This window comes from Emydura macquarii, unplaced genomic scaffold, assembly GCF_026122565.2.
Source record: "Emydura macquarii macquarii isolate MOO-44397 ecotype Brisbane River unplaced genomic scaffold, CSIRO-AGI_Emac_v2 contig_374, whole genome shotgun sequence".
Taxonomy (NCBI): Eukaryota; Metazoa; Chordata; order Testudines; family Chelidae; genus Emydura; species Emydura macquarii.
The window spans coordinates 10,779,439-10,832,931 of record NW_027130511.1 but is presented as its reverse complement, the minus strand read 5'-3'; the positions used below and the strand labels follow the sequence as shown (position 1 = coordinate 10,832,931).

Genomic DNA, 53,493 nt, shown 5'->3' with positions numbered 1-53,493 from the left:
CAATATTTTCATAAATGATTTGGATAATAGCATAGAGAGTACACAAAGTTTGTGGATGATACCAAGCTGGGAGGGATTGCAAGCACTTTGGAAGACAGGTCTAGAATTCAAAATAATGTTGAGAAACTGGAGAAATGGTCTGAAATCAATTGGATGAAATTCAGTAAGGACAAATGCAAAGTACTACACTTAGAAAGAAATAATCAGTTGCACAACTACAAAATGGGAAATGACTGCTCAGGAAGGAGTACTGCAGGAAAGGATCTGGGGGTTATAGTGGATCACAAACTAAATATGGGTGAACAATGTAATACTGTTGCAAAAAAAAGAACATCATTCTGTGATGTATTAGCAGGAGCGTTGTAAGCAAGCCACGAGAAATAATTCTTCACTCTATTCAGCATTCGTAAGTCCTCAGCTATTGGATACTCAATATACTCAGCAGCTAGAGTATTGTGTCCAGATCTGAGCATAGGGTGACCAGATAGCAAGTATGAAAAATCGGGATGGGGGTGAGGGGTAATAGGTGTCTATATAAGACAAAGCTGTGAATATTGGGAATATCCCTATATAATTGGGACATCTTATCACCCTATCTGGTCACTACACTTCAGGAAAGATATGGACAAATTGGAAAAAGTCCAGAGGAGAGCAACAAAAATGATTAAAGGTCTAGAAAACATGACCTCCAAAGAAAGATTGAAAAAATTGGGTTTGTTTAGTATGCAGACGAGAAGACTGAGAAGCAGGCTCACTAATGTAGGGGGATAAGTAAAGGGGATAATTTCCCAGGGGCCTGGCAATTTAAAAGGGGCTGGCCTGGGTCATAGGTGATGGGTGAAGCTTCCCCTTGGGGAGGCTAGCTCCCCATCCCGCCTCTTCCAGCCATGGCCCTGCCCACACTCCACCCTAAGCCCCACCTGGCTCCACCCACTCGGCCTCCCCGCCATCGCTCAATGTGTGTGTCCCTCCTCTCCTTCCCCGCTCAGTGTCCCTGCCGTCACTCGCTGTCTGGCAGAAGGGGTGTGTGGAAAAGAGCAGGCCGAGTGGGGGAGAGGGTGGAGCCTGGGATGGAGTGGGGGTGGAGTCTAGTTGGGGCCGCAGGTGGACAAGGCGGGATGGAAAACTAGCCTCCCCAAAGGGAAGTTTCACTCTCTGCCTATGGATGTAAACCTCAGCCCTTGCTTTTTAGGGTGGCCATTGACTGTTCTGCCCTGGAGCCCAGAATTGCTGTCGGTGGGCCTGCTGAGAGGGGACATGATAACAGTGTTCAAGAACATAAAAAGTTGTTATAAAGAGAAAGGTGATAAATTGTTCTCCTTAACCACTGAAGACAGGACAAGAAGTAATGGGCTTAAATTGCAGCAAGGGAGATTTAGGTTAGATATTAGGAAAGACTTTCTAACTGTAGGGATAGTTAAACACTGGAACAAATTACCTAGGGAGGTTGTTAAATCTCCATCATTGGAGGTTTTTAAGAACAGGTTAGACAAATAGCTATCTGTGATGGGCTAGATAATACTTAGTCCTGCCACAGAGCTGGGGACTGGACTAGATGACCTAGCAAGGTCCCTTCCAGTCCTCCATTTCTATGATTTTACATGTAAAACTGAAAGCACCAGAGAAACCCCTTCTCAACTTTGCAGCACTCAGCAGGTACTCAGCATGTTTTTTCTCCTACTTTCTGAACTTGGCAATGGACATATTTTCCATCTAATTTTTTCTTTTTCTTTTGGAGACCACACAGCTTGTTCTTTCCACTGACTGGTTTAATTAGTCCTTCTCTTAACCAAAATCGTGTAAGAGTCCAAAACACTGCAGTAACACTTTTGTAAGATGTAATGTTCAGGAGCATTACTGTAGTATGTTTTTACTAACAAGCCTTGTGGTGACAAGTAACCAAATGGATCCTGGATAAACATCTTCGATACTGTAATGTCCCATTACTGACCCCAGTCAAGATTTACCTGGTTTAGGTTGTTGGACTGGCTGCAGTTGGGCTGGGCTTGTGGGAGGAGAAGACAATGCAATATGAATAAGGGGGGATATTTAAAAAGCAAGAATGCTTTAGATAAGGCCCCATTACAATGCAAGGGGGGGATACACCCAATTATGAGATTTTTAGGTTCTGTAGCAGTTGACTGCTCTTGGCTGAGAAGATGAGCTGCTCTCAGAGGATCCTACAGGGGGAATAGAGAAGCTACAGATTTCAGATTACAAAGCAATTAAATGTAGTTTTTTATGGTTTTTTAAATCATTAATAAGTATTTTATTTAGACTTTGTCTTCACTAGGAGGGTTTTGCCAGGATAATTATACTAATTAAGTTAAACGGCAAAACCCTCCTGTCCCTTGTCTGCATTTAAAAGGCTTGCTGGTATAGCTACATCTGCACTAGGGCTTTTGCCAGCCTAGCTATGTTGGCAAAAATTACACCCCAAACTAACATAGCTATGTAGGGAAAACTTCTAAGCATAGACTAGGCCTACTATGTATTGGAGGCCTAGCCTAGCCTAGCCTGAGTTGCTTGACCAAGTTGCTTGACCACTGGTGAGATTGCTTGACCACTGTTTGAGGCCTAAAACCTCAGCAGCCTGATTGCTTTTTACATTTGGCAGAGACCAACAGATTGGTGAGTAACCTTGTGGTGTCTCAGTTTCTGCACACTACAGCAAATAATAACTAATGTGGGTTCGGCACAACATAGCACATAATTTTTTAGTTTGCAACTGCACGTAGATAAAGATGAACAAGGACATAAGTTTATGCATTTTATGTTAAGGGGTGATGTTTTTCATCATCTGAGGTGAGTTTTTTCATCACCTCTCCCACTGCCAGATGTTGTTTTGCTCCATTTATCAGGGTAAGAACATAAATATTAGTTATTACTAACAATAGAGGATAGAAAAAGTAAAGGATATAAAAAACATCACCTAAGATAAGTAAATGAATGGAGGCTGTGTAAAAAATGGTATAAAAAGCCACCACCCAGACAAAGGAGCGCATTTCAACCTGATTCCACAGGAGATGCTGCTGGCCTGATCACCTGTCGGGGCTCCTGAAGACAGCCGTTCCTGTATACAGCCTCTGGAGTGAACACATAACTCCTTGGCTCTAGTGAGTATGGATATGTTGTAATTAATTTTTTGCTTTGTATTGAACTATCTAAGAAACAGTTGCACCTTAAATCTTATTGATCTGCAAATCGGGTGTACCGTGTCTCATTGGTAACTTACACTAATCATAGCAAGTGCCCTGCAATACTACATCTATTTTTAGTTCTGTTATGCTTGTTCACAAGTACAGAGAATGACATATTTCAAAAAGCAATTCTTTCGTATTATCAAATCCCTTGTTATGTATCCGTCTAAATACAATAGGAAAATGTCTGGTGATTGGGAAATTAGTCCCCACAGCACTTCAAACTTCTCCAAGGCATCCAGTTCAGGTTCTAGACATCTATATCTACATAGGCTTGTCTCTAGATGTCCTGACACTATGCCCATATGAATGGAATAAGTAACCTGACTTGCTTCTTAAAATAAATGGTGTCACTTAATTGTAAACTGACAACAGCATGGAGATTAAAAAGTCTTATGTAGCCACAATTATACTGAAGACTTTTAATTTAAGTTCTGGCAAAAAGGGTTTACGGTTGCTCATTTATTGTTCAGCATGGATTTGATTTAGTAGACTATCCAGAAAAATGCTTGTTAAATAATCTGTTATTGATCTGCAGTATAGCAATCAATGTGGTTTTTATCATTTTTAATGTTTGGTACCATAAAAAACACTAATAAGAACCATTCCATTCCACAGGATACAGTCAAGACAAGAAGTACTAGGTGACCCAGCAGATAGTGATATTTTTTCTTCTTTCTTTTGTATTTGTTATTTTTCCCTGTCCTCATATGAGAATGGGTAGATTTATGTGACCCAGTGTTTGTCAGCCTCATTAATATATATAACAATTTATATTCTATTATAGGTCTTTCTAGCTGCAATTTAATATACCAGCTGTAAGTAAGTTTGTTTGTTACATTCCTCAACCTTGGTTTCCTATTCACTACCCTTCCTAAATTTAATATTTATTAAACACATGGGAAGTTGGATTACTTTACGCAAAGTAACTTTACCCTATAGTGCTTATTGCTATTCAGACCGCTACACAGGAGGGGTTCTCAGACTTCATAGAGGTCTTGCACTTGAGCCCCCAAATCAGCAATGGTTTCTTGGTGTGATAGCAATCTCACAATACTTTGGAGTCATCGTGAGAAACTGTGGCTGGTTTTGCTGGCAGGGGGCTAGCAGGAAGTGGGTACAGCTGAGAAGTTACAGTGGGAGCAGGGTGGTAGAATAGCAATAACAGAGCTTTCTTTTGTTCCCTTTAACTCACTTCACACAGTCCCTTCTTAGTTTTGCTAATCTTAACAAAATCATCCCACCAATCACCTCCTTGTGATTCAGGCTGAGGTTTGTAATTTCCAGTGTCAGAACCCCTGCAATATGCCAGTTGTTGCTAAACACTTCATGAAGTATCTTTAAATAAATCTCAATCTCATCTAAGGAAACATGCATGCTGTCATATCCAACTGTCAGTCCACATCTTAAATTGATAAATTTTGTGTTGTGGATTCTTATATGCACCCCATTGTTACAAAACTCTTCTGAATCCTTCCTTTACTAGCATTTGCTCTGACAGGAGGGGAGGAAAGTCTATTATACAATTATAAGATCTGATGGAGCAATAAGTTTCTTTGCTATATATAAAAAGATATAAGATAATGGTTAATTCACAATTTTGTGGTAATGATTTTAAATAGCTGTGAAATACATACTGGCTAATATGGCTAATAGACCAGAGCACTCCACATTAAGGTAAATAGGTGAAAGTGAGTTACAAGTTATTCATAATTCATAATTTAACCAAGAACTTTGAAGGCTTGTCCAAGGCTGGTTGTCTCAGCAGGAGAAAAGCCAATGAAATTTTTGGGCCTGCCTATCTCCACAGATGCATACTAATCATCTGTTGAAAAATTGTGTGCATGCATCTGTGGGGAGAGAAAATGGACCTCTTATATGTTTAAGACCAAACATAAAACTTCATACTCAGAGAGGGGAGAAGAGACAGCAACTTGCTCTCCTCCCTGCTTCTCATCTGCATAGTTTTACCTTCTGAAGCCCTTAAAAGCAGAAAGGTTTCAGTCATCTGTATTCTCCCCCTCCCTGCTTCTCATCTGCATAGTTTTACCTTCTGAAGCCCTTAAAAGCAGAAAGGTTTCAGTCATCTGCATTCTCCCCCTCCCTATGCTCTCCTTCCTTGCTACCTTCTGTTGCTTTCTTCCCATGGAGTTTATCAATTTTAAGTCAACTGGACACTTCCATTATTCAGGCTTCTCTTAGCTGAACCCCAGATTTGAAAGATTTAATCCTATGGAGATGTTGCTCTGCCTACAGTAAACCATAAATGTTTGTGGTCTGTCCACATCAAGGTACAAATGTGTTAGCTAATTTGAGGTAAATGGCAATCGATTAATTCCAGTTAAAAGACAAAACAAAACAAAAAACTCTAAGCACTTTGGAGAATTGTGGTTTGTAACTGAAGCTGCGCTGTAGCTTAGTATTGAGCTATAGGGTTCTGATATTCAGGAGGCATGGCTGTGACCATTCACCCAAGTGCCAGTCAGCCGGTCTGTCCATTCATCCATCCATCCCTTCCCCTGCACCATCTCATGCTGTTCCCACAAAGTTGGCAGGGTGGAAATGGAACCAGCATATTCCAAGCTCTAACTCATAAACAGCAGCCATCAAAGAGCCCTTCTTCAATTGAGATCGGCACCCTTGGCGCCATGGGGACTGAAAGGGAGAATGGGGTGGGAATTCCGTTCCCTCCCCCTAGCCCCGCTGTCACCAGACTGGCAACTCCGTGGCCATGAAACTACAGTCCTTCCCAGACGGACTACAATTACCGAGATGCTTCGCGCCGCGGCCAAGCACACTTGCTGATTTTGGCGGGGGAGAGAGGGGAGCCGCCCACTCGGCGCATTCACCAATAAGCGGCGAGAAGGGCCGGGCCGTGCGGCCGGGGCTTGTCGTGTTAGTTCGGTTGTGGCGCGTGCGGGGATGGCGCGGTTCTGTTGAGGGGGAGGGAGCGCAGCCGGTGGTGGTGGTGGCGGCGGCGGCGGAGGAAGAGAGACGGGCGGTCCAGTGGCTCGGCGGCATCTCGGTGGGACGATGCCGGTCCATTCCCGGGAGAAGAAGGAGAACAACCACGATGAGATGGAGGTGGATTACGGGGAGAACGAGGGAAGCTCTTCGGAGGAGGAGGAGACCGAGAGCTCATCCGTGTCCGAGGAGGGGGACAGCTCAGGTAGTGGGGAGCGGGCTCGTGGGCGAGGGCGCCGGGGGCTGGGCTGCTTGCAAACGCCGGGCAGGGCGGCCGCTTGCTCGTTATACTGCGCGGCGCACCGTTAACGCCTTCCCCCGCCGTGGGGTCCTCCACAGTCCGCCCCGTCCTTCCCCCGCCCGGCAGCAGCTGGGCCCGCCCCCTCCCCCGGCCCACCCACTTTTTCCTCTGAACGGCAGTTTCTGAATCACCTTCTTCGTGGGGGGCCGCGGGGTGGGTGCAGAGCGCTGCCCCCTTCCCTGCATGGCAACTTGTGAACCTCCCCTTTATTGGAGGCACGGCCTGCCCTCTTTGCATGGCAGCTTGTGGAAACATCCCCTCCTCCCCTGCATGGTAACTTGATGGCCTCCTCTTCTGGGTGGGGGAATGGCCTGCCCCCTTTTCCCCTTCATGGCACCTTTTGAACCGACTCTCTCCAGGGGGTGTGCCTTACTCCCTCCTTGGTGCCTCAAGCTATGCCACCACTTTCCCTCTGCATGGCAGTTTCTTCTTGCCCTATTCCTTGATGTGGGGGCCACAGTCACCTTCTCCTATCTGGCACTGCCTTGACTTGGAGGGCACATCCCCTCTCTTCTTCCCCTATGTGGTGGCTTTTATCCTGCTCCCTTTGCTGCATGGCAGTTTCTCCTTGCATATCTTTCCTTAACTTTAGGGTCACAGTCTGCTTCTTCTCCCATACCGTGTATAGTAGCTTCTCCCTCCTCCCTACACCTTTGACATGGGAAGCATAGCTAAACCCCTCTCCCATGGTGAAGAGTTGCTGGTTTTTCTTCTCCCCATACATTGCATTATATCATCTTGTCCCTTCCCAGGTGGGGGTGCAGTTGCCATCTCTTGCATAATATTGTCTTGTCTCTCAAATAAAAAAAACAACAAAAACTATGGGTGTTTAAAGAAACTCCAGAGAATTTATTAAAAGTTCCATAGAAAAGACTTTCCAAGGAATACATACACATTTTAAAATACCACGTATCAGTTACAAGAAATTACCTGTTCATAGTGTTTATCTCAGGATATGAGACCCAAGATAGTTGAGGTAATGTCTTTTATTGGACCTACTTCTGTTGGTGGAAGATACAAGCTTTTGAATAACACACAGCTCTTCTTCAGGACATGGGAAGGACATCAGAATGTCTGAGATGAAATTCAGATTGGGACAGACTGTTAAGCATAAGGGGTAAGCATAAGGTAGACCTCCTACAAACAGAAGTTGGTTCAGTAAAATAAATTACCTTGATGTTAATAGTTCTGTGGCTGTGAACTCACTCAGTTGAAGCTACCATATTGCTTCTAACAGACAAAAAGTCGGGTTGAGTTGGCTAGCAATTTATTTTGCTTAAATCAAGGGAAGAAGCTTTGGATGGAGTGAAGTTGTAATATTGAAAATAATTTGTGATCTTACCTTTTATCATATTTTAGCTCTAGTTGTTTTATCTTATCAACAGGTGGTGTCCACAATTTTTAGATAAAGTTATATAATCAATACAATCTGCCCTCGAGAATCAGGACTTCTCTGATCCCATTCCTCTGTGTTTAGAAATGCCATGTTAATCATGAATATCAAAGCCACAAATTATGCTCATTGTCCCAGATGAGAACTCAGACATTTTGTACGACGCCTATAAGATGTGACAAATACAGATACATAAGAAGAGCTAATTCAGAAATTTATTTTAAGTACTAATTTTACTACTCCACATTTAAGATAGCCTGCCCTCATTACCATGAGTCCCACCCTTCAGACTTTAGAGGGAGAAGAAAATGTATTACAATTTCAGAAACCTATCAAAATTACTTAAAAAAATTCTCCCATACGTAAAGTTGTGATTTTTAAGGTCTGATACCTTAAGGCATCCCAGGTCTAAAAATGAGTGATCTTTGGAAAAGTGGGGGAACTGAAATTTTATTTATTTAAATCTCTCTTCTCCCTGCCCTTCCCCCTTCTCCCCCTGGCCTGAAGGGCAGGGGGATATCTGACCCTAAACCAGTTACGTTTCCAGGACATGATTCTCAAGTTTGTGTAACTTGAGGGAAGAAATACCACATTTTGGGAGATGGGAAATATAGCAGGAGTGGCCAAACCGTGGCTCACAGTCCATGTGTGGCTCTTTTACAGTTGATGTGCGGCTCATCCCCACCATTCTACACCTACCAGACTGTTGTTCGGGGCTTCTGCCCTGTGTGGTGCTAGGGTAGCTTCTGCCCTGTGGTGGCAGGCTGAAGCCCCAAGCCCAGGCACCCCTCCTCCCCCCACTAGATTAAAGCCCCGAGCTCCTCCCCCTGCAGCCTGATAGGCAGAGAATGTGGGGGTGCATGTGGGGAGCTCTGGGAAATACTTCAAGGTTGAGCGTGTCTTGTGGCTCTCGAACTTCTGAAAATTATCATATTCAGCTCGGAGGGTCAGTAATTTGGCAACCCCTGGAATATGGTAAACAACTGGCACGATTTTTAAAGATACTTTGAAGCTATTTTGAGGTTTGAAATGTTACAAATAATCCTAGTGGAGATGGATTAGTGGGCAGACTGTAGGTGAGGCAGTCAAAGTGCATGATAAATTCAATTGATCAAGAGGGTCTGCCATTCCATATGTGTGATGTATACCGTACATAAAACACCACCTTCTGCTAGGTGGAAAGTCAGACTTACTTGAGTATGTATGTATGTACGCACACAGCTGTAGAAATGGAGGGTCTATGGTTGCATTAGCTGCAGCCAGAAGAGGGCAAGATTCTCCCATGCTTGTTGCATTCCATATTGTAGCAGATGACAAGAGTATACATCGACACTACCCAGTATGTTATGCAGGGGGGAAATGGACCAGAGGACCACTGATTCTCAAGGAGGATTGGGGTCGAGGTTACTTTATCTTGATTTAAAATCCCTTTATGAAGTAAACAAATACCAATTAATTTGAAACAAAGCATTTAGAAATTGAGTAATTCAGAAAAAAATCTAGAACCTGATTCATACCTGAGACTCACCTGAGCAGTGGAACAAAGTGGGAGAAACTTCAAGACCTTAATGGCCTTCCTGCCCTGTGAGGCAGATATCCTGAGCAGTAAGTTGTGGGGTAGTTATATAAGGGAAGGGAATTAAAGCTCAGAGTAGGAGGAGATTTCCCCCCTCATATTTAGACTACTGACAAACCAATAACAGGCAATGACTGTGGAGTTGCAAATGTTCAGGCTGGTCAATGGGTTATGGCTTGATAGGATTTTTTAAAAATAATTGAATTATTTGGAACCAGTAAAATGTGCATATTTTCAGTCTATATAACTTTCTGATCTTATTACTGTTACCCTTGTCTTCGTTGCCTCTTCCCCTTATTGTTTGTTTGCATCTAGTCATTAGTCAATAATGAATCGTTTGTCCCAGCCAACTGTTGCTTCTTGCCTGTTAATAGTAAAATAATGTTTTATTCAACAGAAGTCTTCTACTATGTTAAATGTAACTTAATTTCAAATTGCACTCTTGTATCTAAAAACAATTCACTTTTAAAATGAAAGGAAAATTCCAATGTCATTTCTGATCTAATCATAGAAGATTAGGGTTGGTAGGGACCTCAGGAGGTCATCTAGTCCAACCCCCTGCTCAAAGCAGGACCAACCCCAAGTAAATCATCCCAGCCAGGGTTTTGTCAAGCTGCACCTTAAAAACCTCTAAAGATGGAGATTCCACCACCTCCCTAGGTAACCCATCCAGTGCTTCGCCACCCTCCTAGTGAAAAACTTTTTCCTAATGTCCAACTAGACTTCCCCCACTGCAACTTGAGACCATTGCTCCTTGTTCTGTCACCTACTACCATTGAGAACAGCCTAGCTTCATCCTACTTGGAACCCCCTTTCAGGTAGTTAAAGGCCACTATCAAATCCCCCCTCATTCTTCTCTTCTGCAGACTAAACAAGCCCAGTTTCCTTAGCCTCTCCTCATAAGTCTTGTGTTCCAGCCCCCTAATCATTTTTGTTGCCCTTTGCTGGACTCTCTCCAACTTCTCCACATCCTTTTTGTAGTGGGGGCCCCAAAACTGGACACAATACTCCAAATGCGGCCTCACCAATGCCGAATAGAGGGGAATGATCACTTCCCGTGATCTGCTGGCAGTGCTCCTACTAATGCGGCCCAATATGCTATTAGCCTTCTTGGCAACCAGGGCACACTGCTGACTCATATCCAGCTTCTTATCCACTGTTACCCCCAGGTCCTTTTCTCCAGAACTTCTGCCTAGCTTGTCGGTCTGTAGCTGTGCATGGGATTCTTCCGTCTAAAGTGCAGGACTCTGCACTTGCCCTTGTTGAACCGCATCAGATTTCTTTTGGCCCAATCCTCCAGTTTGTTTAGGTCCTTCTGTATCCTATCCCTACCTTCCAGGGTATCTACCACTCTCCCTAGCTTAGTGTCATCTGCAGACTTGCTGAGGGTGCAATCTACCCCATCCTCCAGATCATTAATGAAGATGTTGAACAAAACCGGCCTAGGACCGACCCCTGGGGCACTCCGCTTGTGACCAGCTGCCAGCTAGACATGGAGCCATTGATCACTACTCGTTGAGCCCTATGCTCTAGCCAGTTCTCTATCCAATTTATAGACCATTCATCCAACCCATACTTCTTTAACTTGCTGATCAGAATACTGTGAGAGACCGTATCAAAAGCTTTGCTAAAGTCAAAGTATATCACATCCACCGCTTTCCCCACATCCACAGAGCCCGTCACCTCTTCATAGAAAGCAATCAGGTTGGTCAGGCATGACTTTCCCTTGGGGAATCCATGTTGACTGTTCCTGATCACCTTCTTCTCTTCCAAGTGCCTTAAAATGGATTCCTTGAGGACCTGCTCCATGATTTTTCCAGGGATTGAGGTGAGGCTGATCGGTCTGTAGTTCCCTGGATCCTCTTTCCTCCCTTTCTTGAAGATGGGCACTATATTTGCTCTTTTCCAGTCATCAGGGACCTCCCCCAATTGCCATGAGCTTTCAAAGATAATAGCCAATGGCTCTGAAATCACATCAGCCAACTCCCTCAGCACCCTCGGATGCATTGCATCCAGCCCGATGGACTTGTGTATGTCCAATCCTTCTAAATAGTCTTGGACCTGTTCCTTCAGCACTGCGGGATGTTTATCTCCTTCCCATTCTGTGCCGCCCAATGTAGTAGTCTGGCCAGTTACTTCATGTCCTACACCCATATGAAGAAGAATTGGTCTCCACCCTCGTATATAGTTCATTGTATTAGTATCCATTCAGTGTATTAGTGTGTTGTGAAACATCAACCTGAACTTGCCTCAATTTTTGTAGGAAAATTCTATCTGCTCTAAACCTAACCTGCCAATTTTTAGGCTGAGTGACTGGATTTGTGGTCAAATTCAGGATTATAAGAGAAACTCAGCTGCATAGTGACTTGTGTTGCTCCATAATAAGGTTTGCATGCTGGATTTAAAATTTTTTAATCACCAAATTTGATATTGCTAGGGAAAAACAAAAATTGAAGGAATTTTTCACCAACTTTGGCAGAGTAGTCCAGATTTTGCTGGATTTCTTTTAATTTGAGAGGTTTTTTACATTTTTTGTAGCATGTTGTGGTAGTTAATGTTACTTCATACAGAGGTATTGCTTCTTGAAAATAGTATGACTATGTACGTGGGTAACTTTTGGCAACTAAGCATCTGTGAACCTCTATAGTAATAGGAAGTGTCAACAGAAGTCTTTAGAAAAAGTTCTGCAGAAGAGCTTTGCCAAAATCCAATATCCTTTGCTTAAAAAAAAATCTACTTTAGATCTTTGTATGCGAATATATTTAAGGAAATATTCAGAAATGTCACAGTTTTGCCAGAGTTTTCATTTTAGTAATTGTAGTGTTGCTGTGTACCATAATTTATAGAAATCTGTTAAAAAATCAGTTATATATTTTTTTTGGTTTAATACACTAGATTATATTTTTAATGACTGATAAATGGTGATGAATCTGTTTTTATTGAATTGCTTTAAAATATTTATAAATAGTCACTAAGATAAATGAGGGAGATCCTTATGCATGAGCACTCTGGCTGCAAAACCAAGAAAGCAATTTCATTCTATCATTCAGTGATAGAATGAAAATAGTCTTCAAAACTAGAGAACTACAACTTTCTTTTTTTAGTGGAGGTTAATCCTAGACAAAATATCAGTCTATAGATAACAAATACAACTCCATGGATTGTGTGCTCATTTTGTGTAGATTGCTGTTGCTCCTCTTAACTCTGGGATACTTAAGAGCTTTCAATTGTAGTTATAATTCTTTGCGCTTACTACTGCCTTTTCTCTGATGTGCTTTACAAAAGTTGTGTTCTACTTGTTTAATAAATCAAAGTGCATTTACAGAAGTTGAACTTTATGAAGATCAGCAATAACTTTTAAATTCTGTATTTTGGGAGGATAAATTTGATCATCTCTTCTAATTCTAGAAGAATTAGATTGGTTACTTTTATATACCACATCAAATAGAAGGTAGCTTTCAAATTTGGAATGGTCTTCAACAGGGACTAATTTCTCTTAAACCTTTAGCTTACAGAACATCAGTAGCTGGTTCAGTTTTTCATAAATTGTTTATGGTTCACTTGGGCTTAAGTTGTATAAAATTGGTCACTTCATTTCCAATAATTTTATTCTAAGATTGTTTTTCCCCCCCCAAATTTTTTTATTCTCAGAAATGGATGATGAGGACTGTGAAAGAAGAAGAATGGAATGCTTAGATGAAATGTCCAATCTTGAAAAACAATTTACAGACCTCAAAGATCAGTAAGTAGTTAAACATCTTTAAAAGTCTCTTCCTTTTGGAGCCCATTCTTTCAGTAGTGCTATATGTGACCATGAACAGTCAGTCTTTCCTTTCCTGTGTTGCAGGAATTGTTCTTATCTGGAAGAGGATTCTACCATTCCAGCCGCTGTCGACTTTTTAAAGAGCGTAGTGTTAAATTGCGTGTTCTGAGATGGAATAATTGTGGGGTTAGCCAAATTTCTACTTTCTTCTCTGAGCTGAATTTTCAGGGACAAGGTAAATGTAGTTTTTAGAGTAGGAAAGGGAACTCAAATGCAGTTGCTGGGTGGAGGTGCCAGCATGAGTCTCCTGTCCCAAAATGCTAAGGGGATATATATATATATGGACCTGCATTCTTTTGAGAACTGCATTGGGACCCCTTTTGCTTCCCTATGTCATTGGAACCAGTATATAGTGCAACCAGAGACACCTCCCCAGTATTAATTAGAAGTGTGTCTAGCTATCTTGTGAGAGCTGCTGTCTTTGTACTTGTTGCGCAAGTCACCATGATTCTCGTGGTCATCACTAACCCAGCTACCAGCATTTCTAAAGATGGAATCTCCTGTTACTACAGGCTGTCTACACCTTACAGCCATATCCCCATTACCTGGAGTGACTATCAAAGTGCATGAGGAATGAACACTGGGTTCCATCTAGAGGACTTTGGCCCAGATTTTCATAAATATTTATGATTTGAATGGGAATTAGAAGCTGTTCAGGTGTCTTAGGTGCTTTTGAAAATCCCACTAAGTATCTGCATCCTTAGGTGCCTAAAATACCTTTGAAAATATGACCCTTTGTTGCTACATTCCAACTTGACTTTTTCCATCACAAGATCAACTTCCTCAGTTGAAGGATTGGAGCAGCCAATTCCTGAGGTTGGCATTCTCCACAATGGCATTCTCCAGATGCTCTGTCTTTAAATAATTCAATTCCTTATCTCCTCCCTGATGCTGATCTCAGTATGTTCTAGGTCTCTGAGGCACAGCAGGTGCTTACTCAGATAACTTGGGTGCAAGGTAAAGACTCTACATTCTGCAGTAAATGTGGGAGACTCTATCCTTGCTAATCTGGCTATTTTTGACTTTTCTTTTTTTCAAATCTGACTGCGTATGGAGTTGACAATTGTGATGAGTCTCCCTTATGGCTGACTGCAAGTGAATTAGCAGTAAGCATCCCCCCCCTTCTGATTATTTTGATTCTAGAGATAAAGGTGTGTGTATGTGGGGGAGGGGATCTTGACATCTTAGTATAAGGTGAACTGCTGCTGTATTGTTTGTTGTTTAGCTATGCACTTTGGACAGGTGAAAATACAAGGTTCCCTTCCACAAAGACAGGCATTCTAAATAGACAAGTGTGTCAATCAAAGGCAAGGGTTGGGATATGACTGATGAAATTGAACAGTAGTCTTGTTCTTGTAATATTAACTACAAAACCAAAAGTTATAGCACTGTCTTCTAGCCTGTAAGTTAAAACTTTTGTACCAATAAGAAACAATACAATAAATCCTTCTTAAAAAAAAGAGGGGGGGAGAGAGAGAAATGCCCTAATGTCCCCTTTCTCCTCATTACTTTGCCATCTATTGTTACTGTTTGTTGTCCCTCTGCTGGTTTTATCCATATGGTGGGTCTCGTGTCTGAGCCACCTCGAATTAAGTTTTCAACATCAGTGCAGCAGATTTCAGAATTTGACTTCTCTCTCAGCTGATATTCATACCAATAAAGTAAGTTTTGAATTGTCATTTAGATTTTGTTTTCAGAAATAATTCTGTAAAATCAATGTGTTTTAGTAGCTATGAATACTTAATCAAATTCCATCAACCTTTTTTCTCCTTCACTGTCTTTAGATAGCTTTCACTTCATGTCATTTAAAGATAAACCTAAAACAAGCAGGTGAGCTAGTATTGATGGTTGACTATACTGCTTTCAGTTTACCTTTTAAAAAGTGTATCACACATCAGTTATTATTATTGAACCCAGAGGTTCCACTTGAGAATCGGACTCTGTTTTAAGCAGTTTTTATAGCTCCTATGATAGGCACTACACTGTAATCCTTAGATTTAAATCCCCTACCTACAGAACAGATACGTTTTCCCATGTCACTCTGCCTATTAATATCAACTTGGTCAGAAGGGACCATTTTATAGGTTTTAAAAATATCAGCACACTTTCCATGCCAGTAGAGCATGTGGTATACTAGCTGAAGGTGCCAGTTGGTGTTAATTGTTGTGGTGGGAATTTTTTGTGTGGTATGCAGAACCTGTCCACTGAGAACAGATATGAAGGTTCATTTCTTTCCATTTAGGTTGCTTATCTCTTTCCGTGTAGCGTTATCTGATAATTCATTTGCTGCCAATCTGGGTAGTCTTCGTAAAAGTTTCCTATACCATCACCAGTTCCTAGTCGCTTTCTCTTCTGTTGTGTTTTTTTTTTTTTTTTTTTAAGTAGAGATCATATTCTGCAATGCCTTTATCTGTGATTCCATCTTCAGAAAGAAGGGGTAGAAAAGCTACTCCTGTACATCTTTCCTAGAAGGGTGAAGTACACATGAAGAAAATAGTTTACTTTAAAAGTGGTCTTTGCTTTGGAACTTTAATTGCCAACAGATTTAAATTTCTGGGTTTTAATGGATCTGTCATAGGATTATTAAATTTCAGAGATTGTAGATACGGGATTGTGTAAAGAATTCTTGCATACAAAACTTTTATTTCTGTTCTGCTTGTGTTGGCTCTTAAATAATATATTTTTATTTTAAGACTTTACAAAGAACGATTAAGCCAAGTGGATGCAAAACTACAGGAGGTCATAGCTGGAAAGGCACAAGAATACTTGGAACCATTGGCAGCTTTACAAGAAAACATGCAAATCCGAACAAAGGTGGCAGGTAGGAACGTGACATGATTGTTGCTATTTAACAGTATAGATCTACTATGCAACTTTAAAGCCAATTGAATTATTCTAGAATATGTGACTATTATAAATTTAAAATACCTCAGAAGAGAAAGCTAATGGACACTTTTTTAGCAGAAGCCAACGTTGTAATAGGTCTGATTTAAACACTAGTCAGTGTGATGTTAATTTGTGCTGCGTTTGTTGTCTCTCTGTTGCATTGTACAGCATGATTGCATTAATAATGGCTGCTATTTCTGTTAGTGTCAAGATTTTAAAAATAAAGGATATGAAAATGTGAAGAGACTTTTGCCATTTAGATTCCTGTTAAATGGATCAAATTTTGAGTTCCAACTACTTGATTCTTTTTTAAGGCTTGTAAAAATCCTGTTTTGAGCTGAGATGTGAGTTGTCTTCTACAAACTTTAAAACTGCTACTGTATGTTGTTAGATTCCTTCACGTACACTTCCAGAAGACAGTATCTAAAACTTTGTGTGCTTGTATATTTTGAACATCTAGCACAATGAATATATTCTAACACCGTCTAAAATAATTTCTAGTTATAGTTTTTATAACCAGTTTAGCTGCCTTGTCATACGTCTCCCTGCCCTATATCTCTGTGCAGTAAAGTCTGTAGATTTCTTAACAATGGCTCTACAGCAGGTGTACAATTCTCACCCAAATAAAGAAAAATCAAACAATTCCAGGAATGTAAACTCCTACCATTTAGCTAAATTGGATCTCAATGTCTGCACACAGTTTTAATAAGAATTCTTGTCAACTCCATTTTGTCTGCTGAGGTACACTATTGGCCAGGCCTCATGGCAGCTACATGGAACTCTGACATGACAAATAAACAGAAGAAGAAAACAAAGATCTGCTCCTCCTGTTCTACCCCATTACTAAGTTTTTGGGTGTTGACCTTTTCAGCTAGATTAATCCCCGGTTGCTCAACCTGTCTGGGAGAAGGAAGGGGTGTCCCCTAACACAGGCTAGAAAAGAGCCAAGAGGAACTATACCCACCTCCTTTGGTGGGAGAACCAGCAGAAGTGAACTACAGCTAAACAGTCTGGAAAAATGCAAAACTGCCTAGGTTTGCATCATTAGTTGGTAATCATGAGCACTGATGCTATCTCCTTCTTGGCCTTTCAACTCCAGGCCACAAAGGAAAAGCAGGTCAGGCCCAGAGGATCAAGTGGGAAATAAGGAAGCTTTTGGCTCACCTCATTCCTCTATTCCCTTTATTTTGTGAGTTCCTCTCAATGGAGTTTTCTCTACTGCGCTTTCATATCAGGATAACTTAGGATTTCTGCAGCTGGTGATTCTTTCCTCCAGAAAGATCACCTAAGCCTTCTTCAGCCCTAGATATCCTTCTTCAGAAATGGTCTTCCCCTGGGATATAATACACTATAGTAGTGTGCTCAGTTACCCTAACTTAGGTCTTGGATCCCCTGGCTCAAATCTTAGACCAGTACAGGGTATGGAAAGGCAATGTATCTGAGCGTCCCTGACCCATTTATATCTTCAGTGGAGCTGGGAAGTCCATCTCCCTGTCTCCTTCAGAATATGAAAGTAATCCTAAGAGGCAGAGAGAGAAAAGTAAGAAGTCCTTGCCTCGGGGGTGCTAACCTAGGCAGTTTTGCATTTTTCCAGACTGTTTAGCTGTAGTTCATTTCAAGTTGAGGAGGAAATTCATTGTCTCCCCACTCAGACTAGTCATTTCTCTCTGAATCAGATTCAGAAGAGCTGGTTCCAGAGAAAACTGCAAAAGCCTGGATTAGTTGTGGAAGTTTAAAAAAAAAAAAAAAAAAAAAAAAGACCCAAAAAACATTACTTGGATTATTTTCTCTGTCATCTTCATAGTCATTGAACCCAAAAATGGCTTGGCTTAACTCAAATCTTGAGAAGACAGTAAGGAAAAAGAAAGCTATGAAATCTAAACAGAAGGATCCCTGCTGGGATTAAGGGTCAGTTACCAGAAGCTGAGCAGGAAGCTTAGAGAAGGAAGTACAGGATACACAATTTGTCCCAGAATAGTATGAAACCCTCTACAGAGGGTAATAGCAAGACAAGCTTGCCAGATAACTCCTCCAGGTCTCCCCCTTGTCCGTTTGTAGAGAGGGTAGGAGGAAGAGAGGGTCTGTCAGGGATCAAACTAGATCCATACATTCTTTAGCTGCTGCCCTGGTGGATGACATTAGCACCCACAAAGACCAAAAGGCTGGAAAGACCGGTAAACTTTTTTACAATGTCCATGGGGACAGGACTTACCTAATGAGCCTGCCCAAATTAAACATAGTTCTTATCTGGAGAAGAACACAACATTTCCTGTGAGGAGATTTCCTACCAAAGGATTTGATGTACAAGATGGTAAACTCCTCTCACAGGGGAAATACTGAATTAAGCTCTAACAGTTTCCATTTGCCTCACCAGGGCCATGCTAGTATGGTCAGACTCCTTGTTCACTTTTTTAAGTTTCTTGCTATCACTCAGGAAGTATTGGCCTCTAGAAGAAACTCTTGCAACCTACTTTTTCTTCAGTCCCTGCGCAAGTTATGTTGTCAGGCCATGTCTACGCTACAAAATTATGTTGACCTAACATATGTCAGCATATAGCCACTGCAGTTATTAAATTACTTGTGTGTGAGCATGCTTGGCTCCTTGTGTCAGCGGTGTGTGTCCTCACTAAAAACGCTTGTATCAGTTGTATTGTCAGTGTGGGGCATTGGGATGGCTCCTGAAAGCCAGTAACAGTTGACATAAGCAAGGCAGTGTCCTCACTGACACTGTCAACCTAATTATATGGACTGTGACTCTGTCCCACTCTGGGAAGTGGTGTTACTAAAGTGGCTTAGAGCATGGCATTTATGTTGGAGGGAGCCAAATTTCTGGAAAGGTCTCTTCAAAGCTAGTTGCTGTGTAGCTTGACTTAACCGTGTAGTATAGACCAGGCCTCTCAGATTAATAGGCTAACCTATAAATAAGAGGTCTAGTATAGTCCTTCCCTAATTCACTAAAAATCAGGAAGTCTTTAGGTCTATGAACATCTTTAAAGGAAAATACCTCTTGTGACAGCATTCAGAATTGCTGTATCTCTGGATGCCATTCATTTCTTTAAAAAAAGCAGTGGGTTATAAAGCAGTAAAACTTTACTTGTGGCTGGGACCATAGAAACTGACAGAGCAACTCCGATACTATGAAGGGTGCTGACGTAAGACAGCAGTATTAGACCTCATTTTTGAACAAATTCTTTGAAAATGAAAGCTACTCAGTTCATTAGCATTATCATTACCATGATTTGCCCTCTGAAAAGTGCAAGATCTTCCATATGTGCACATCCCAACGTTATCCAGGATTAAGATAGTAACATATAGTCAGTAGTCTCATTCTCAGTGTTATAAGAAACACCACCCTTACATGAATCATCAAAATAGAGATAACACATAGGCCTACTTCTTGGAGAAGAAACTTCAGATGATTTTGAGAAGTTATTCATGTTAAAGACATCAAACATATTGTTTCATTCTCTGCTACAGAAATTTTCTAGCTTGTCATAGTACTTGGAATACAGCTCAACAGTTTTTCAGGTTGTGCCATCTATAATCCCCCTTCTGTTCACCATCCCAGTATGAGATTGTAGAAGATAGGGTAAATCTGCTTTGTGGCTTTTTACGCAACTTTGGAGAACTGGGCTTGAGGTTCTTCAGTGTGCTTTGTGTTGTGGGCCAGCATGTAGTCACCTCAGACAAGACCTGCCCAGACAAATCACTAGGAACAAAGTTTTATTTTGTAAGGAAACAGAACAGAATTGCAGTCCAGCAATCTCTTCTCTGCTTGCCTCAGGCTCCCAACTTCAGTGCTAAAACTTCCTGCTGGGAGGGCAGAGGGTACTTCCTGGCAGGAACCAGGAAGTTTTCCCACCATGCAGCAGTTTATAGTCCACTTATAGTTACCACTGCTGCTGCTGAAGCACACTGGACCTTGGGCTACGCAACCATCTGTCATTCAGTAACGAGAGAGATTTTAAATAACAGAAGAGTTTGTGGTAAAAGGATTTGGGCTATTTTAAATCTTTCCCAGCACACTTTATCAGCATATTCAATTCGTTAGCCAACTTGCTTAGATGCTGTTTCACACCCATATGCGGGAGCAATACAGTGTTCCCTATTCACCAACTTGGAGTTTAATTCTAGCCTGAATCAAGAATGCTGTAAAAAGTGCTATATTATCAAGTCCCATTAAACAGTAATAGCAGTCTTTGCAGTTTTGTTTTATAGTGACTCTATTTCTTAAACTCTAAACTTCATATCTAAAACTATGTTGCCCATACTATATTCTCATTACCCAAAACTGAGTTGAAAAGATGCTTTTGTTGGTAAGCATTTCACTGAGTATGAGAAGAGCACTTTAAGAAACGTGATGATTTATCTTCTAGCATTTTAACTCTTCACAATGTTAGATGGTGGTATAATTGGGTGAAACTCCAGTGATGTTAGAAATTATTCATTATAGACCTCTTATTGCTAGATTAAGCTAATAATGTCAGAGATTATCTGTTGTGTGGGGAGGATTGGAGAAGTAGGCTGCAAAAGTTTTTAGAAACTTGTCAGTATTTGCTGACATAGTAGGGAAATACCCTTTTAATTTTTAGAATGTGTATTTGCACTGATTTATTGGGAAGTGCTTTGTGAAAGACCGACTGAATTTGCAAAGAAATATATTGGCATAAGACCATTTTTAACTTTTTTAACTATTCAGAGCCCTTAAATGAAAACTTATGAGCAGAAATGGATGCAAATAGAATTTGAGGTTACAGAGAATTCAGTGATTTGGAAAACTGAAAGACACTGTCCAGACGATTCAAGTTCTCCATTTAGAAAACAGTTATAACATGAGCTGCCAGTAAGAATGGGAAGAACACTTCAATTCCCATGCTTTCCAAGCGAGAAATTTGTCCTCCTAGGTCACATATGCGAACACAAGAATGGCCATACTGGGTCGGACCATTAGTCCATCTAGCCCAGTATCATGTCTTTCAACCATGGCCGCCACCAGATGCTTCAGAGGGAATGAACAGAAAAAGGCAATTTATCAGGTGATCCATCACCTTTATCTAGTTCCACTTCTGGCAATCAGAGGTATAGGGACACCCAGAGCATGTTATGTCCCTGATAATTTTGGCTGATAGCCATTGATGGACCTCTCTACCATGAACCTATCTTAATTCTTTTTTGGATCCTATTACACTTTTGGCCTTCACAACATCCCTTGCTCAATCTTTGCCCCTCTCATAAGATGACCAACCAGGTTGCTGGTGGTGGTGCTGTCTGCTTGTGATGTGGGCCCCTGTCTCTTGAGAACAGCTTAGACACCACCAGACAGACAGTAATACCCAAGACCTATAACTTTGGCTGGATACATTTTGCCGTCTTCTCCTGCCTTACTCATTACTGTGTTGTTAGTCTCCTATTTGTTACTATTAAACATAATACTGCAGTAGCACTTAGAGACTTCAGCCAAACTGGAGCCCCATTGTGCTAGGCACTGGATGCAGATACATGTACCCTTTTTTTTTTTATATTGTACTCTGCTTGGAACAGTCTCACTCCAGTGCACCAAGTTACCTCAGCCAGACGTGGCAAAGCTGTAACATAATAAGTCTACCTTGTATTGCATTGGCAGAATTCTGTGGGATAAATTAGTTTCTTTTCCACCTATATATTTTCCTATATATTCTTTTCCACCTATATTCTTTTCCATCAGCAAGAGAAACTTTTAGTCTTCAGAAATACAAAACTGAACAAAATTATGGGGACACTTTTCTCTACAGCCTCTTGAGTTCAGTCTGTTATTTTTCCATGCAAGTTTTTATACTCTATATGAACTGTCTGAACACTGTCAGTTACCAAAATAGTATTTTTTTGCATATGTTCATTATCCCAGTACTATCAATGGTGATTTTAACAGATAATTCTCAAATTGGTTACTCCTATCAAAAAGTAACAGTGCTGTAATTTGTCTGGTTGCAGGTATCTATAGAGAGCTCTGTTTAGAGTCTGTAAAGAACAAATACGAATGTGAAATTCAAGCTTCTCGCCAACACTGTGAGGTATTGTCAACTTGTTTAAACTGGTGGCAAATATAGTCTGCCCTTAATAAATGTGCAACAGTTTCCAAGATCGGTACATCTTAAGTTTGTATTGTTGCTGTAACATTAATATTTTGATGTAACTTTCTTGATCATTTCAAAAGAAATATGTCCGTAACAACTTAAGGAAATGAGACCTCAGCTAGGTATCAGTTTGGCTTACATAAAATGAATACTACTTTAACTAAAAGGGCCCATCTAAGATTGAAAAAACTCATTTTGGGAGTCTCTTGTATACGAGGCATCTGAGAAAATAATTAGTGGTATTCTACCATAACTATAGCAGTCACATTTTGAAATAATTATATTTTTAAAAGCAGCAGATAATGTGGTTGTTGTTCAAGAATTCGTACTAGAGAGGGACTTCTGTTTCAGTAGAATCTCAGATCATCTCAGCAGTAGATAGAAGTATTTGCATAGACAAAGTTGTAGAACAATTCTATTGATCCTTGTTCAGATGGAAAAAAGTACCAAAGCCTTTACACCCAAAGATGGAAATTCTGCTTGCTTGTAGAAAAAAAGCTTCTTTCTGTGAGTGCATATAATACTCGAAATGTCTGAACTAATATGAATCCTCATATTTTGATATTACCTTTTTACCCAGATGTAAATTGTCACAATCTGGTCTAGACCCTCTCTGAATAGAAACCAGTCTGTTGTGATTGAATCCTATGTGCTTCTAAGCCCCCTGGATCTGGGTAGTGACTGATCACTGCTCCTACCTCTATCTCTCTGAAGCATATTCCTCTGGTGCAGACCTCATGTCTGACAGCATTCTTGGGCAGTGGGACCCTGCAGTGTGGCTGCCTACACTTCAGAACTAGTGCCTGAGCCCTCCTGAGTCTCCAGTTATTAGACAAGTAAAACCGTTATTAACCTATCCATAACTATTGTTCTTCAAGATGTGTTGCACATGTCCATTCCAATGCTCGCCCAGATCACAGTCCCCAGAAATTTTTTCCCCTCGATGGTATCCGTTGAGTTCGCTTTGGCTCCCTCTGGTGTCACACCCTCATAGCGCTGCTTTAAAAGGCCCGGTCGACCCTGCACCTCCTCAGTTCCTTCTTTCTGGCAAACTCTGAAACAGGGGTAGGAGGGCAGGTTTTGGAATGGACATGTGCAAACATCTTGAAGAACAACAGTTATGGAAAGATTAGTAACTGTTTTTCTTCTTCGAGTGATTGCACGTGTCCATTCCAGTGTAGGGGACTCAAGAAGTTGTATAAATGGAGGGCTCGGAGTTCAGTGACATACTGAGTGCAGCATGGCTCAGCCAAATCCAGCATCATCTCCAGCCTGCTGAGTAATGGTGTAATGAGAAGCAAACGTGTGCACTGATGACCAAGTTGCTGCTTTGCAAATATCCTGGAATGAGCAGTTAGGACAGGTGCGGTTGTTACCCTAAACTTTACCCATGAGATCCTGTATTGGCCTTGTTGGAGGCCTAGTACAATTTGAATTGCTTGACCACTGTCCTACAGGCCTAGTATAGCTTCAGTTGCTTGCTTGGCTATTCTGACCCCTGTAGTATGACAACTTCCAGTTGACAGAGACTGAATAACCTTATAGATGTCTCAGTTTCTGCACACCACAGCACATAATAAGACAAAATACAGATACTGTATGCTTGCAGCTGCACATAGGTAACAGTGATGGGAGCAAGTTATCCTTGAATGTCTGGGGGCACACTGTTTTATTGCCAAGGGGCATAATTTTACTCTGCCCCTCCTATCACCTGATGTTTTGATGACCCCGATTATCATGGTGAGACTGGAATGTAGTTAAGGGTGGAAACCCAATGTAGGTAATTAGCATATATGATAATGAGAGAGAGATAATTATATTAAGGTTGTTTATGGAAGGGTATAAGAAGTCATCACTTAGACAAAGGGGGGTGCTCCATCAACACCTGACTCCGTGGGAGGTGCTGCCGGTTGGACCAGAGGATCCACTGACTCCCTGGCGGGGCCCTGAAGAAAGCCGTTCCTATATACAGCCTTCTGAGTAACTGCTTAGCTCTCCAGGCTTAGTGAGTATGATATATTGTAGTTAATTTTAGGCTTTGTATCTAACTAGTATATTTATAGAAAACCTTGCACATTAAACTTTATTGACCTGCAAATCGGGTGTACTGTGTCTCACTGGTATCCACACTGATCACAAAGTGTCCAGAATCAACAGGCCTGGGTATATTAATGAAGCAATCCAAACCTTAATTCTAAAAGTGGGTAACGAAGTGGTCCACTTTGAGATTTGCAAGGGTTTATCAGGGGTTTCTGTTTAAATCATTGGAGAACTCCCTAGACCTGCCTGCCTTTGTTTACCCTTGAGGACACAGATACTGCCCGCTGCTCAGAGGATTGAAACTCAGACAGTTATTTCTTTGAAAACAAAATGTCTCTTTATTAAATACTGATTGTAATACAATTGATTTTACATAAAAAATTGATACAATGTAATGTATGAAATAAGCCACCCAAGACCATATAAAACACTATACACTATATACAGCACACCATTGCATGTAACATAAAACTCTAAAATTGCAATATGATACTTGCAACACAATGCAACATTTCTTAGCCCATATTACGATGAATGCTTAATTGTCACAGCATAATAAACATACACTGTTCCAACATATAACACAAAGAAATCCTGCATACATATGTATAAAGCCTTAGTACAATGTTGTATGAGAATACCAAACTTATGTATAAGGAAATTGTGTGTTATATTGTAATATGTATAAAGTGAGATTACAATAACACACTTAATACTGCTATTACAAACTAACATTCTGAGTGTTGATCAGGCAGTCATAGAACGGGTGGGATAGGAGATCATTTCGACGCAGGCATCCAGCTTTATTTACAATCATACGCATGCACTCCTTATTTTAAGGAAAAAATCATACGTAAGTCTTTCCTTGATTAAATCCCTCTCTCGTCCTATGGTCCTTCTGATCTGTCAAGCTGCTGTGTTCTGCTGTTGCCTCCACTGCTGTTGTTCTTCTATTCTCCTGCTGCCAAAATAGCTCCTCTGATCACGATCACCCACGCTCAAGCCTGTCAGCTCTCTATCTTGTATACAATTTTGACGCTTTCTGATTGGTTGCTTTTTTTAAGGTAAATTGACAGCATCTCCCCATCTAGGGATGATATCCTTTTCAATCAATCAGCTGTCCAATACACTAATTAGCTTCCTTTGTTTACTTTAAACTTGGATCTCCTTTGGCTCCTTTTTCCTATCTACTCACCACTCCCTGCAGGATTTAGGAGTGATCTATATTTCACCTTAGTCTGCTTTTCTGCTATTGGCAGTTTAACACCTCCATCTTGTTTCTCTCTCTCTCTCTCTCTCAGCATGACATCAGCCACCATTTTAGATTTCTAGCTTAACTTGTCCTAAACTATCATTATTTACCACCTTTGTTATCAAAATCAGAACAGATAAAATCCATGTTTTCCTCCCCCTTTCTGCCTGCTTTTCAGCTGCATGGCTAAATGCTGTTTAATGCTGATCTCCTTACATGATTTTAAGCAGCTTTAAAATCTCTGGTGGGTGTTCCGACCCTGATGCAAAATCGTGAAGTGCAGATACATGACGTGATCCATGATGCTGGCTTAACCAGGAGATCTTCAATGATCTGAAACGGAAAAAGAGTCCTACAAAAAGTGGAAACCAAGTCAAATTACAAAGGATGACTATAAACAAATACTACAAGTATGTAGCGACAAAATTAGAAAGGCCAAGGCACAAAACGAGATTAAATTAACTAGAGACATAAAGGGTAACAAGAAAACATTCTACAAATACATTAGAAGTCAGAGGAAGACAAAGGACAAGGTAAGCCTGTTATTCAATTGGAGGGAGAGGGGGGGAAGGACAATAACAAAATGTGGAAATGGCAAAAGTGCTAAATTACTTTTTGTTTCAGTTGTCACTAAAAAGGTTAATAGCAATTGAACATCTAACTTAAAGAATGCCAGTGAAAATGAGATAGGATCAGATGCTAAAATAGGGAAAAAACAAGCCAAAAATGACTTAGACAAGTTAATGTCTTCAAGTTGTTAGTGCCTGATGAAATGCATCCTAGAATACTCAAAAAGCTGAGCCATTAGTGATTATCTTTGAAAAGTCCTGGAAGATAAGAAAGATTCTAGAGGACTGGAAAAGGACAAATATTATGCCAATCTATAAAAAGGGGAATAAGGACAACCTGGGGGAATTACAGACCAGTCAGCTTAACTTCAGTACCTAAAAAGATAATGGAGTAAATAATTAAGTAGTCAATTTGCAAACATGCAGAAGATAAGGTGATAGTAGTCAGCATGGATTTGTCAAGAACAAATTGTGGCAAACCAACCTAATAGCTTTCTCTAACAGGGTAATAAGCCTTGTGGATGGGGGGAAGCGATTGATATGGTATACCTTGACTTTAGTAAGGCTTTTGATATTGTCTTGCATGACCTTCTCATAAACAAATTAGGGAAATATAACCTAGATGGAGCTACTCTATGGTGAGCACATAACTGATTGGAAAACCACTCCACAAGTTGTCCATGCTTCACAATCAAGCTGGAAGGGCATATTGAGTGGGGTTCTGCAGGGATCGGTCCTGGGTCCAATTCTGTTCAATATCTTAATCAGTGATTTAGATAATGGCATAGAGAGTACACTTACAAAGTTTGCAGATAATGAGGGGTTGCAAGTGCTTTGGAGGATAGGATTAAAATTCAAAATGATCTGGACAAACTGGAGAAATGGTCTGAAGTAAATAAGATGAAATTCAATAAAGACAAATGCAAAGTACTCTACTTGAGAAGGCAAAATCAGTTGCGTGCACACACAATGAGAAATGACTGCCTAAGGAATACTGTGGAAAGGGAGCTGGGGGTCATAGATCATCACAAGCTAAATATGAGTCAACAATGTCTGTTGGGGGGGGAAAGCGAATATCATTATGGGACGTATTAGCAGAAATGTTCTAAAGCAACATACGAGAAGTAATTTTGCTCTACTCCGTGTCTATGAGGCTTCAGCTGTGTTGGATGCCATATTTCAGAAAAGATGTAGACTAATTGGAGAAAATCCAGAGAAGAGCGACAAAAATGATTAAAGGTCTAGAAAACATGACCTATGAGGGGAGATTGAAAAAATTGGGTTTGTTTAGTTTGGAGAAGTCTGAGAAAGGACTTAAGTTTCCAAGTATATAAAAGGTTGTTACAAGGAGGAGGGAGAAAAACTGTTCTTATTGACCTCAGGCTAGGACAAGAGGCAAGGAGCTTAAATTGCAGCAAGGACTGTTTAGGTTGGACATGAGGAAAAACTTCCTAACTGTCAGGATAGTTGAGCACTGAAATAAATTGCTATGGGAGGCTGTGGAATCTCCATCATTGGAGACTTTTAAGAGCGGGTTGGACAGACACCTGTCAGGGATGGTCTAGATAATGCTTGGCACTGCCTTGAGTGAAGGGGACTGGACTAGAAGACCTCTCAAGGTCCATTCCAGTCTGGCAGTTATGTGATCTATGAAATTTTCTAAGCTGAGACGAGACCTCATCTTGTCTGCAACACCCATGAACAGTTGGATACATTTTTGAAACAGTTTGGTCCTTTCCATGTAGAAAGCCAGTGCACACCTAACATTTAGGGAGTGGAGCCTCTGTTCTTCCTTGTTTGCATGTGGCTTTGGATAGAAAACTGGTAGCTAGATAGCTTGATTGCTATGGAACTGGGAGACCATCTTTTAAAGGAAAAACAGGTGAGGATGCAACTGTATTTTATCCTTAAAGAACACTCTGTAAGGTGGCTCTGAAGTGAGGGCATGGGTCTCCATACTGTTATACTGTTTTGGCTGATGTAAAAGTCACCTACCAGGATAGGTAAAGAAAAGTTGCCAGCAGCTCAAACAGGAGCTCTGTAAGCTTCGATAAGACCGGGTTGAGGTCCCTGGGGACGGGGGCATTGGCTGCTGCACATGGGGGTACAACCTCTCAAAGTCCTTGAGGAAACTATTAGAGATGCCGTTCGAAAAAACGGATCAGCCATTCACCCAGGGGTGAAAAGCCAACATCACTGCCAGGTGGACTCTAATAGGTGCCATGGTTAAATCCTGTTTTTTTAAGTGCAGTAGGTACTCCAGAACAAACAGCAGCGAAGATCGCATAGGCAAGTCACCCTTCTGGAAAGACCAGAGAGCACCATTTCCCCTTTGCCAGGTAAGTGGCCCCGGTGCAAAGCTTTCTGCTTCCTAGTAGAATTTCACAGACCTGTTCTGAGCAGGCTAGTTCTGCGGGGTTTAGCCATGGAGCTTCCAGGCCATCAGGTGGAGGGATGAAGTTCAGATGAAGCAGATGACTATGGTCCTAGGGGATCAGGTCTGGATATAGAAGTAAAGGGAGGTCCTGGAGAGTGGCGAACAAATGCTGGTGGAGCCAAGCTGGAGCTATCATAATGACCCACGTTCGGTCCTGTTTGATCCTAAGCAGGACCTTGTGCATGAGTGGAATAGGAGGAAACACACAGAAGAGGTGACCCATCTGTGGAAAAATGAAAACATCTGAGAATGACCCCCGGGCCTCTGACCCAGAAGGGAGCAGAACTGGAGACACTTCTTGTGCTTTGTCATGAACAGATCTGTCTGGGAAGTTCCCTACTGCTGGTAAATGACCTTCACAACACTGTCTCAGTGACTGGACCACTCATGGTAGTCGGAGAAGGATCTGCTGAAGTGATCTGCCTGTTTGTTTTGCCTTCCTGATAGGTAGAAGACCTCAAGTGAATCTAGTGAGCTATGCAAAATTTCCCACAACCGAACTGCCTCCTAACACGGGAGAAGAGCAAGCTCCTCAATGCCTGTTGATATAAAACATTGCCATCATGTTGTTTGTGAACCAACACATTCTTGCTTGCCACCTGAGGCCAGCAAGCCTGAAAAGCCGGATGGACTTCTCTGAGCTCCCTGATGTTGATGTGCAGAGAGAGCTCTTCTGTAGACCAAAGGCCTCGAGTTCTGAGAGGACCCAAGTAAGCTCCTCAGCCCTCGTCTGTAATGAGGGACCATGATGAATGGGGCTGTAAGAATGAAATGCCCACCCAAACGGCCAGTGGATCCATCCACTAACTGAGGGAAGTGAGAACTTGGGGAGGAACCATGAGGATCGTGTCCAAATAGTGGTGGTTTGGCGAGTACACCAAAGCCAGCCATGTCTGAGTTGAAATCTTGTGTACTGTACTATATAGGTACATGAGGCTATGTGACCCAGGAGCCTCAGGGAGCTGCATGCCGTCGTAATCGGGTGGTTCCCCGAGGTGCACTATAAGCATTTCAATTGCCTGAAACCACCCTTCTGGGAGGAACCGCCCTTTGGCTTGGGTAGAGTTGAGCACTGCTCCAATGAACTCTATCCTCTGTACCAGGGAAAGTAGATTTCTTTGCATTTATTAGTAGGTCGATGGATTAGATGTATGCTGAACTCCATTTGAGCCTTGGTCCAATGTCTGACCAGCCAGTCCTCCTGGTAAGGATAAACCTGAAGACTTTGCCTCCTGAGGAAGGCCGCTATGACCACCATGCGCTTTGCAAACACTTGAGGGGCTGCTGACAGGCCAACTGGAAGAACTGTGAATTGGTAGTTCATGCAGTTCATGACAAACCTGAAGAACCTTCTGTGTCCCTGAAATATTGAAATGTGAAAATAAGTGTCTCTCTCAAATTGAGGGCGGCATAGGTACCAGTCCCTTGGATCCAGGGAGGGGATGATGGAAGCCAAAGAGACCTTGTGGAACTTTTGCTTCTTCACGTATGTGTTGAGCTGTTGCAGGTCCAAGCATGATCTGAGACCTCTGTTGGCTTTTGGGATTAGAAAATAGCAGCGGTAGAAGCCTCAGCCTCTTAATTTCTGTGGTACCTCTTCCAGGGCTCCTACTCATAGGAGCGACTGCACTTTGGCTAGTAGTTGCTCATGAGAAGGGTCCCAGAAGCGGGATGGAGGTACAAACTGAATTAGAGGGTATTTCCCAGTTCTATCGTGCTTAGCACCCAACAGTCTGTAGTAATACAAGATCATGCCCAAAGGAAGTGGAACAAGCAGTCTGCAAACAAGGGGCAGGTTGGATCCAAAGTCTCTGTGGCTAGTACGTCAACCCTGAGTTGTCCCATCAAAAGGCCTGCTTGGAGCTCCCTGGAATGTCTGGAGGGAGCAGACATTTATGACTAAGAGGATTGGGAAGGAGGTTTCTGCCTGAAGCCTCTGTTCTTTTTCCTCTAAGAATCTTGCAGGGCCGGCAGAGGGAAGAGTCGGGAGGAAGGCTGGGGCCTGTAATGCTTCCTCGAAGACACCATGGTGTATAGGCCCAGGGACTTCAGAGTAGCCCTGGAATCCTTGAGGTCATGGAGCTTGGAGTCCGTCTGCTCTGAAAAGAGCAAAGTGCTTTCAAAGGGAAGGTCCTATAAGGTATGTTGGACCTCGTGTGGAAGGCCTGAGGATTGGGGCCAGGAATTTCTATGTATCACTACGGTGGAGGCCATGGACCTGGCCAGCAAATCTGCAGCATTCAGAGCTGCTTGTAGAGATGCCCTTGCTATAGACTTCCCCTCCTACACCAAAGACACACACTCCCATCTGGCCTTTTGGGGTATTAGGTCCTTAAACTTTAACAAGGAGTCCCAAGTGTCCCTAGTTGCAGCAAAAGCCTCTGGTGTGGATGGTAACACACCAAAGCACTGGTACCATGCTGCCCCTCCGGTGCTGACAAATCAATCATTGCCGCCTGAGTTGCTGGAGCTGCAGAGTGGCCTAGCACGAGTTTCATTCTGTTATGGTCTTCATGTCTAGCTGTTCTAGGGGTTGGGTAAAGTCCTCTGTTAGCAGTCGTCTTCTATTTCTTCTTCAGCACCAAAGATGGTGATCTGTGCCCAGGCTCCCGGATGGTGGCAGGAGTGCTGCTCACAGACGCTGAGGAGCTCAGTGCTGAGTCTAAAGGCCTGGCTCTGAGGGAGGTCTGAGCACCACTTCCATTAAAATGGACTTCAGCCTAGCATCCCTGTCTTTTTGGTACAGGATTTGGAGTCCCTGCAAATCTTGCAACACTCCCAACATAAGCTTCCCCCAAGCACTTGAGGCAACTGGAGTGTGAGTAGCTCAGAGGCGTAATTGCAGGAGGCACGAGGCACAACACTGCCAAAACAGAGAGAACTAATTCTAACTACAAATAAAACTAAGTCCACTGAGGAAAACTTGCAAGACTAAGGACAGAGTAGTTCCAGCAATGGTCACAGGTGGTAAGAAGGAGCTGAGGGAGTGCAGGATCAACTGAGCCCTTTATACCAGTGCTACAAGCATGCAATACCACAGGGCACCAGAGCTGACCTGACATACCACTGAAGGAAAAAATTTCCAGCAACTGTGCTCAGGGTGAGTGCGCGCACCCACACACACACATTGGAATGGACCTGTACAATCACTGGAAGAAGAACTTAGTTTTCTCCCCCTACACCTAGCTGTAGGAGCTACAATTTCCTAGTTACACCCTTCAGGGATAACATGGCAGTAAAACACAGGCTTAGCAAAGGAATCTGAAACTCTTCTCGTAAATCACAAAAGTTACAGACTTGCTGATAACCAATTCCTGAATACAATCTCCTTTAGTGTCCTTGGCATTCCTGAGAGCCCTGGGTCTGATAAGTCCTTTAGGAGAGGCCTAGATTAACCAATTTGCACTCAGTGTGCTTGCACAGGGCCCCCCATCTCAGGCAGGGCCCAACCACCAGATTTGGGTGGGTGGTGTTATGATTTGGTGCATGGAGTCGCAAAGCCACTCATCACTCAAATTTGGCCCGCTCTATGTGAGTGCGGGGGGTGATGGGAGTGAGCAGAGCCTCCATATCCCAGGACGGGAGTGGAGTGCTGATCTGAGAGGGTACGAGTGAGTGGCTTGGAAGGTCCTGGTGAGGGGTTGGGGATGAGTTGGTGTGAGGGAGGGCCTACATGATGAGTGGTTGGCGATGAGTGGGGGATATTGGGGATGGGGTGAGGGAACCAGCTGGTGGAGCTGCAATGAGCAGGCTGTATGTCAGGGATGCTAGAATGTGTGTGGGATGTCAGGATAAGTGGGAGGGTGGTGTAGGGGGTCTGGGGGGATGGCTACTTATGCATTCCCAGAATACTGGAGATTCCAATACTTCCCGAATGGCGTGGGCCTGTCCCTAGTGATGTGACCACACACTGCACAGGGGGAAATGGGGGCATTTTTAAGAGTGTGATGCCCTGTCCCTGCTGGCATGAGCTCCAATATGCTATAAGTCGTTATCATTAGCAGACCAAAGTCATTAACCTCTTTTCATCCACTGTTATGAAAGTTAGAAGTTTGTGAAACAGGTTCATAGACATTTTGAATTAAACATTTTAGAATTAATTGTATTTTGTATATTTGAAAGGGATGGTGTAGCTGGGTCCATGCGGGCCCCCCTGTTGTTCAGGTCCTCTGCACCCACAGACCACTCACAGACATCAGCTTCATGTTCCTGCCAGTGCTCTTTATTTACAACTTGTTACCACCATCTATCAATACACAGTTTGGCTTACCAGCCCCAAGGGTCTCACTGTTCAAGGGAACTGTTCACCCACCTCCTCTGGCTTCTCCTTTTTCTGGCTGTTTGTCTCCTCCCCTCGTTCCTTCCTGTGAGCCTTTATAGTGGCTTGCTAATGAGCCCGGCAGCTGCTCCTCATCGGCCTATTCTGTGCAGATTTACTCAGGTTGTTCGAATTCGAACAGGGCTCCAGTGGCAGGGGACTGACTCAGCCTAGTTTCTCTTAGCACCTGTCAGAAATGGTAAAATAACATGTTTATCCATTCCTAAGAAATTTGTATCTATACCCTGGTGATTTATTCTTAATAAGGACTTGAGCAAGCATCTTGATGCTGTCTCCTTGAGTTTCCAAAGCCTCCATCTTTTCTTTTATTTACTGAGACAGACAGACCAGAAAAAGATATTTTCTTTACATTTCGGATATCTTTGATAACACGGAATATGATATATTCTCATTAAACAAATCAGGCGTCCAAGGCTCTTTTACAGAAGTGATGGACTTCAGTGAAATTTTAGATGCAGCTGTAGAAACTGATTGTTTGTTTGATACCAGATAATTTCTCAGCCAACTGAACCACCACAAGTGATATTGTAGATAAAGGAGACTAGTCTTTCCACTTCATTAATGTCTCCTAAAAGGACTGAGATACTTTATCTGTTGCAATTAAAATAAAAAGAACCCCAAAAACTTCTAAAGATAATTTGCATGTATATTTTGTCATCCTTTAGGAGACATGTTAGCAAATGAAAGGGCCAATAAAGGTACTTTGGGGAAGTACTCAAAACTCATAATGTAAAATGACTTGCACGATTCTGGGATTTCAGATACTGTTTTAAATGTCTTTAAAAGTCTAATGGCTATATCGAAGTAGTTTATAACTATTGTGTTAAATATATATTATTCTGTATATAATATCCATGGTATGACCATTCTTAATTTTAAAGTCATCAAGCTTGAGGGATGGGAAAGCAGTTAAAGTATTTGTTGGATCATGTAATGAATCCAGGATTACGTATGCATTTGCTTCTGTTTCTTGTTTGAAGAAAGAGGCTAGTAGAATACCTGTAACTAGAGATAAAATGTTAATGTCTTTGGAACCTAAAGGTGGTTGTGTCCCTGCAGATTTAAGACTGTTTACAGTTCAGCACTTCTAAATCTAGGTTATGTTATTCTGGACACAAAATATTTCTGTTGTAGCAGTCACTTTTTCATTTGTACACAAAGTGCAGAGGAAACTTGTTAATACAATGTATAAGATAATTTTTTACCAGTACTATAGTTCACAAAGATTTGACCTGGCTGAAAAATAGGGAAGTTTTATTAAAACTTAATAGTTTTCCCCAAATTTTTAAGAGCTTTCAAATTTGAGAAACTTGAGCAGGTCTAATAGATAATTGAATCTTCACACCACTACAGAGTACATTCTGAATGTGAAGTCCATTTTTGTTGGAGATAATATATGGAACTAAATTGACCAGTATCTGATCCAGTATGGTATTTCCTGTGTTCCTGTGTATGACTTTCTAGGACTGAAGGAGTGGGCAAGTCTTGACAAATGCATACAGTACACATTCTTGACCCAAACCTCCTTCAATTTGGTACAAACTATTCATTCAGGTTTATTCTTCATTATCCTTATATTCCGTTGATTTTTGTATTCCATCTTTGTTTTAGATCTACTTCATAACTTGAGAAGAGCACGAGTGAGGGGTAGACCATCTTGTCTGTTTTCTTTTGTGAGTTTTTCATCAGGCAGTGATGAGGGGAGATAGTATCCAACTAAAGAACATTTCTTGTGGAGATCTAGCTGCTTGCTTTACATCTCCTTCCTATCATGGTCTCACTCAAATTCTCAGCACATACACCTTTCTTTAATATCTGTACATCTTTCATCCACATGAAATGTCTGGAATAAGTGTAAGCTTTAAGGGGCTGGGACTTCACACTGAAAAAGCAGGTGGATGAGGGACTCAGAAACAAGTGTGAAATGTGACTTATGCTTCATGGCTCTATCTAAATGCATAAGAGCTTTGTGCACCTGGTTGCACCTGAGCTTCTAAACTAGTTACTGTCATGTGCATTTAGTTGATAAACATGCATGAATGCAGAAATTGTAATTTCTTGCTTTCATTTCAGAGTGAGAAGCTCTTGTTGTATGATACTGTACAAAGTGAACTAGAAGAGAAGATCAGAAGATTAGAAGAAGATAGGCATAGCATTGACATTACCTCAGGTAAATAGGATTTGAAAGATTTTTAATGACTTGGTGTCACAATTCAGGGCAACTGAACCTGTATTGCCCCTCCATTGGCCATTAAGGGCACCCACTCTAGGCTCCTCAGCCATCACATCTCTTGGGCAGAGACCCATCTCTCTCTCCCTCCTGACTGAGGTTTGTCCCAGTTGCACAGTTCCCAGTCTGCTATCTTCTTCCCTGATATCTCCGGCAAGCCAGACTGCCTAAGCAGGCCTGTCTCTACTTTTGCTTTCTATAGGAAGACTCTGAACAGCTGTAATTGTCAACAGTGACAAATTACCACACAGTCCTTTATAAGCAATCACATTTATTCTTAAGGTTGAAGGCATTACAGAGAAGACATTTTAAAAAAAGAAAACTTTATATGAATGCCAATAAGCTTACTAGAGATCACCCCCAAATCCAAATATAGCTATGGTAGGAGGCAATCCTTCATACTTCACAAAGGTGTTTTTCTGTAGTTACAAGTTCATAACAATCTTAGCTCAGAACTAGCACACCCAGGAATAGGTTAGTCTTCCCTTTTATACAGATTGGGCCTTCACCTGTTCCCAGAACCCAAAGATTAATCAGTAGACAATGGTCCCCTCCTCAAGCTGTAGTTTCAAAAGGCTGTGTTTTTGCATAACCGTAGATGGGAAATTATATTCATCTTCCTCTAGAGATTCCCAAGCAAACACTTGATACTGTTTGTCCCAAAAGTCGTTCTTGTCTGGCACATTGCTCACTATAGTCCTTTGAAGTTCATAATATGTGCCAGGGTTCATATCCCATCTCTCACCCCCCAGAGAAATTACATGCAATCCTAGCCTACAGGAATACATAACCTTTGCATTTAATATAATGGACTCTAAAGATACTTAAACATGATTAATTAAGGCTTTTCAAGGATATTGCAGGAAATTGCTGTATCTGTCACCTGGTAGCTAACTACTGGGTAAATTTATGTGCAAGTACTGCATCTATAGAGCCTTTATCACATTGTAGAATACCGTTAATTCTAAGCCTCAATGAACTTAAAGTAGATACAATTTGGTATCAGGGCACGTCACCATACCTTGTCTATGGTGTCTATTTGGTCTATCTTCCAAAATTTAAAGCCTACAAAATGTAGACAGGTTTAAAATGTGACAATTACCATTCTTCTCATAAACAGCATATATTAGGAAAGTCTGCACATTGTCTAACAGTTTTTTTACTGTAAAAGAGCTAAACATCCAAATTTGTCCACCTAATTGTAGCATTCTTATTATGCTTTTTTCAGAGTTATGGAATGATGAACTCCAGTCCAGGAAAAAAAGGAAGGATCCATTTAGTCCAGATAAAAAGAAACCTGTTGTCATATCAGATATCCTTTTTCTGTTTTCTTTGTCTGTGCCGTGTTTTGTTTTTACAGCCTTCTTACACGTGTTCTCCTGTCGTAATAATTTTTTTCTTCTGTTGAGAAAGTTTTAACAGACTTGCAAATTCTTGCCATGTAATATAAGTAACAAAACCGTTTACAACAGTGAGCTTTTGTTTAGAGACATGACGCAGTAATATAGTCATCGTATCTCTGTATTTAACAAGTTCCTACCATATCACAGAATGACCATCATTACAAAACCCAAGACATGTCACTTCTATTGATTTTATTAATCACTCCGATTACACATTTAACAGACCAAGCATGTATATCAAATGTTAATATTCCAAAAGAATTGGATAGGTGTGCTGGGTTTTTTGTCAGTGACTGTATCTTGTGTGATTATTGAATAAATGGTAATTAAATATGCAAGTGTTTGTCCTTTGTCTATATTGTTGGGTATATAATTGGTACGTTAGTTTTTCTATAACAATCTCTTACCTTCTAGTAGCTGCTGGGCTGCCAATAGCATCTTATTGGAAAAAGATAATCCAATTCTAGAGGAATGCTTAAAAAATAATAAATTCTCACTGCTGTTCTTGGCAGACCGATTTTTATAGTAATTGTGGTAGTGCAAATCCAGTTGATAGTTCACCTTTTGCAATCTTGAAAATCCAGGTTAAGATAACTATTTTCAAAATACCAGTTTCACTGGTGAATAATTGCAAAAGTGACTATTTTTTAATTCATCTAATTTTCCACTTCCAAAAATAGAAGTGATTGAATTCCTGAACGTGTCAGCCAGGTTTCTGCTGGGATTTGTTTCAATACACTGATGCATGTCATGAGCTCCAAGCAGCAAAAACAGAGGAAGGAAGTTGTTACACTCACTGTTATGATTGCTACTATATAACATAGACCGAAAAGAAAGGAAAAAGCTATTCTTAATATTCTTACAGAACAACTTGAAGTGAAGGGAGAGGAATCTAGGGATGGTTTACTGGAAAGCGAGCAAAAATGAAGCAAGAAGGCCCAGAGAATACCCTAAACCAGATAAGATTTGGAAACTAATTCTACTGACCACAGACAATGATCTTTTCAAATAATAGAGATTTAATCCCAAATTCAAATTTTTTAAAAGCTCAGCATAAGCTTGATCTTGTAAGATAGTAAAGCATTATTTGGTATGTCTAGTGAGTGGTGTCATTATGCTTGGTGCATGGAGAGACACATGATCCTCTCTCCAAGGAGTTTGCAATCTTTAATTTAACAGACATACAATTCTATGCACATTCTATGCAAGATAATGTGATACCAAGCAATGTAGAGCCATTTTTCAGATAACTTGAAGTGCAACATTGATATGCTTCAGAAATTTAAGAAAATAATACATTTGAATGAAACTGATTAGCTTCTCAGGGCACAAGGATAAGTAAGGAGTTAAAAGTATAAGGATAACATGATATAAGGATCAGGAAATGGAGGATGAAATGAATGATTCTGGAGGATGGTTTTGGAGATGTAGGTAAAAGGAAGATAAAATGAATGTTGGCAGAGTTGTAGTTGGTGTTTTGAAGGTGAAAATCAGAAGCTTGAATTTGAATAGTAGAGCAGGCAGTGAAGTAATTTAAAGACTGACATGATCAGCAGCAGTATTTTTAAGTGGCTGAAGGTAGACTAATGTGAGCAGCAGGAAAATTAGAGGAAGAGGTTGCAGTAATTGAGGTGAGATGACTAACATCTGGACTTTGCTTTAGAGATGGAAGGCTGGGTTTTTTGTGGAGATATTACAGAGCTGGAAATTTCAGATTACAGGCTCTTCAGAGACACATTTTTGTTTTGTACAGTGCCAAACACACTTCTAGTTCCAGTGAAATAAAATGACACGATCTGGCTGTTGGGGGAGAGAGGAGGTTTAATACAACAGAGGTTGAGTTTAGATGATGATGGAATGTTCAGCTGTGGAGCAAAAACCTGGTAAAACTTGGACAAAAGATGCCCCTCTCCATGTAACTTTTTAAAGGTGAGTTATATTATGCAGAAGGTAATTTACTTGTTGACCTTTTCTTGTACTATGTTCTGTAGCTTCTGTGGTTTTAACTCCATATCTTGAGTTTTCTTTACCTTGTTTACTGACTAGTCTTAATTGTTAGGGCTTAAGAACTCTCTGTTTATCACTTTTCAATTGCATATTTTAAATTCCAGAGGTCAGGGCTGCAATATTTTCAGACTTTAGGTTAATAAGGAGTAAGGACAAAATCTACAAGTTGAATTTATAATTTTGTCACAGGTTGCAACTGATGTCCAGTGCAGGTGAGAGGCTCAAAGGGGCCAGCTGCCAAAAGTAAACACAAAAGGTGGTTGTGGACTCTGTTAGCCTGGAGGAAGAGAAGGAGGTCTAAAGTCTTTGCAGACTGAGGTATCCGTCAGATGCACCCTCATTTCCCCCTTGCAAAGGGGGGTGAGAATGAGAGAATTCAGAGGTGGGCTGAATCCGTGGAGTTAGGCCAAAGGGGATCAATCTTAAATATTTTTTAGCATGGAGGCCATTTAATGTCACACTGGACTGAGATAAACACATGGTATTTGAGGTGTTTAGGCCCCCCAATTAAAAGTGAAGTTAAAAGTTGTGGCCTTTTTAAAAATTCTTTCACTATTTCATTCTCCTGCATGTCTCCTCATCGAGATTGCTGCTTTATTAGAACGCTTCCCGGAAAGATGACCTATATTAATGATCGTGGATAATAATGAATGTTCCTCGGTTAGGATAGCATTATCATAATAATTTCAGCTGAGTGGAGATGCTTTTAGTTAGTGCCAAAAATGTGAGTGGTGGTTATTCAGTTGTTCAGGTGTAACTCTATCGTCAGGGCTATTTAACTTTTAAATATTCGTAATTTATCAATGTTTTCAAACTTGCCTTGTGTTATAGAGTTTGCTGATATTGTAAAAAAATAAGACAGATCTGAAGATTATTGTAAAGTAATGTGTGCAAAGTACAAAATTCTGTTTTGAATTGTGTGTATTGTAGTAATTAACACCTTGTGATACAGAGTTGATATTTAAAGGTAGAGCTTTCAAACTTTAACTCAGTGTTTCCTGTCTTTCAGACATTTGATTTCTCAACCTTAACATTTTTTCCATGTAATAGCACACGATGATTTAGAGTTGCTAAGAAACTGCATTGGATATGTTAATTTAGATGCTTGCTTTCAGTATTGTAGAAAAATAAGCTGCCAGAATTGATTTATTCTGTCTGGAGTACAAGCAGCAAAGATTGTTTTGGTGTCTGTCAGGTACAGAATGGGTATATAATGTCTGTTCTAGTGTTGTATCCCTATTGTGTGCTGCACTAACAATATTAATGTAATTGTAAATATGATAGTTTCTAGAAAACTTAAATGATACTTATACACTGTGTGGCTCTCAATACCTGATTTTTGCAGTGCTCTTTCACTTCACTTGAAATTCTGTGTGTGGAGCAGTTGCAGAGCAGAGTCATTAAATCACTTCTAATTATGAAGACTGTAGAATTGTTATGCTAATTTCACTTTTAAACGTGATTGCCTTAACTTTTCAACGCCCCTATATAGTTTATATGTTACAAGACCTCGATATACTTGAAGACTGGACAACAATAAGAAAGGTATGATTGGAGGATGCATGTCAATAGCATTGTTTTGTTGCCCTATTATACATTTTACAAATATGTAAGCAAGTTTTCTTTAAAATAATAGAGAACATAAATATCACTAAATAGTATTTTTGCAATGAAGTCTTGTAGTTATAGCATGGGAACAGGCTAGTGTGAGGCCTAAACCTGGCTCTGATGCTGAGTTGTCTGACCTTGGCCATGTCTATTAGTGTATATGATCACCACTAAGAAGGTGGTGGGGGGGAACCCTGCAGCAGAGTGTCTCATATCCTGGGTCAACTGACTTGTGCTCAGGGGGCTCTTGGTATGGAGCTAAAAATAGCTTTAAAAAACCTCAATCCCCTTGCTGGATTTCAGAGTGCAGGCTCCAGCCTGAGCAGAAACATCTACACCGCTATGTTCAGCCTCATACTCTGAGTCCAAGTCAGTTGATCCAGGCTCTGAGACTCGCTGCTGTTGGATGGTATGCATTTTGTTGTTGCAATGTAGATATACCTTTAGCCTTTTCACCTCAGTTCCCGATCTGTAAAACGGGGAATACCATACTGAAGGCCTTTACAACAAGCTGGACCTAAATTCTGTCTTACTCTCTGGTACAGTATGCTAGAAAATCTGCAGTAGCTTTTTTAAATTTTAAAAACATTTTATAAATTAATTGTGAAAATGAATGATAAACATGGTAAAGTTTGTTTATTTTGATACTAAATTTAGTTTATTTTGTTCTGTCTCCACATTTTTCATTACGCCGTAGATTTTGGTCCAGTAGTGTGGCAGTTGGAATTGCAGGCAAGTGTCTAGCCTAACTGTACCTCCCCAGTGGCTAGAAAACCTGCTTCCTGCCATAATGTCCCTAGGAGGGACCTGATAAAACTTAGAACGAGCCAGTTACCAGGGTATGTAAGCAGTATTTCCCATCTTGTGGAGCACCAAACTAAGTCAAGGGGAGGTGAGCTAGAGGAATCAAGACAGGAAAACCTTCATGACATTTGATCCACTTCACATTCCCTAGACTGCACATAAAACTGGATGGCTACTTGAAAGCCCACCTGTCTTCCTCCTCTTTCTATGGTACTAGAGGAGGGGAAGCAAAATAGAAAAATATAAAGCTGAGAAATATACAGAAAAGAAGACGCTGAAGGTAGGTGTGGGTAGGAGATAAACAAACGTGCAAGAAGGTGAACACAGCACTGTGCTCCTGAATGGTACGTCACAATTGAGGCTCCAACCCATCAAGCAAAGCAGTTTCCAACTTTATCTGCGGCAGAAATTATGCTGAACAAATATCAGACCATACATACACTTTGACCCTAGTAACTCTTAAGTATGGCCGAGAATAAGTAAAGCTGATCATCCACACAACTGTAGAATATACTTAGATACAGCTGTGAGCTAGGCAGAGGCTTGTTCCTATAGCTTTTTAGAATGAGCTTTTCATTTTTCAAAATCTTTATCTGGTTGTAAGCTGAATAAAGAATGTTTCATGTTGTTTGGATTTTGTTGGCAATCTATAGAGAGTGACGATACCAATTATAAAATATTGTTTAAAGAATTGCTCCTAGTCTATTTAAAATCAAACCCCATTAAAGCTGATAATGGATCCATTTCTCTGTATGCTTTTATTCAGCTAATCAGTGGTGTGCAATGTTATAAAATACTTGAATACTTTAGAACAAGCTTTTAAACATATATATGTAAATGCTAATATTTTAAAAGTTGCACTGCAGTAAAACTATTCCTAACAATGCATTTTTTAATAATTAAGTAAGCTTTCTTAACTTTAACTCGTTTTTCCTCTTTTGTACTTGAAGGCAATGGCTACACTGGGGCCACACAGAGTAAAGCCGGAACGTAAGTCATAAAAACCTCACTGCTTAATACATTCTGGTTTCATAAAACAAAATTCATTACCACAACAGCACAGATTTCCTCTCGACTTACTAGCTGCAACAGGGACTGCAGTGATTGAAGATGGGAGAGGAAACCAGCGACCTTAGGATATGTCTGCATTTCAAAAAGAAAAAATAAACATGGCAGCGAGTCTCAGAGCTCGGGTCAGCTGACTCAAGTTTGCACTTTGGGGCTAAAAACAGCATTGTAGATGGATGGTCCTGCTCAGTCTGATTTCTGAGACCCAATGAGTGGGATGGATCTCAGTGCCCAGGCTTCAGCAGTGTAGACACTTTTGCTCTGGCTGTTTTTAGCCCCATAACACAAGGCCTACTCAGTTGACCTGGGCTCAATTGACCAGAGACTCACTGTGTTCTGTATGTGTTTGTGTTGGCTGCAGTGTAGACATACCCATACCTGCTTCCTCTCTCTCAGGCCTTGGTTGAGCCACTGGCGTGTTCTGTCCTTTGCAACTGGGTAGCTCTCTCCATTAACAGTCTGACTTCCTTACATATATTTATATTATAGTCTCAGTATCTTGTAGATGGTGATATGTGTGTTAAATCAATTACTACCTAAATGGTGGAAGGATACTAATAGAAGGATATACCCTTGAAGAAATGGATTGGATTGGATTGATACATGTCAGTGCAGCATATTAATGCTTTTTCTCTGGCTTTCATCTCCCCCAGCTGCTCTGTGTACTGCAGCTTATTGAAGTTAAGCGGAGCTTGGGTTAGTATTTTGAGAGCTTGTCCATTTCACTAGGTTCTGCTTCTCTGAGTCAATGAAGGCCAGAACTTGGGGGAGAAGAAAGGGGACAGTATTTGGATACCAAGGTGATATTCATCTTAGATGCCCACGTTAGGTAAAAAAGGGAAACCAGGGGATGAAGTGATTGGGGAACAAGAGAAGAAGAAACAAGTAGGTGTTGCTTTCTTTAGTGACCGATTTCTTTTTCGGTATTGTGGTTAATGACACAGTACACTGATACAATTGTATTGGGGAAAAGGAGAATTGAAGAGTGTAGGGGTGATGAGAAAGGGGAAGAAACTTTGATCAATGCTTGACACTTTAAAAACTTGGCACAAATTCCATGGTTTCCATGGTGTTGCAAAATTTCACATTATTGGTATAGGAATGCTGCAGACATTGTGGTTAATGTTAACTTTACCTGAACCTGAATTGAGTTTTTAATGGACCCCACTGTAACAGGAGATACAAGAAAAAAGCATCTCTCCTCTTAACTGTCTGAGATTTTAGTTTGATTGTTGCTTAAAATAGCAATGCCCATTTTTATAACTAAACACTTAAGATATATGCACGTAGTTGAAAATAAATGTATTAACCTGACTTTAATATCTGCATGATCAATAATAAATATTTCCATTGATCACTTTAGCACCTGTCAAATTAGAAAAGCATCTGCACAGTGCTAGATCTGAAGAAGGAAAACTCTATTACGATGGAGAATGGTATGGACGTGGACAGACCATATGTATTGATAAGAAAGATGAGTGCCCTACAAGGTAACAGTCATAGCCTACTCCGCTTTACAGTAATATACATTGTACAGCTGCATACATTGAATGGAAAGCCCAACCTTACAATTTCAATCAGCTGTTGCCATCTGTTACTTATCTGTATTTTCTATCTTAGAAGATTACCGGCTGCCATCTTCTAGATATCTATTTTTGCCTTTCTCTGCCATAAATACCAAATGGCATAAGTGTAGGGGCTTAGTTATCTTAATAGGGAGATCTTTGACAGCCGATGTATTTGTCTGAAATAATAGCCTAAACTGGAGTATAAACAAAACTCCGTATCTTAAACCACTAAATATACCAAACTTAAAATACTATATTCAAGTTTCCACCTATATTTTTTTATCTGGCTGCAAATCCATATACAAAGAGGGGACATCAGGTTATCTGACTTCATTTATAGAAATGAAATCCGAGCCCACATGCTAAATTTGTATAATACATTAATTTTAAAAAATTGAAAATGTCAGATGCTTGCCCCTATTTTTTCCCAAATGAATTTCTCACAAGCTGCTCTACCTCAGGAAAAAGTCTAATTAAAAATCTGGGAGAGGCAATTCTATAAATATTCTTTTTCAAGTTTTTAATACTTCATAGTGGCAAGACAGGACTTTGGCATTGACATCAGACGGAACAGTGGACTAGGTTGAACCCTAGTCTGATCTGGTATGGTAATTTCTATGTAAGAAGGCAGAGATGTGATAGCTGCTGGAACTATGGGTGAAGTCCCGGCTCCACTGAAGTTATTGGGACTTATATGGGGCCAGGATTTTACCGTCTAGATTGAAGCCCCAAAATTTATCTGATTCTGAGACTTCTTCTCAGTGTGATCAAGGGATTAGTTTGGACCCAGTTTTAGGTAAAATCTTAACTGATTATTTCCAGGCTTGCTGACAACTGTTTTAAACCAATGGTAAAACATGTGTCTTTAATTTCAAATGTCTGATGATCTAAATAGTTTGTTTTAAGTTGGAGCATTGTTTTAAAACATGAAGCTCTTAACTATTCCCGGACAAGAATCTTTGTTAAATATGGATTAAAGTACAAATTATGTTGAATCTGTAGGACCTTTTAGATTTCTTTACATACCTTGTCATATTTTAGTGAATTTTAAGCAATAAGTTGAAAAAGTAGATACATGTGAACCCATGTCCACTATATAGAATATGTATTCACAGCTAAATTTCCACCTTCAAACTTCAACAACCATCAGCTTCAATGGAATGATCCAAATAAATCTTAGGATGGAGTTTGATCCAATGTATGCAAAGCCACACAGATTTGTGTGAGCAACTACTCTTCTGTAATGGAGGATTCCATCTGAATTGGACAATAGTAATAGAAGTCAGCCATGTCTACTGATTATTTTTGTTACTCTTATGATTTGGGAAAATATTTGAACAAAGTTTTTAAAAAAAAAAAAAAAAAAAACCCCACTGTTTAATGCTGAAGCAGGAAAGAATTTGAATACAATCATACATCTCATTTTTAGCACTTACACTAACACTTACGAAACAGTTCTGTGGAAATCATCTGCCCCTTCCCCTTTTGCCCTGCATTGAGTTTGAAGACTGTTGTTAAATTTTTGGACAGAATCACACAAGTAAATGTGTTCAAACACTCATATGTAAATCTATGAAAGCCATGCTCTGATTTACACATACTGCATCCTCTTCCTGTACTGGATCCTGCTACATCAGAACAGCTATACTATTCAGCAATGATTAAGAGTGTGTTAAATTTACAATGTTAGGATAATTTGGATATCTGATATTAGCTGTGGTGTGAGTTCTGTAAATAAATAGTTCTTTGAAGTTGTCCATTGTCCCCACAGCATTGAACTATGTAATTTGTACACTACAAATACCCAAATACTACATAATCCTCTAATATGTATTAGTTATTTCAAGGCTGAGTAAACTTGTAATTTCAATATAATATAAAGAATATCTTTGAGAAGTCATGGAGGATGGGTGAGATCCAGGAGGACTGGAGAAGAGTCTTTAAAAAGAGGAACAAACGACCTAGGGAATTATAAACCAGTTCACCAAACTTCAGTACCTGGAAAGATACTGGAGTGAATTATTAGAGAATCAGTTTTTTAAACACCTAGAAAATAATAGGTGACAAATAATAGCCACCCTAGATTTGTCAAGAACAAATCATGCCAGAACAACTTAATTCCTCCTTTGAGTGGGTTACTGGCGTAGTCAATAAGGGGGGGAAAACAGTGGACACATCTTGATTTTTAGTAAAGATTTTGACACAGTCCCTTGTTGCATTGTTGTAAGCAAACTAGGGGAATATGATCTAGAAACAGTTACTGTAAAGTGGATGCAAAACTGGTTGAAAAACCACACTCGGAGTAGTTATCAATGGTTAGCTGTCAAACTGGGAGGACGTATCTCGTGGCATCCTGCAGGGGTCTGTCCTGGGTTCAGTACTAATCAATATTTTCATTAGTGACTTGGATAATGGAGAGCATGCTTATAAAATTTGTGCATGATAGCACTAGGGGGAGGGGGAGAGTTTCAAACACTTTGGAGGAGAGGATTAGAACTATGACAAATTAGAGACTTGGTCTGAAATCAACAAGATGAAATTCACTGAAGATAAATGTAAAGTCTTTCACTTAAGAAGGGAAAATCAAATGCATAAATATAAAATGGGGACTAAATGGCTAGGTGGTTGAACTGCAGAAAAGAATCTGGGGGTTATAGTGGATCACAAATTGAATATGAGCCAAAAATTCGATGCATTTATGAAAAAGGCTAATATTCTGGGGTATATTAAGAGGAGTGTTCTATGTAAGACATGAGGTAATTGTCCAGCTCTACTCTGCACTGTTGAGGCCCAATTAGAGTACTATCCAGTACTGGATGTCACGCTTTAAGAAAGGTGTAGACAAATTAGAGGGAATCCAAAGGAGAGCAAGAAAAACAAAAGGTTTAGGAAATGTGTTCTATGAGGAAAGGTTTTTAAAAGAACTGGGCATGTTTAGTCTTGAGAAAAGACTGATGGGGGTATCTGATGAGAGTCTTCAGATGTGTTAAGGACTCTTAGAGAGAGGATGGTGATCAGTTGTTCTCCAGGTCTGCTGAAGGTAGGACAAGATGTAATGGGCTTAATCTGCAGCAAGTGAGATTTAGGTTAGATATTGAGAAGAACTTGCTAACTATAAAGATAGTTAAGTACTGGAATAGTGACCTAGGGAGGTTGTGCAATCCCCATCATTGGAGTTGTCTAAGAACAGGTTAGACAAACACCTATCAGAGATGGTTTAGGTGTATTTGGTCCTGCAGCAGTGCAGGGAGATGGACTAGATGTCCTCTCAAGGTCCCTTTCATCCTTACAGTTTTATAATTCTGTGTATGCTCTTCAACTGTTTGACAAAGTAATAATGACTGAACTGGCACCCCACTAGCAATCAAGTTTCAAATTATATTTCAGTCCTTAAACCAGGTGGTCCAAAAGAAACTGCTTTCTAGTGATGAACTCTTTAGAAAAACAATTCCAAAAGTCTTACATTAATGTTTAACTAAATGATCCATGCAAAGAGAAAGTCCATGCAAGAAAAGCTCAATTAGCCAAACAGTTCAGTTTTTCCTGTACATGTGTACTGTAACAGTTAAATACAAGTTCTCCTAACTTTCTCTTCTCTGGTGAGCAATTTCATTTGACCTGTTTAGTTTTTCAGGAAGCCCACTTCAATCTGGTGGAGTGATAGTCTTCTCAATTGGTACCAGAGACAAATGTCTATTTTTATTATAGACACTATATAAATTAAGAGGGAAGGTGAATGCTTTGCTTTGTTTAACCAAATTAAATGTTTGAGATTCATTGGAACTATCCTTTCTTGTTACATTCAAGAGATGCTTGGATGAAAAGTTATTAGTGGAGATTGTGTTCCTAGAGATGTCCATGTATTTTTAGTGTCCGCTATAAAATTCTATAGTTTAAAAATAACAATCAGGAATGAGGCAATAGCTGTCTGGGTCTAGCACTTTTTAATACAAATATTTAGTGTTCCAGTATAGCCCTCTACTTGTGGGGTTGATCCTTGGTTTAAAAGATCATTTGTTTCTAAAATCTATTTTTTTCTTTTCAGTGCCATAATTACAACTATTAACCATGATGAAGTGTGGTTTAAGAGGCCTGATGGAAGTAAATCCAAACTGTATATCTCTCAGTTACAGAAAGGAAAGTATTCAATAAAACATAACCACAATTGACCATTATTAATCAGATGTGTAACAAGTGGTGTTACCATGTTCGATGTGCCATGAGGTGAAAGATGTATTTAATAATGTTTTGTATTCTCATTAACTTTATGGCAGTATCTGATGTATTTGTAGTACTGTACGTAAACTTCATATGGATGTCCTTGAATATGGATGACTCTTAATTATGTTGACCAAGACATTTTACCTCTAAGCTGGGTCCAGTGCCTAAGAAATGAAGTATGCCTTCACAGATATTGGCTGAACTTCAAATTTAAAAACATTTGCTTTTAGTATTGGTGACTAGATTGTGTGGTAATTGTGCAATTATTTTTTACCAGCAATTCATTTAATGTATTCAGTGAACTTGTCATATTTGTCTTGTGGATGTAAGTTAGTCTGCTCAAATGTGGCTTCTGAATAGTCTAATGGCATAAATATTTTTATCCAAAGGGATCAGAATTGTTTAAACTTGAGACCCTGGACAGCTCTGACTGACCTTTTATAAGGTTTACCATGCCACTTCTAACAAAACAAAGCCAACATTAATACGTTTTTAGGAGAACTTTCCTAGTCTGGTACCCCATAATAAATTAACAATGTTGGTGGCTTTCTTTTCCAGGTTATGCAAGAACTTCACTAGCAAAGCCAGTGTAAAATTAGATACACTACAGGTAGAGGCAGTGTTATGTGGCCCACAGGGGACATGAGTGCCTGGCAGTATTGCTGTGTAAATGGTAAATAACTGAAAGTATTATGTTGCATGCTGTACTTGTCTGATCTATAGTCTTATGTAACAGATATTCTAAAAAACACTGTCAAAAGTAAAATGTAGCCTCAAAAATGATATATCTGGGGCAAATTAATAGTGACCTGTTCACCATATGCCATCTTTCCAAATTTTTCATATTTTATTCCCGTAAAAGAATTATTTCATACAGTTCATAAAATTAAGCTTGAACATGAGTTAATTTTCAAGACCTCAGGGGCAGAGTCCGAGATCCTTCATGTTACAGTACATGTCTGGCACATGTAGAATAACAGGGGGGATTGGAGAAAAATAAGTTTTTCCTGGTGGTTGTGTGCACTTTACTGTTCATTATGATGAGACTCTTCTTGGAGCAAGGAAAACATGTATTTGCTTAAATTGATCATGGCAAAAGAATATTTGCATTGTCCCCATAATACCTAACTGCTTTACCTCTGAAATGTCATTGCTCGTGCAGGGTGATAACTACTTGACTATTGCCAAAAGTCTAAAATATTGGACCTTTACAGTGATAGAAAAGCATTGCTCAGGATAAACTGCATGTCATATTAACATTAGTCAACTTACATAAAATAACAATCGATGTGTGGCTTTTGACAATACTTACTGTATGTACACGGTTTGATAAATTTGTAATAAAATATTTGTATTTTTTAACACAGTATATAAATAAATGATCTGTGGTAGTGGACACTTCGTACAGTTTTACTTTTTTCCTTCAAAGTTGCAGATGTCTAATTCTAAAGAGTGCTAAAAAATTGTGGTTTTTAATGTTGCCTATAAATGTTTATCCCCCCCTCCCCTGAACCTAAAATGGTGAATACAGATATGTCTGGAAAAACTTTTAAGCCTACATTTTAATTTATTGCAAAGATAGTAGTAGTCCACATTCCAGTATGTGTATGGTTTTATGTAACCAGAGATGTAATACAAGTCTCTGTCTTTCTGGCTTCTTTACCCCATGCCTTTATAATATGTAATAGCCTAAACCTTACAGAAATATAAGTTATACGTGTATACTAAATACTGTTTGTTTAGAAAAGTATAGAAATATACACTTGTTGATTTGAAAGTTAACTCTATTATTTTTCAAAACCTTTGAAGAAAAAACTGCCCAAGTTATTCACAAATGCTATCTAAGTATGTATATGTGCAACTTTTATTAATTCAGGTTTTTGGGTAGTGACTTTAGTGGAGCATTACTGTAATATGGACACCAGGCATTTCTCAAGCATTTTTAACAACTGGCCCCAGTAACACTAACATACACTTTTGCTTGCACGGGAGGGGTGTGAGTGTAAAGCAAACTTAAGCATTGTGGAAAATAGTTCACACTCTAGAATAAAAGTGTTGGGGGATCTTAGTTTATATTGGGCATGTATCTTGAAAGTATAGTCTTTGTACACAAGCTCAGTGTTTGCTGCTTTGTTTGCATGCTATCCCTTGCTGTTGGTAACGAGGCAGTATTACATGCTTCAGACCTGCTCTACACCGACAAATGTGAGTGTCAACTAACCCTTGATACTATTCAGACATTATATAGACAAATAAGGGCTTGCTTAGCATTTGCAATTAAACAGTGTAACAGTGTTCAATCCCAGTTCAGACAGCACAATTGCTGCCCTTAAATTATGTAGTGTAGAACAGGCCTCAGCCCTGGGTACAAAGTAATTCCTGTCTGTAACTCATATGAGTGGGACAGAATTGAGTTTGGGGGCTGGAAAGGAAATTGGAAGTGTAGATTGAAAGAATAGGTTGAAGCACATTGCTTACTTTTTTACTTGCCTAATTTGCTCAAGAAGTCATTCAAAGGGAATGTCTGCATTGCAGCTGGGAGGTAAGATTCCCGGCACAGGTAGACAGACTTGCACTAGCTCTACTCGAGCTAGTGTGCTTGAAAAAGAGCAATGTGGCTGTTATGGCATGGGCAGCAGTTCACGTTAGCCACCCACACTCAACCCAGAGGATTGGGTGGGCTTGAGGGTGGGTGACTAGCCCAAATAGCCATCTGTGCTGCATATTGCTATTTTTAGTGTGTTACCTCATGCAGCAAGCATGAAGCTCTCTACCCCTGCTGGCAATCATATCGCCCAGCGGTAGTGTAGACAGTTAGTTAGCACCTCCTTGGTTTGCCTGATAAATAAGACGCTAAGCCAGATTCTGGACTCTTTTGCATTAGATACAAGTTAATCCAGGTTAAAAACTAGTTCTTTAAATTGGCATTTCAAGTCCTGTGCTTTTCCCATTAATTTCAATGCAGAATTACTTTCTTTCCTGTCAAAATTATTTTACTCGGGATGCCCAGAAGAAAAGAGACAGGTCCATGCAGTAAATGTGGATAACCGTTGCCAGAGAAAAGTTGAAACTTCAAGAAGAATTGATTTTGTTTGGTAGTGCTCACTATTAGTGATGAGAAAAAAGTGGGGAGCTGTACTGTAGCAAAACTTGTAGATTCAATTACTTAATCAAAAGCAGAGAACATCCAGAACTTTATAAGGACTTGATCAAACTGTAAAAGGGAGGGATCTACTATAGACCACCAAATCAGGAAGAGAAGATGGATGAGGTATTTTTAGAACAAATAACAAATATCCAAAATACAAGAGCTGGTAGTAATGGGGACTCTAACTACCCAGGCATCTGTTTGGAAAAATAATATAACAAAACACAAAATATTCAGTAAGTACGTGGACGGTATTGGGGACAGCTTTTTGCTTCAGAAAGTGGAGGAAGTAACCTGGGGGACAGCCATTTAGATTTGACTCTGAGCAACATGGAAGAATACATTGCTGGTCTGGAGGTGGATTTGGGTGAAATTGATCTTGGAATGACAGGTTTCATGATTCTAAGGGCAGGAGAGAGAGCAGCAGAATAAGGACAACAGATTTCAAAAAAGCAGACTTTAACAAACTTAGAGCACAGATAGGTAATGTCCCCTGGGAAGAAAATCTAAGGGGAAAAGAGTTCAGGAGAGTTAGCAGTTTCTCAAGGAGACCGTATTAAAGGTACAAGTGCCGACTATTCCAATGTGAAGGACAGGTAGGAGGAGGCCAGTATGGCTCCATGACAAGCTCTTTAGTGACCTGAAAATCAAAAAGGGATCCTACAAAAAGTGGAAACATGGATGAATTGCTGAGGATTACAAAAGAATAGCACAATGGTATAAGGAAAAAATCAGAAAAGCTAAAGAATAAAATGCAATATACCTAACAAGGGACGTAAAAGGCAATAGGAGGGTCTTTAAATATGTTAGTAAGAGAAAGATGAAGGAAAGCATAGGTTCTCTACTTAGTGGGAAAGGAAAGCTAATAGCAGATGTCCAAAAAAAAAAAAAAAAAAAAAAAAAAGGCTGAGGTGTTTAATGCCTATTTTGCATGAGTAAAAAGGTTAATGGTGACCTTTAAAACAATTAGTATTAACAAGGGGGAAAGAAGAGGTTAAAGAATATATAGAGGATTTTGTTGGCAAGGTCTGATGAAATTCATCTTAGGATACTTAAGGAACTATATGAAGCAACCTTGGAATAGTTTACAATTCTTTGAGAATTCATGGAGAATGGGTGAGTGAGTTCCCAGAAGATATGAGAGGCAAACAGAGTCTCTATCTCTAAAAAGGGGAACAAAGAGGACCTGAGGAATTATAGACCAGTCATCCTAACTTTGATATCTGGAGATACTTGAATAAATTAATAATCAATTTTTAAGTATCTAGAGGATTACATGGTTATAAGGAATAGTCAACATGAATTTGTCAAACCAACCTAATTTCTTTCTTTGACAGGGTTACTGTCCAAATGGATGGGGGGAAGCAGTAAAGCTTTTTATGCAGTCCCACATCACATAGTCATAAGCAAACTAGGGAGATGGAGTCTAGATTAAATTACTATAAAATGGGTGCACAACTGGTTGAAAGATTATACTCCAGGAGTAATTATGATGCTTGCAGACCAGGTGCCAGCTCTTGCCAAGGCTTTGGGCCTCAGCTGAGCACTGACATTCATTGCTGGAAACCAGTCTGTTTCACCTGTGTTGGTATGGTTAAGATGGGCCTTGAACTTCAGTAACAATGTGTTTAGTGTTTAGACTTTATGAAATGCTTGTAAGTTGCTGCATGCATTCATCTCACTTACATTACCTTATAACGTGATAATTATAAGTTTTTTCTTTATAACAGTAAAAAAAATGTTTGCTCTGAAACAGTGAACTCAGTCAGTCAGGAGGAATTGTCTTCTAACCATCAAGAAGGCCTATCAAAACTAAATGGGCCATTGTGGGATTTCACAATATAAAGACTTTATTTGCCTCTTCACACCCATGAAGAGGCTTCCTATGAAAGGGTTCATTCTATCAGCTTGAATTCTAGAAGAAGGAAATAAAAATAGCTGACAATTTTGCTGCTTGGACTCTCATGGGGCCGGAGCTACAAACCAGAAGCATTGATCTCCAGGATCAACCTGGATTAGTCCAAAAGACATTCAGAGCTGACAGTTTACTACAGCTGTCAACTTGAAAAATCATAGACTGTAACTCATTTGTGTATATGCTTGCCTGTTTTAAACCTTGTAATTGATATTTTTCCCCCTAGTTAATAAATTTTTAGTTACTTGTAACCAATCTTGTAATAAGCTATCATCTTTGGTGAGAGATATAAGGGTACAAATTGACTTGGGATAAGTGTGTGGTCTCTTGGGACTGGGAGCAACCTGAATATTTTGTGATCTTTGGTGTATATCAACCAACTCACACTGTTTAGTTTGCCTGGCTAGCAAGGTAGACTTGAATGCCCACGGGAATTCTTTGTGACTCCCTGGTTAGATTGTTACAGTGCTTCAGGAGTTCACATTTGTTACAGGGTTGGTGAAATCTAATTAAAGAACACAACCAGTTTGGGGTCGCTGTCCTGCTTCTTGACAGTCTGCCCTGAGGTTGGCACTCACGGTCATGAACTACTCCAGACAGCGTGACAGTTGGCATAGTTTTGACAGGA

The 53,493-nt window shown here is 40.2% G+C and overlaps 1 protein-coding gene across 1 annotated transcript; it reads left to right on the top strand.

The window, feature by feature from the left end:
• The first annotated feature begins 6,176 nt into the window (after positions 1-6,176).
• Positions 6,177-53,120, top strand: BRMS1L (BRMS1 like transcriptional repressor). The gene is made up of 10 exons (XM_067533924.1): positions 6,177-6,369; positions 13,086-13,176; positions 15,951-16,078; positions 22,114-22,193; positions 34,967-35,063; positions 36,352-36,435; positions 40,014-40,078; positions 41,896-41,935; positions 43,377-43,503; positions 47,627-53,120. The coding sequence occupies exons 1-10, from the start codon at positions 6,234-6,236 to the stop codon at positions 47,748-47,750; spliced, it is 972 nt and encodes a 323-aa protein (XP_067390025.1). The 5' UTR covers positions 6,177-6,233; the 3' UTR covers positions 47,751-53,120.
• Positions 53,121-53,493: the final 373 nt, after the last annotated feature.

Coding starts and splice junctions, on each gene's coding strand:
- BRMS1L (XM_067533924.1), top strand. CDS start 6,234: ATGCCGGTCCATTCCCGGGAGAAGAAGGAGAACAACCACGATGAGATG. Junction 6,370..13,085: donor CGAGGAGGGGGACAGCTCAG/GTAGTGGGGAGC, acceptor TTTTATTCTCAG/AAATGGATGATGAGGACTGT. Junction 41,936..43,376: donor ACACAGAGTAAAGCCGGAAC/GTAAGTCATAAA, acceptor TGATCACTTTAG/CACCTGTCAAATTAGAAAAG.